The 72,089-nt window shown below is 40.8% G+C and overlaps 4 protein-coding genes across 37 annotated transcripts; 3 read left to right on the top strand and 1 right to left on the bottom strand.

The window, feature by feature from the left end:
* The first annotated feature begins 11,311 nt into the window (after positions 1-11,311).
* On the top strand, positions 11,312-13,672 carry LOC131249703 (pentatricopeptide repeat-containing protein At3g22470, mitochondrial-like). Its single transcript, XM_058250478.1, has 2 exons — positions 11,312-12,664; positions 12,797-13,672. Exons 1-2 carry the CDS (start codon positions 11,312-11,314, stop codon positions 13,121-13,123), a joined length of 1,680 nt encoding a protein of 559 aa, XP_058106461.1. The 3' UTR covers positions 13,124-13,672.
* Positions 13,673-33,713: 20,041 nt separating this feature from the next.
* LOC131249702 (uncharacterized) lies at positions 33,714-35,342 on the top strand. Its single transcript, XM_058250477.1, has 2 exons — positions 33,714-34,573; positions 34,652-35,342. The coding sequence occupies exons 1-2, from the start codon at positions 33,714-33,716 to the stop codon at positions 35,340-35,342; spliced, it is 1,551 nt and encodes a 516-aa protein (XP_058106460.1).
* A 470-nt stretch (positions 35,343-35,812) lies between these two features.
* On the top strand, positions 35,813-36,567 carry LOC131249701 (uncharacterized). Its single transcript, XM_058250476.1, has 2 exons — positions 35,813-35,836; positions 36,109-36,567. Exons 1-2 carry the CDS (start codon positions 35,813-35,815, stop codon positions 36,565-36,567), a joined length of 483 nt encoding a protein of 160 aa, XP_058106459.1.
* Positions 36,568-38,332: 1,765 nt separating this feature from the next.
* On the bottom strand, positions 38,333-61,886 carry LOC131249010 (pentatricopeptide repeat-containing protein At1g63330-like). 34 transcript variants are annotated; one of them, XR_009172609.1, is made up of 7 exons: positions 61,393-61,886; positions 46,814-47,998; positions 46,598-46,679; positions 45,434-45,763; positions 45,223-45,327; positions 43,581-44,027; positions 38,333-38,596 (listed from the first exon to the last, which is right to left on the bottom strand). XR_009172609.1 is itself a non-coding variant. In XM_058249555.1 (7 exons), exons 1-2 carry the CDS (start codon positions 61,430-61,432, stop codon positions 45,720-45,722), a joined length of 1,863 nt encoding a protein of 620 aa, XP_058105538.1. In that variant the 5' UTR covers positions 61,433-61,621; the 3' UTR covers positions 38,333-38,596; positions 43,581-43,661; positions 43,760-43,862; positions 43,933-44,027; positions 45,223-45,327; positions 45,434-45,719. The 34 variants fall into 34 exon arrangements, 26 of the variants coding, with proteins under 26 accessions (XP_058105538.1, XP_058105539.1, XP_058105546.1 ...); XR_009172607.1 differs by lacking the exon at positions 61,393-61,886 and adding an exon at positions 50,933-51,383; XM_058249555.1 differs by lacking the exons at positions 46,598-46,679; positions 46,814-47,998 and having other exon boundaries at positions 43,581-43,661; positions 43,760-43,862; positions 43,933-44,027; positions 59,614-61,621.
* Between the last annotated feature and the right edge of the window lie 10,203 nt (positions 61,887-72,089).

Here is a 72,089-nt window from a genome sequence, read left to right as displayed (position 1 = left end):
GGATAGTGTGGGCACTTGGGATTCACATACTATTTCATCCAATTTTTCATGGACACTTTGCCAATAAAAACGGGTGTTATTTCCATGGTGGACCATGTATGATTCATCAATGGGCGAATCAAATTCATCGTCGGAGGACATGTCCAAGTAATCGTCAATGGCAGCAAACATGTCGAATTCATCTTCAAAGGTGGTGGAAGGGTTGAATTCAGCATGGGATGGTGTGACCGAGTCTCCTTGAACGATGGACATGGTTGGTGGTGTGTGGTCACCTGAATTCTTGAGTTGAGAAAGAGATAAGAAAGATAAATTGGATGATGGAGAGAGAGAGTAAATATGGTTTGTAAGAAAGGGTGTCTTCTTTATTTATGGATCGAGTTTCCCTGTTACCACGCATCCCTCTCTTAAGGGATCGGCAAGTGCTACTACAGTTACGCAGGTTTCCACGAACGCCGATTTCCCGCCAAAGACTTTCGCAGGCAATTCATGCGCTGGGATGAAGGTGGGGTCCACTGTGATGTTTGTGAGAAATCCATCCCGTCCATCCGTTTTGTGAGCTCATTTTAGGACATGCCACCCAAAACGAGAAAATCAAGGGAGGCACACGAAAGGAAACGTTGATTATTCAATTACCACCGTCAATCATTACTGTTTCTTGTTATATGGCCCACTTGGGTCTTTAGAACTACCTTGTTTTTGGGAAGAGAAAGAGATTAAAACTAATGTATAAGAAATTGGTCCCACCCGCCTTATTGGATCCGGGGTAAATCCGATTGCGTACTGAGTTACTCAGTACGCTCTTATCGTACTGAGTAAACTCAGTTGGGCCCACGTTGAATGTATGTGGTCTATCTACACTGTCCATCCGTTTTTCCATCTAATTTAAGGGGTTGAGCCCAAAATTGAAGTAAGGGGTTGAGCCCAAAATTGAAGTATATCCAAAGATCAAGTGGATCATACTACAGGAAACAGTGGGGATAATGATTTCCACCGTTGAAACCTTTCTAGGCCCCACAGTGATGTTTATTTGTCATCCAATCTGTCAATAAGATAATTCAGACAGGGATGAAGGGAAAACACAAATATAAGCTTCATCCAAAACTTCTGTGGCCCCCAAGAATTTTTCAACGGTACACATTCGATTCAATTGTTTCATGTGGTGTGGTCCATTTGAACATTATATAAGCTTAATTTTTGTATGTGGCCCTAAAGTTATCTGGTAAAATTGATGGAAGGAGCGGATCAGATACATAAATCATGGTGGACCTCACAGAGTTTACTCAGTACGCTAAGCGTAGTGACTTACTACGCAATCCGCTTCCGATCCGGAGTCTCACCTAATCCTCTCCCGTTTTATTTAAGCTAATGTATGCCACGTTTGCAATTTCTTAATGCCTGAGTATCATAAAACTCCCAGGAAACAGAGATCCTAATCATAGTATGATAAGGAAAATATTTCAGTTTCTAAGCTCATAAGCGTGTAATGTCACCACGTGCGACGGGGTGGCAGACACTTCAGGATGCGGCTTCGGTGGAACCCGACTGTGGGGCCACCTTGATGTATTTGTCTCATATCTATGCCGTCCATTCTTTTCTCCATCTGATTTTATGATACAATACAAAAATGCAGTAGATGCAATTCTCAGATGGACCACACCCCGCAAAAGATTTTATTCAAGCTGATATTTGTACGTATTTTCACTTCATCCAGATACGTGCAACCTAATCAACAGCAAGGATGGAAAATAAACATTACGGTGGTTGGTAGAAGATTTTAATGGTGGGCGTTCAATAACCAATGTTTCTTGTGTTGTGGTCCACCTGATATCTTGGATCTACTGCATTTTTGGGATCATTACTAAAATAAGCTTACGAAAAGGATGGACGGCATAGATATAAGACATATATATATATATCACGGTGGGCCCAACATGCAAGTAGGTGGATCTTATCCACTGAAGCCGTGTCCAAAGTTGCAATATATAAGCCTTCTAAATACGAAGAATGAAGTTACGAATTACAAACTTCAGCTTCTTTGTTTCTATAAATAATTCATTATAACAACTCATCTATCAGCTAATCTTCAAACACTTGTAACTTGTTCTTTTTTCCTTCTCTTCTTTTCTAACTCTTACTTCAGTAGTAGCCATGTTATTGGGTAGGGAAGCTGGCATCTGGTTCCATCAGGACACCAAAACCATCTGCTCCAACACTAATGCCCAGAGCCGCTGCTCAGTTTGCATGCTTGCCTCAATCCAACGAGTGCCTGAAAACAAAGAACCTTCTCTCCTCATCAAAATCACCTTGAACGAGCGGTCCCAGCGGCTCACAGCCACCTCCCATGGATACATATACAAAATCGAGGATTCAGAGGCTTCTAAGAACATTCAAATGTTCTCAGACAAGCTTCATCGATACTCTCAACGTAATAGATCCACCATACGTTTCCAATATATTATGTCCTACTTCAATTTTCATCCAATGGCCCGTGAATTCTCTGCATAGAGCTTGGCTATTGGTGCTAGCGATATGGCAGAGCGGGCCATGAAAGCTTGTAAGGAGTTAGATGGCTATGGAGATTAATATTGTGACATTGTCGTTGGTGCAAGATGATGGAGATGCAGATTCAATGGCTAGGATTTTGATGAGGTCCCTGGTGGTCCCCATATCAAGATCTTCTATCGAAGCATTGGAAGGGATGGACTTGGAAACTAATGGTACTAAGTGTGTAATATGTCAAGATGAATTCTTGGGAGGCGTTGGGATACTACGTATACCCTACTCACATATTTTTCATGGCCCATGTATGATTCGATGGTTGGAGGAAAGACACGCGTGCCCAGTCTATCGATTTGAGATGCCAGCGAAGCACATGCAAGAAAGCTGATTTTTCTAAAATCAGCATTCTCAATTTTATTATTATTATTATTATTATTAATGTCATTCACCCATATTCAACTTTTTTTATTCATCTATTCACTTGCTTATATTGAAAGCCTTATATTTGTGTAGGGCCCACCTTGTTATTCATGTGGGCCATACTATAGAAAATAATTGAGGACCATAAAAAAAATCAAAAAATCAAAAATCAAAAATCAAAAATCAAAATTTAAATAGTGGCCCACATGATCTGAATGGGCCGTTCTTTCAAAATCAATGATCACTTTGTACAAACAGAACAATGGATTGAGCAACATAAACCCATTTTTGGTTCCAAGCAATCAAGAATAGCACAACACTTGATTGATTTGTGAAGCATACAAACGATATTCTTAATTTCCAAAAATACACTTATCTAATCGCATGCTGTTAGCATTAACAGAAACAAAGGTCCATTGGTCTGAGAGGCATAGAAATTATTTGGAAATTTTAAGCATTATATGCATACAATTTTTTTAAATTTTTTTATACGACATGATTGCCTAGTCTATCACCGACAATCACAGAAAATACATTACAAGAAACACCCAAAATTTCCAAAGTCACCATAACCATCCTAAATAAACCTGTATTGCATTTTATGATCGGAGTATTAAATATCTGAAAAGGTACCTAGTCTAAGCCTCTCAATTTTGCTAAAAGAACACGTCTTGCCTCAATTGCACCCAGTACCCTGCATGTGGCAGGTGGGAGATTGACCCATATTGTCCATCTAGAACCTCCTACATGAGGATGGTCCATGGTTGAAAGTACACTTGTACAATCCCGGCCATTTCAATGGCTTTCAAACCGACAGAAATGAAAAACTAATGGTTTACGCTCAACATTCAATAGGAAAAAGTGATGACTGCAATCATCTAATAAATGTATTACTTAGCTGCTGGCCATCCAAACACCAGCTAGATGGATGGTCTGGGCCCACCACCTCACTAACCAAGCATAACGCCATTGAGCAAACATGACCAGATTACAGAAATCAATAACAATTCTTACAACACACACAAAGTTCCCTTGATCCAAGAAACCCAGATCAATCCAAAAACAATTATGAGAAGAAAAAGAGCAAAGAAAGAAGCATGCAACAAATCAACCATCCTAAAATGGTTTACGCTCGACATTCAATAGGGAAAAGTGATGGCTGCAATCATCTCTAATAAATGTACTACTTAGCTGCTGGCCATCCAAACACCAGCTAGATGGATGGTCTGGGCCCACCACCTCACTGGCCAAGCATAACACCATTGAGCAAATATGACCAGCTTACAGAAATCAATAACAGTTCCCACAACACACACAAAGGTCCCTTGATCCAAGCAACCCAGATCAATCCAAAAACAATTATGAGAAGAAAAAGAGCAAAGAAAGAAGCATGCAACAAATCAACCATCCTAATACTCCCACAACTTGAAATGATGAATGATGGGACTTTTATATGAGGAGAGACTTAAAAGAGGATGCAATGAGCACATTCCTTAAAATAAAGAATTGCTTTTCTAATATTAATGCTTTTATCTTGATTGAACACCGTCTCATTAGCCACAAAGCACTGTTAGCAAGCGCAATATTCAAAAGCGTGAATTTGTTAATGAAGACTCACTCCTTGCCAAGCAGTAAACATGCATTCCTCCAAGTGAATTGGGGTCAGTTGATTTTTCAAGGGGTACCACATCACTTGGATGTACGGTTGGATGTACGGTTCGGATTCTTTGCCCATGACACGTGTGCTAAGGTGCACATGAGTGTGAGTACACACACATGAGGAATAATCACATGTGCACCAATGCTCACGATTCTCAGGAAAACTTTTTGAGAACTCATCTCCGATAATATGAGGCTAAAATCTGAACAGTATACATTATGAAGCACCCCTCAGGGCTTAACTTTTACCTTATTCCAAAGCTTTGGTGGGCTGTGGCAATTTCTGTAGCCCACCAAAGTTTTGGATCAAGGCAAAAGTTGGGCTGACTGGTTCCATGAGTTGAGACTTGAGACACTTTATTTGAGGTTTTCACTTTGGATTTTCATATTCATATATATATATATATATATATATATATATATATATATATATATATATATATATATATATATATTATATCTGTGTGTGTAATCATGTCTAATTATGTAAATCTATAATTGAAATATTTTATTTTTTTATTTTTTATAAAGCCTTTCCCTTAAATAAGTAAAAAAGAAAAATAACAATTTTTATAAACATCTATACAATGAGCACATTCCATAACATAAAGAATTGCTTTTCTAATATTAATTAATGCTTTTATCTTGATAGAACACTGTCTCATTAGGCACAAAGCACTGTTAGCAAGCACAATATTCAAAAGCCTGAATTTGTTACTGAAGACTCACTCCTTGCCAAGCAGTATACATTCCTCCAAGTGAATTGGGGTCAGTCAATTTTTAAAGATTTAAATAGAGAAAAATATCAAATCTCCTCCACCTGTTGAGGCATCTTGAACCGGCAAAGAGGACACACATGGTTAATCTCCAACCATTGAATTATGCATTCAACATCAAAAATATGTGAGCATGGCATACGTATGACCTCCATCCCTGTACACAACTCATTCAGACAAATTGTACATTTTATCTCGTCTGACTCTCCTTTGTGGAACCTCATCCTCTCCAACACTTTAACTGAAGATCTTAATGCTGGTACTATACTAGCCCTCCTTTCATAAGCCAAGTCCATTGATTCTCTCAGGGCCTCAATCAGTGTCTCATCTTCATCTTCGTCTTCTTCTTCGTTATCATCGTCTTCTTCTTCTTCTTCTTCAACCAATATCAAAACTTCAAAGTCAGCAACAACGTGTACCATCTTCCTTCCCACTTCATGGGCCTTCTTCACTATGTCACTAATATTCAAGGTCACTGATTCAACGCAATTTGTATGAATGTTCAGGTGGGAAACCATCTCAGCAACATGCCTTTTAGATGTCTCGGCTTCCAAGAAATTGGGGAGATCTTTGGAGAACGTCTCGACCACCCTACGAAATTCCTCCTCGGATCGATGTCCCTCTACATCTATCCGTTTGCAATATTCTTTCAACTGAATTTCTATGGATAGTGTGGGCACTTGGGATTCACATACTATTTCATCCAATTTTTCATGGACACTTTGCCAATAAAAACGGGTGATATTTCCATTGTGGACCATGTATGATTCATCAATGGGCAAATCAAATTCATCGTCGGAGGACATGTCCAAGTAATCGTCAATGGCAGCAAACATGTCGAATTCATCTTCAAAGGTGGTGGAAGGGTTGAATTCAGCATGAGATGGTGTGACGGAGTCTTCTTGAATGATGGACATGGTTGATGTCGTGTACTCACCTGAATTCTTGAGTTGAGAAAGAGATAAGAAAAAGAAATTGGATGGTGTTTCCATGTTATCACGCCTTTACAATCCGGATCGGCAAGTGCTACTACAGTAACGCCGGTTTCCAGGAACACAGAATTCCCGCCAAAGAATACTTTCGCAGGTAATTCATTCGGTAGGATGAAAGTGGGGTCCACTGTAATGTTTGTGAGAAATCCACTCCATCCATCCGTTTTGTGAGCTCATTTTAAGACATGCCACCCAAAACGAGAAAATCAATTGAGGCACACAAAAGGAAACAGTGATAATTCAATTACCACCGTTGAAATATTTGTATGGCCAGGCTAATTTTTGGATCTTTTCACTTCATCCCATTGGGAATGACCTTATAAACCGTTCGGATGGCATATAAACATCAAGGTGGAGGCCAGTAAGGTTTCAACGGTAGGAAATTTTTTTCACAAATTTCCTTCTTGTATAGAGTATATGAGTTTTTGGATTACGAAAAAGGAGATGGACGAGGTGGATTTATCGAAAAGATAATGCTAATGTTATATGACATCTATTCCGTTCACAAGGTAATCCTCCTAATGATGGAGGGAAAAATAAAATATCAGGATGATCCAAAGCTAAACTTCTCTGGGCCTTGGTAGGTTTTCAGCTGTGGGCGTCAATCACTACCGTTACTTGATATATGGCCCACTTTGGTCTTGCATCTACCTTGTTTTTAGGATCTCATCAAACATGTCCTGACGAAACTGATGGACAGCGCGGATTTTAAGCAGGTATTGCGGTGGGGCCACAGAGGATTGGGTTGCAGGAAATCTATGTATCAAGTGTTGTAGGAAACTCGCGTGGACGCGGATTTGGTGCCATACCACCCCAGCAGTGGTGTGGTGATGTGGGGCCTACCTTGATGTATGTGTTTTATATCCACTCCTTCCATCCTTTTCGCCAGCTCATTTTATGTTCGAATCCAAAAAATGAAGTCGACCTGAAACTTAAGTGGACCACACTAGAAGAAATAGTGGGAATGATCACATTCACCATTGAAACCTACCCAAGGCATACCGTAATGTTTATTTGCCAGCTAACTTGTTGATAAGTTCACACGGACCTAAACGGAGAACACAAGCACATGGAAGCGGATTTGCTGGTGTTTCACACATTAGCTATGTAGCTGGTGTATTGATGTCAGCAAGTTTTATAGCCACATCATGAGGTATGTTTTATATCCTAACCGTCTATTCATTTGGCGAGCTCGTCTTAAGGCTTGATCCTAAAAATAAGACAAATCTAAATATAAATTGGACCACACTGCAAAAAGCAGCGGGGGATTGAATGTCTACCACTGAAACCCTTTTGGGGGTCACAGAAATCAATATGGGGCCACCATGATTTGTATATTTCATCAAATCCGTCAATCGGGTTGATCTCGTTGGGATAAATTAAGAGTACAAAAATCAGCCTAATCCAAAACTCAGGCCGGCCGCATCCAGGGAACCTGGAAGTTTCAGTAGAAATTTACATTGTTCCTGTTTGTGTGGCCCACATGAACTTTCTATCGGGCTTATATTTTCTTTTTAATGTTTAAAGTAAGTGTTTAAATCAAAGGTTAGGATCATCGCTCAACCATGATTATAGGATAATACCTTATTTACCGCGGTAACTATGAAAAATGAACGGTTCAAATCATCGGACTATCTCAGCATGGGGCACGGGCTTTTCGAGAGGACTTGATTAGTAAACAGCAGAACCACACAGAAACGGGCTGAGGCCCACCTCAGTGATCGGAACCATTCTTCTGGTCAGTCTCATCAATGATCGCCCATGTGCAAAATAAACGTAATGGACGGTCTTGGAAGGACTTGCTCTGTTGACCATATTTAGTTTTTAACCGTTCATTTGAAAGCCGCAGTGGAACCCACTAAATCGTTCTGATTAGGTTGTTTCACAATATGGCTACGGTATAGATGGTCGGATCTTCCGGATAACGTCCCTGAGAGTGTGGACTGTATGTGTGGAAGGTGAAGTGATGTAGAGCCAGTCGCAGACAGTTTCATGGCCACGATGGATCAGAGAAGGCCCGATTAATGACAGAAGTGATCCGAACCATTAGGCCTTAAATCGAGCGTATCTCCCGGTCTGAAATGAGTTATTGGGTGTAAAATATATGATTTTTGGATAGAATGAGTTACTTTAGCCACCCAACCTCGTTATTCCTGGTTATTCAGGCTGAATTTGCAAAAAATCACTAAATCGACAATCATTTCCCTATTTTAATCCTGCTTTTACTATAAATAATAAGTTTTAGTTTGATTGTAACTCATTATCCGTTAGGCTTTAGGAGTTGCGCCCAACGCTAGAAGTGCTTAGAATAATTAGGAGAACAACTTAGTGAAGCTAAATATAACACTTACTATATTTTACCAAAAAACCTTGCGTACCCGTAGGCATTGCAACTGTCTATAAATAATAAGTTTATTATTTATAATAAGTTGTGAATTTATTAGAATTTATTTTTATTTTTTTGCTTTTGATTTTGATTTCTCTCCCATTGCTTTGTATCCCTATTTAAAGGATCTTGAACTTGCTTAATTTATTCATCAATTAACTTATGAATTTATTAGAATTTATTTTTATTTTTTTGCTTTCTTTTTTTGTGGATTTGAGAAATCTCCATGAAGAGTCCAGAGAAGGTCCATAAGTTTAGAGTACTTATTCTCGAGGAAGACAGTGAATGAATGTGTCCTCTTGAAGACAATCAAATGGTACTCCACTGACATGGTAGCGGGGTCCATTGCACATGTGCCTACATGGCATGCATGTGAGAGACCTGAGTCATTCATCAGATGGGGAACTATACAATGAACTGTCACTGGTCCAAAAATCACTCCTGTCCTCTCATCAGGCTGGAACAATTGCATGAGAAGCATGGCCGAGTAGCAACCTTTTAACATGCTAGCAGTCTCTATTCAGTGGACAACCGTGACCTACCAGATGAGTGTAATGGGCTATTTTACGTCAGGTCAGTAGCAAAATCGCTACTGAAGTGACGTCACCAAGCTGTGTGGACCCCACCATGATGCACGTTTTGTATCCATACCGTCCAATCATTTTTTAGAGATCGTTTTATGACATTACAAAGAGAATGAGATAGATCTAAAGTTCAAGTGGACCCCACCATAGAAAATAGCGGGGACAGTGACATCCACTGTTCAAAATTTCTTAGGGGCCACGGTAATTTCCGATGAAGCTGATATTTTTGTTTTCACTTCATCTATCTCTATGTTAACTTACGAATAAGATGGATCTCAAAAATACATCACTGTGAGCCCTAAAAATGTTTCAACGGTGGGTGTGACACGGCTCACACGGTTTTCTGTTGTGGGTCCACTTGAAATTTAATCTATCTCATTCTCTTTGTAATGTGATAAAACCATCTCGGTTGAACAGTATGAATACAGCACATGCATCATGGTGGGGTCCACGGACCTTGGTGACGTCACTTCAGTAGTGATGTGGCTACTGACCTTGTCAGTATCTAATATGCGACCCATCTTTGCAAGACACGTATATACACCAGCTATATAGCTGGTGTGTGATCTAAAACTTTAATTTTTAGTTCATTCCTAAAATAAGCAGGGAAACATATGGACGGTGTGGATATATGTGATCAAAGTGGGACTCACAGGATCCAACGCATCACCACCCTACCCCGGCAGTGGTGTGGGCAACACCAACTAATCCGCAGTCTACATCAAAGGTGGGCCCACATAATGCATAGTCACATTAAAGGTGAGCCCCACATGATGGATGACCTATATCAAAGTGTGGCCCCACATGATGCATGATCCACGTAAGAAAAAAAAGGAAAAAAAAAAATAGGCCTTACTTGATGAATGGTGGGGATATTGGATGTGGGAGCACATGATAGAAGGTTGACATTAAGTGTGGGCCCACATGATGAATGGCCCATACTGAAGGTTGGGACCTACATGATGGAAGGTCCACAGCAAAGGTGGGACTACATAATGGACGGTGGACATCAAAGGTGGGTCCCTCATGATGAACGACTTATAACGTGGGGCACCACAAGATGTATGGTCCACATCAAGTTGGGCCCACATAATGAACAATTGACATCAAAGGTAGGCCCCGCATGATGGATGGCATGCATTAAAGTGTGGCCTAGCAAGATGAAACATGCACATCAAGTGGGTCTCAATTGATGGTTAGTCCACATCAAAGGTGGGACCCATATGATGGACGATGGTCGTTGAAGGTGAGCCCACATGATGGTCAGTTGACATCAGAGGTGGGCCCACATGATGAACAATCCATATTGAAGGTGGGGCCCCACACAATAAATGGTCCACATCAAGGTAGGCCCACATAATAGACGGAGTAGGCTTCACATGATGGATGACTCACGTCAAAGTGTGGCCCCTCACAATGGACAGTCCACATCAAGTGGGGCGGTTCGTTAGAGTTTGCCACATGCACCCCACATCTGCCTAGTGTCACCATAAGCTTACTGTGGTGCTGGTACCGATGGAGCGCACCCTTTATGGGGCACATGGAAGATCATATTTTCTGGGTTAGCTAACATGCAAGGCAGAGACTGATGGACGAATGGCCCTGATCATGCACGTGCATCACATGTTAATGGATTGCACATGCATGGTGACCCCACACAAACCCATGGTTGGCATCCCAACCCATCAGTGCACCTAGGTTGTGTATTTCACTGATTTTCTGCCCCATCCTGTAATTGAGGATAGAGCCAGATGGACGGGTTGGATACTCTCTTATCATATTCTGTCGGCTGCTTCCTCTGCAAAGTTACAAAACATATGGACGGCGTGGGATATACAATGCATACATCGAAGTGGGTCCTACAGTCAGGGTCGCACCCACATCAATGGTTCCGGGGTGGCAGCCGCACTCCACAGGACCACAACAACTACCATCCCCTCTTCTCTTCTCTCATCAGGAGTCGTTTGGCACCCACAAAATCTTCGATTTCGTAAAATGTCGTCGAGAAGAGCTGCCGCTGCCGCTGCTCAAAAGGGTAAAACTCTCTCCTCTCCAGCTTCTATTGAAATTACCGTTTCTGCCCTTGATTCTAAAATCACAGAGAACAAGATCCCGACTCCAACCCAATTCAACCATTTGGTGAATGATCTATTCAATTCGATTCGAGCCGGTGCTTTTGTGAGGTTAGAGGATGCTGCGGGCCTCTTCAATCGTATGGTCCGCGCGCAGCCGCTGCCTTCAATCCAGACATTTAATCGCCTGTTAACTACTATTGCTAAAATGAAACACTATTCGACCGTGATTTCTTTTCATCGGGAGATGAATTGGTTAGGGATCCCATCTGATATCTATACATGGAGCATTCTTCTCAATTGTTCTTGCCGCTTGAATGGGATCGGTTCTGGTTTCACTGTTCTTAGCAACATCCTGAAATGTGGCCATGAGCCGAATGCTGCGACTCTGGCCACTTTTATTAAGGGGTTTTGCATGGAAGGACGGATTGGGGAAGCGAGTAGTTTCTTTCTGAAGACGGTAGAAATGGGATATCCTTATGATGTGGTGACGTTTGGGATACTAATCGATGGTCTTTGCAAGTCGGGGAACAATGCAATGGCTCTTGGGTTGCTTCAGAAAATGGAGAAGGGAGCGGGTAAATGTAGTCCTAACCTTACGGTTTATACCACTATCATTGACAGTCTAAGCAAAGATGGGCTCACAAGCAAGGCGCTTAACCTCTTCTCAGAAATGGTTGGTAAAGGGATTCAGCCGGATGTTTTCACTTACAATTCTTTAATTCATGGACTATGCAATTTAGGGCAGTGGAAAGAAGCAATGAGTCTGTTTGAGGAAATGTCGAATCGAGGAATCTCACCCGATGTGACAACCTTTAACATACTGGTGAATGCTCTTTGCAAAGAAGGAATGGTTAAAGAAGCCCATGGATTACTAGAATGGATGACCCAGAGAGGTGTGGAGCCTGATGTAATCACATACAGTGCATTGATGAATGGCTACTGTTTTATTGGCCAAATGGATGCTGCCTTAAAGATATTTGATTACATGGTGTGTAAAGGTCATAAGCCTAGTGTCGTAACTTATAGCATGTTAATCAACGGCTATTGCAAGAAGCAGATGGTAGACGAGGCTATGTGGCTTTTCCGAGAAATGCCTTGCAAGGGATTGAAGCCCAATGTTGTTACTTACAACACTCTTATAGGTGGGCTATACCGGGTACGGAGAATTGTGGCTACACAAGAGCTCTTCGATGAGAAGAAAGCTCATGGACAATGTCCGAATCTCATCACATACACCATTTTGATGGATGGGCTATGTAAAAGTGAGCATCCTGTCGAGACAATGAAACTACTTAATGAGATGTAAATTAGAGGAATTCAACCAAATAATGAAGTTATGGATGTCCTTATTAATGGGATGTGCGAAGCTAGGGAACTTAAATATGCGAAGGAGCTTTTCAGTTAGGCCTCCACCATGGGCTTGGGGAATGATGTTAGGACATATAACTCGTTAATCAATGGGCTCTGTAAAGAAGGGCTTTTGGAGGAAGCTAATGGATTGTTCTTGCAAATGGAAGAGAAGGGTTTTCAACCAGACAGTTTCACCTTCAATGCTTTAATTAGGGGCTTTCTACAAAAGAATGAGACCCTCAAGGCAATGCAACTTCTTGGGGAAATGGCTAAAAGACATTTTTCTGTTGATGCATCCACCGCAACTATGTTAGTGGGCTTGCTCGCAGATGACGTAAAAGGTCAAGAATACCTGGGAATGCTTCATAAATTTGTACCCTAGAGGCGACAAAGAGGTGATTTGGTGAATTTCGATTCAACATCAACTCTCTCTCTCTCTCTCTCTCTCTCTCTCTCTCTCTCTCAAGCTGTAACGACCCATACCATAATTGTAACAATGGTATCTGCTTTAACCATTGTTACCGTTAGGGAATACCTTGCTTGTAAGAGGTTGATACACATACAACTCCCCCCATGTTCCTTTGAGTTTCCTGTAATATTCACCTAGTGATTTATCTCCTTGTTGGAAAGGAAAAGGCCTTTTCAAATAATTGGTGTGGATTGAGTGATGTTTTTATTTTTATTTTATTTTTTATGAATACATCTCTCATGGATAGAGCTATACGTGAATCGATTTAGCTCAGTCATCTCGCTCGACTCAACTAGGAAAAGCTCGAAATTGGATTCAAACCGAGTCGAGTTGGTTTTTAGAGCTCGAAAAAAATTTCAAGTTGAGTTCAAGCTTGCCCGAGCTTGACTCGACTCAGATCAAACCTCAACTCGAATCGACTCGGATTGAATTGGCTTAATGACTCGGTTATTTTGATATTGATGCTGCTTACAAGTAGTTGATGAAATGACTCAACGAAGTGTTGTTTCGGGTGCATACATTCTCCGTAGGATCGATTGGTGCGAGGAAGGAATGGAATCGAAACAAATCACTGGAATCGAAACAAATCACTACAAAAAAAAAAAAAAAACTTTACATTATAAGATTGCCCTCATATCTTGATTTTGATATTGCTCACTGAGTATCTGATGAAATACCTGTAAAGTGCTATCATTGTTTTACATTTTGTTAGAAATTGAAGATGCACTCTACGTGTTTGAGAAAATGTCGCACAGGCTCGAACTTGTCTCGAACTTGTCTGAGTTGTTGATTGAATCAAGCCAAGCTTGCCAGTTAGGCTCAAGAAACGAGCCAAGCCGAGTTCAAGCTAGGGTTAGCTGCTGGCTGAGCCGAGCCGAGCTGTGCCAGGCTCGTCTCGGTTCGACTCATTTACAACTCTACTCATAGAGAATCCTAAACTTTATTTGCCATATCTAGAAACATTTCTAATAGACATTTCTATACAATTCCACAAGCACATCACGATCTGAGCATTGTCCTAAACCCATTCATCATATTTACGTCTTTTCATCCAATTTCTCCTATTGTTCCCCTTGGCTGTTAAGACTTGTATAGATTTAGAATACTGGCCATTTAACTTGATAGTGGATATTTGAACCCTCAAAAAGTCATATGGATTTACGAACCTGATTTTTGCTTACCCTTCATATACATTGCAAATAGAGGTAATAAAAACCAGAAGAAATGGATGTACAATGCTTATAGAAGTAAGGGCTTATGCTTCTGGAAACTTGAATGCTTCAGCCACTCAATCCAACACAATGCGTACACAATACAGGATGCACCAATCGGCCCATACACCTTAATCAAATACTAGAAAGAACTACGATCACTTACACATCACCAACACCATTCACACATAGGCCATTGAAGAGGACAGTTTACTAGAAATAACCCTAAGTTTCTTAAAAAGCTATGAGCACAAGAGAACATGAAGGAAAGGAAGAGAAGGTTTTTGATAGGTAAGGGAAAAGAAAGTGATTGGAACTTGATCGATTACCGCTCTAATACCATCTAGTTTGATGTAAGAGAGAAGAAAAAGTGGAAAAGGGAACGAAGAGAATGGGAAAGGAAGAGAAAGTTACTGTTGGACGTCCCCCACCCTCTTGCTTATATTTACTTCAAGCATAAAACAAAGTCTGTATCCAAATTTGGAACCTCCCTTTCAAATTTTGGATAAACAAAGTGTTCACAGAAATCAGGGCTTGTATCAAAATGGTAGTAGAGATTGATTTGTTGTTCGAATATTGTGAGAAAATTCGTTTTGCTATAATCTAAATACAGAAAAAAAAAAAACTGCAAATGGTGCCGAAAAATATTTGAATAGAGTAAAAAATGATAGCATTTTCATAAAGTTGTAGAAGGAATCTCAGGAGTTGGTTATAGGTGTAGGGAAAGATAGCTCGAGCTCGTCGTTGATAGTGAATCAGAACATGGAAGATGATGGAACACCATATCGAGCAATGGATGATAAATCATTGTGTTGTAAGTCCCTCATTGGTGGGCAGAAAGGTGGAGGGAATAAAAGAAAAGAGGTATTAATGCATGGTAGTAATGATACCAATGTCAGTCATGGCCGAAGCTTTCAACGGGTGTGGATCTCTTTAGTGGGGTCAAGACGCTTCGAACGAGAAGTCGACCAATAAGCGTAGGGTACTTTTCTTGTTTTAATGAAGCAGAAGAGAATGGTGACATGTGGTGGTGATGTCACAAAAAATGCTTTTTAGCATAGCAAAGTTTTGAATGAAACTTTTAATGTGGGCCTCACATTGCGTGTGGAAGGTGTCTCGTAAGTGGTTTTGTTAACACAACTGGGAACCAAACGTGTGGTTTGCTTCACATAGATGGGGGAAAGTAGTGACGGCATGTGCTTGAAATTAATATAACGATATGGTGATTTTTCTCTTTTTTCTTCTTCTTCTTCTTCTTTTTTTTTTTTTGACTTCGAATTGCTAGGAGAAAGAGAATATCTTCAAGAGCAATCGAACGTTTCCATTTTGAAATTATTGGAGGATTAGATAGAGTTTGGAGAGTGCAATGGGGTCTACATTAAGCATCAATCAATTGAAAGTTCCGACCAAGTGATGATGATTCATAAAGGTACACTGTCGTCATTGTTAGATCTATAGAGGCAAGAGGAAGATGAAGAGGCATCGACAGAGAGTTTGGCAATGTTTGCTCTAATAGTTTCTCACGAGGTGTAGAAGAAAGAGAGGAGCTCAGCAAAGAGAAGGGCAAGCACAATTTCTCTATGAAGATAATAAGTAGGAACGTGCGTCATATGAGGTGTCTGTAAAAGAGGGCACGTATTAGGAATAATTGTAAACAATACAAGGCTTAAATAGTAGCTTTCCAGGCAAGGTATTTCGTATAGGTAACTATGGCCGTAACGGTCACCACCATTACCAATATGGGCATCGGCCGTAACGGTCACCACCATTACCAATATAGGCATCGGTTGTAACGGCCGATACGGGGGGCATAACGACCATTATGACCTCCATAATGGTTGAATTTATTTTTTTCCCTGAAAAGTTCTGGAATAATATAAATATTCCAAATATGTATTCTTTTTTTTCTTTCTTTTTCTTTAAAAAAAAAATTAACAAGAATATGTTTATGGTAGCGTAACAATCTACTCTTTTGGCGACAGTGTTGTATCTGGTTGTTTGGTGAATTTATGAACATGGTTACATGTCTCTAATATTTACACATCATAATTAAGCAATAGAACTAGAAAATGAAAAAAAAGGCATAAATAACATGTTTTTTGAAGGAAAAAAAAAAAAGACCCTCGAAGCTTCTATTCGCCTAAATCACTTCAATCTATTGTTTTAATCTTAAAAAAATATAGTAAGAGTGGTGGAAATCTGCTGTAGAATATTCTAAGAAAGTTTTTAGAATGAGAAAAGTGAAAAAATGAATTTAAATAGAAAAAAGTTGTCATCTTTTGACCGTTATGGAGGTAATGGTTGTTATGCCCCATAATGGTCGTTATAGCCCCAAAAAAGCCAATTGCCCCGTTTCATCCCCGTATCGTGTAATGGTCATTGCCATTACATATAAGTATCGGCCTTTATGGCCATATCAGAATAAATACAGAACACTTTACTTCCAGGAATCAAAGCTGCAATCATATGATCAGAGGATAGTGGACTTATTGTGTAGGGGAAAATTCAAAGGTTGGGTAGCGTAAAACACAAATTGTTCAGTAGGTAGAATTTTAACTATCTAGAACTCAAAGTTGTGGTCAAAGGAGAATTGTTGGGAGGGGCATTTCTCCCTATTTCTACTAGTAAAAGAGGTTTTATCAGGTTTTAAGTGGGTTTTTACAGTTGTCTACGAGCCAAATAGATTGAGCTCATGACAATTATTCTGAGCTGAATTGGATTCATGCCAGAGTAAACAATAGTCACCATGAGTGGTGGGTGGAGACTTCAATGCTGTGAGATTCTCTTTTCAAGAATCAAGTGGCAACCATATAATCAGAAGCATGGGGAATTTCTCAAAATGGATAGTCTATAACGACAAGGTAGATTTACCAATGGGCAAAGTAAAATTCACGTGATCTAATGGTCAGACTAGGGCAATTAAGTTGAAGCTGGATTGATTTTTGCTCTTAACGGATTGGGTTGAAAAGTTTCCTTTAGTTTTTCAAAGAGTTTTGTTTAGGCCAATATCCGATCACTGCCCGATCCTTTTAGAGATGAAAGATGAGGATTGGGGCTTGCATCCTTTTATGTTCGAGCTTGCTTCCTTAGTGGTGTAGAGTTTCTCGGATAAGGTGAAAGTATGTGGGTCTTCTTTCTCAGTTTGGGGTGGGGCCGTCTCTCTTTTCCAAAAATTAAATTTGCTTAAGGGAAAGATATTTTTTTTTTGGTTTGGAAAAAGAGGTTTTGGAGAACTGGGAGGAGGAATCCTTGAAGAAATTCAGATGCTTAAAGTAAAAGAAGAGAGAGGCGAACATTCAGTTGATGAAATGGCATGGAGAAAAATTCGTAAGGCGAAGTTCAATGCGAGCTTAGGAAGGAAGAAATCAAATGGGGACAATATTCTAGGACTCTTTGGTTAAATGTAAGAGGCAAAAATATGAAATTCTTTCACACAATGGCTAGTGTGCGAGCTCGGAACAACAAAATTAAAAGTTTGGTGGTTGAGGGGGAAAGGGTTGAAGGGAAAGCAAGGGTATATGCATTGATAGTAAAACTTTACAAGGAGCTTTTGTCTAGGGAAGATTGGGAAAGACCAACATTTGATAATCTTCCTTTGGGTTCTATTTTGCGAGAGGCAGCAAAGTCTCTAGAGGAAGCTTTCACAGTTAAGGAAATAGAGGCAACCATTTCGGATTTGTTGAGTCAAAAGCGGTGAGTCAAAAGCCCCTGGTCCTGACGGCTATTCGATTGCAATTTATCAAAAGTTTTGGGATCTATTAAAGGCGGATGTGATTGATTTTGTAAAGGTTTTTTTTTAAAAGGAGTACTAGCGGTGGAATTAGGGACCACTTTTGTTGCACTAATCTCAAAAACACAAGGGGTGGAAAGCTTGAGGGAAGGTTTATTTCCGACTACATATCTTGGGTATCAATTTGTATAGGGAAGTTGGCCAAACACCTATAGGATAAAGTAATCGAGAGATTTGAAAGAAAGTTATGAGGTTCGAAGAGAAGGCACTTGTGTTTGGGAGGAGGGTTAATGCTAATTAAGGTGGAAATGTCTAACGTACAACTCTCCTACATGTCCTTATTTAAGTATCCGAAAGCGGTGGTGGAGAAGCTCTAAAAAATTATGCGGGATTTCTTGTGGAAGGGGGCAAAACAAAAGCATAAGTTTCATCTTTTGAAGTGGGAGGAAGTATGTTAGCCATGGGATCAAGGAGGAGCCGGTATTAGGGCCTTGGGAGAGATGAATTTAGCATTATTGGGTAAGTGGGTGTGGAGGTTTGGTGTTGAAGATGATAGTTTATGGAGAGAAGTGGTGGGAAGAAAGTATGGATTTCAAGAAGCTTCTTGGTGGATTAAGGCATCATCATTGTATAGGGCATTGTTTCTTTGGAAAGCGGTGGCCTCGCTAAAAAATTAGGTTTGGGAAGGAGTGGGGGCTTCTTTGGGTAATGGTGAGGGGTGTAGATTTTGAGAGGATGTTTGGCTACATGATAAAAAGTTGAGGGATTGCTCCCCCTTTTAGCAGAGCTTTTGCAAGAGGTTAACTTGTCCGTGGCAAGGTGTTATTCTTTCCAAGGAGCCCAGGAGAAACTTAAATGAGGAAGCGGTAGAGGAGTTGTTGAGATTGTTGGAAATGTTGAGCAAGGCATGCCATTTTTATGTCATGGCAAGCCTCAGGAAGGTTTCAACGGCCTGTGGCTCATGTCCAGACGTTACCTGGCAAAAGCCCAACATAGCTTTTGATTGATCTCAAACATATAACGATGCATACAACTTGTGCAGATAGTTCACGGCACTGCCCTAAGAGTCATGCCCATTCAGATCATGTGGGTCACATGAATAACAAGGTGGGCCCTACACAAATACAAGGCTTTCAGTGAGGGTGAATGACATTAAAAAAAATAATAAAAATAAAATAAAATTGAGAATACTGATTATCAAAAAATCAGCTTTCTTTCAAGTGCTTCACCGGCATCTCAAATAGAGAGACTGGTTATACATGTCTTTCCTCCAACCATCGGATTATACATTGGCCATGAAAAACATGTGAGCAAGGCATACGCAATATCCCAACCCCTCCCAAGAATTCATCTTGATATATTTCACACGTACTAGCATCGGGTTCTAAGCCCATCCCCTCCAATGCTTCAATGGAAGATCCTGATACAGGGACCACAGGGGACCACGTCAAAATCCTAGCCATTGAATCTGCATCTCCATCATCTTGCACCAACGTCAATGTCACAATATTAATCTCCATGGCCATATGTAACTCCTTACAAGCTTTCATGGCCCACTCTGCCATATCACTAGCACCAATGGCCAAGCTCTGTGCAGAGAATTCACGGGCCATTGGATGAAAATTGAAGTACGACATAATATATTGGAAACGTATGGTGGATCTATTACGTTGAGAATATCGATGAAGCTTGTTTGAGAACATCTGGATGTTCTTAGAAGCCTCTGAATCCTCGATTTTGTATATGTATCCATGGGAGGTGACCGTGAGCTGCTGGGACCGCTCGTTCAAGGTGATTTTGATGAGGAGAGAATGTTCTTTGTTTTCAGGCATTCGTTTGACTTGCCATTTAGGTGTTTGGTGAAATGTTTGAGTGAAGTTCTATCCATAAATTTGAGATAGTTTTGATGCATTGGCTTACTAGAGATCTTACTATGTGGTTGAATTATCTTATTTTCAAAATCGAACTACAATCCTTTTGAATTTCGCACATGATTGTATTAGGCCACCAGGATAGTATACACCTAGTAGTTGTGCAACCATTGAAATGCCTAGGTGAATGATTTTGATAGCTATGATTCACACACACATGCACATTGCACTTATTTTATTATTGCATTTTTATTCATATAACCATGTTCTTTTTCCACGATGCAATCATATCAACCAAAAACCAGAAATTAAGAAGAACCAAGTCCCCATGTTCAATCAAATTTCATTCGAAGTCAACAAAAGCATCCTCGTTCTCAGAAATCAGGCAGAAATGAAAGAAACCCCACACTATTTTACCATCACAAATTCAACAAATTATTATTATTTTTTTTATTATTTTTATTATTTTTATTTTTTTTTATTCAAGTATAGCTCAACCCAAAAGATTGTATAGCTCTGTTCAAGTTTTTAGGTTTTTACAAGTGGAGCCCATGGTTCACTAATCCAAATAGATGACTACAGTGGATGCGATGTCCTCACCTTTTCATGGTGTTCAACAAATAGATGTCTAATAAAGAAAAAACAGCAAGAGTCCACACCATTATACCATTCACATATCTTTAGTCAAGAAAGTAACCTATCATTCCTCGGGAAGAAATGAGGACAGCTGTCACAGCTCCTTATTCAAAAAACTGTTTCAAATGCAATACCCAATAGTTAACAAGGTTTTATGCTTGAAACAAAGGTAATTTTTTTTTTTACCTTTCCTACGTTGCTTTGCTATTGATTCCATATAGCTTTTTCTTTCTTCTTTATATAGTTTCTATGATGATTTATATTTTTTTTACAAGGTTTCTAGAGAATATATGTAGTTTCATTCTTGATTTCCATACAAACAAGGGTAAATTCTCGATTCTTAGTTCTAGATTCTTGATTTATTATTTTATTTTATTTTTCAATTTTCCGAGATATTATTCTGCTGGTTTAGGCCAGGGAAGAGTGTAGGTCTACTAGGCCACTACTCTTCCCTTTTTTTGCTCTGTTCATTTTTATTTTGCAATTTCAATTTTGAGTTTGAGACATGTTAGAAATGATCATGAACAGATGATAAAGTAGAGTCATAGGAATCAGACTATGGTAGGGCCATATATAATACAGCGTACATGGCATAGTTTTGTACCAAGCAGGTCAACCTATATACTGATTTATGGCTCATGTATCAAAATCACACCTATTAGAAATTTGTATCCATCTGATCATGGTCATCAAGCCAATGGAAAATTGAAAGATTGACACTGAAATACTCGGTAGAGTAAATTGAATGAAGGTGGTAAATAGGATTGTATAGTAGGGATGAGTTCTACATAATAAGACATCCTTAGTAGGGCCCAGTAGATGGTTAAACCAGATTGATAATTCAACCTGCAAGTTGTGTTGTGGAAAGATGGCCCTACCACATTCTATTCTTCTCCCTCGAACACATGGTATGTATCATCATCTCACCCCTAGTCCACCACTACTTGGGATGAAAAACGTATTAATGCAGGGGCATTTCACACTGGGCTCGAGTGGGGTAGCCCCTGGGATGCGGGGGCACACTCGGGGTGGGCGGCCCATGTGATTTGGGGCCCATGAGCCCACGATGAGGGTTCGGCTGAGGTCCTAACCTGTAAGACCCGTGTCCTAGCTCGTACCGTTCCGTAGGCTTCCGCGGTCTTTCCGGTCGAATTTCGGCGACCCGCGATCTTCTATCGGCAGTTGCGCGCGACCCCGATTCGTATTTTGTATTCCAGAGTCGGCTCGACCCGAGACTTGTACCAGTACGACCGCGCCGTCACCACGGTTCCGACGCCGCGACTCATGCACCGACCCGATACACAGGCTAGAAGATGTCGGCCTGCGTTCAATTCGAGAAAACACCGCGCGTTGCGAACTTCGAGAGAATCTCTACTAAATATCAAATCAATCCCATCAATCAATCAAAGTACACAACTCATCAAATCAAGTACCCTATCCCATCTCCAAGTACACAACACCATCCCCAAAGTCAACTTTCCCATCCCATCTCTTACACACCCCCATCACTCATCCCATCTCTCTCTCTCTCTCTCTCTCATTTTCCTCCCAAGCAACTCACGTCCACCTCCATGAGAGAATGCCATGTGTGGCCCACCTTCCTACCTCTCATCTCTACCATCAAAGCCTCATCTCAAGCGATGGATAACATTCTTTGGAGCTATAGAACGCGTTGATGGAAGAAGGAAGAAGAAATCTCGAGGTGGGTATTTCCTAAGGTTTGATTTGTATGATTTGATGACTTGAGGGCCCACTTGTGGTGGGACCCATCTTGATGTATGTGTTATGATCTAGGAGGGGCCCATAGTGGCGGGGTCCCTCAACTATACCGTCTATCTCTCACTCTTTTTTTTTAATATGGCGTGGGGCCCACCTGATGTGTACAGCACATCCAGACCACCACGTGGACCCCACTATGGTGTATGTATTTTATCCATGCCATCCACTTTGTGGACCCCACCATTTATGTGTTGTATGCACACCATCCAGCAGCAGGCGCTGCTAGACGTAGGCAAACACAAATATCAGGCCGATCCAAACCTGGTGGGCCACACTGGCGTGGTCCCACCTTGATGTATTATATTCTCAAACCGTCCATCTTCTGGACGAGCAGTGCACAGCTGCTGTATTTAATGTCAGCAAGTTCCGTGCGTCTAACCATGAGGCGCCTGTTATATCTAAACTGTTCGTATGGTGGGCCAGATGCCCAGCAGCTTATAGCTGCTGTATCTGCGCCAGCGAGGTTTGTGTGGGCCCCATCAGCAGGTATATGTTATATCTTAACCGTCCATCACGATGGAGACCCAGCAGCATGTAGCTGCTGGATTGATGATGTCAACAGATCCGTTCATCCAATGACTAGTGCCTGGACGTTGGACATTTCTGAAATAAATAATAATATTATATTATTTATATAGTTGCCGTATTGGAGACAGCAAGTCCAGTGGAACCCACCTGATGTGTGGATCCCATCCTAGCCGTCCGCCCATCTGGATGGAGCCCACCTTGGTGAATGTGTCCTATATCCTTACCGTCCATGTCTCTGGACAGTGGGACACCTTGATGCATGTGGCTTATATCCACACCTGCCGTACATGTCTCTAGGATGTGGGGCCACCTCACACGTGTGACTCGTGTGAGGGTGGGGCCCACCTACATACATGTGAATACCCCACCTTGCTGTACGTGCCTTACACCCAAACCGTTCATCCCTCTGACCACTGGTCAGTAGTTTTTTTGTTGTTTATATATATATATATATATATACACACCTAATGTAGGACCCACGGCTGATGTATGTGCCACATCCAAACCGTCCATCACCTGGACGTGGATCCCACTTGCTGCAAGATGCCAACAGCGTGTGGGTCTGATCATGGAAGTATGTGTATATCCACACCGTCTGTCCATTTTGATAGACATGTGGATCACCGTGATGTATATGTTTTATACCCACGCCGTCTATTTATTTTTCTTATGGTGTGGGGCGCATTGAGATATATATGTCTATATTCGCATCGTCCATTTGGACGGTGCTGATTGGAGCCGGCCTTGATGTATATGGCCTTCCATGATGCATGTGTTGTATTCACACCGCCTGTCCATTTTAATGGACATGTGGACCACCCTATGCAGGTGCTGTCCAGCACATGGGCCACCTTGATGCATGTATTGTATTCACTCCATCCATCTGTGCCAGACAATGTCTGGACAGTGTTGATAATGTTTGGGCAGTGTTGGACAAATGTTTGGATGGTGTTGATTCACCTGGGCAAAGGTTGGATAGTGCTGATCATCATTAGTGGGCCAGGTGCCCCAAGGAACGATAGTGTACAGTGATGCACATGTTGCACCTACCATCATGGAAATGTTTTTTTAGCCTGGTCCAAGCCCACTTGAGGCCCATTGGTGCGGCTCATCCACGAAGCCCATCAGGATGTATTTTTGACTCATGTGTAGGGCCCGCCTATTGTGTATTTGAAGCCCATGGGCTGTGGCCCAATGTGATGTATTCGAGGCCATGGGCCCACTATATGTTTAACCCTATGTGGGCCACTCCTTGGGAGCAATGTTGGTTGGATGTCCACATTGATGGGCAATTATGGTTTAATGTCCACATTGTGACCTTCCCTTAAGCCTTGATCGATCGATCCAGATTGTTGTGACCGATTGCCGACTTTGATTGACATGATCAATTTGTCGAGGCTGATTATTGATCAAGGCCGATCATCGATTTTGATTTATCGTGGCCGATTGCCGATTATCGATCGAGGCTGATTATCGATCGAAGCCGGTTACCCATTTCGATTTATCGTGGCCGATTGTCGATTATCGATCGAGGCTGATTATTGATCGAGGCCGGTTACCGATTCTGATTTGTCGTGGTCGATTGCCGATTATCGATCGAGGCTGATTATCAATTGAGGCCGATTACCGATTCTGACTTGTCGTGGCCGATTGCCGATTATCGATCGAGGCTGATTATCGATTGAGGCCGATTACCGATTTTGACTTGTCGTGGCCGATTGTCGATTATCGATCGAGGCTGATTATCGATCAAAGCCGGTTACCGATTCTGATTTGTCGTGGCCGATTGCCGATTATCGATCGAGGCTGATTATCAATTGAGGCCGATTATCGATTTTGATTTATCGTGGCCGATTGCCGATTATCGATCGAGGCTGATTATCGATCGAAGCCGGTTACCGATTCTGATTTGTCGTGGCCGATCGCCGATTATCGATCGAGGCTGATTATCGATTGAGGCTGATTACCGATTTTTACTTGTCGTGGCCGATTGTCGATTATCGATCGAGGCTGATTATCGATCGAAGCCGGTTACCGATTCTGACTTGTCGTGGCCGATTGTCGATTATCGATCGAGGCTGATTATCGATCGAAGCCGGTTACCGATTTTGATTTGTCGTGGCCGATTGCCGATTATCGATCGAGGCTGATTATCGATTGAGGCCGATTACCGATTCTGATTCGTCGTGGCCGATTGCCGATTGCCGATTATCGATCGAGGCCGATTATCGTGGCCGATTACCGATTATGATTGTCATGGCCGATTGACCAATTATCGATCGAGGCCGATTATCGTGGCCGATTGCCGATTATGATCGTCATAGCCGATTGACCAATTATCGATCGAGACCGATTATCGATTATGATTGTCATGGCCAATTGACCGATTATTGAGCGAGGCCGATTACTGATTATGATTATCATGGCCGAATGACCGATTATCGATCGAGGCTGATTATCGTGGCCGATTGACCGATTATCGATCGAGGCTAATCATCGTGACCGATTGTGGATTTCGATTGTGATGTATATTCTACTCGTATTTGAGGCCTGTTATGATGTGTATTCTACCCATTTTTAAGGCCCAATGTGATGTATGTGAGGCCTATGTGATGAGGCCCTTTGTGATACATTTGAGGACCAAGCTATGGAGCCCATTATGATGTATGTTAGGCCCATGAGAAAGGCCCATTGTGACGTATTCATGGCCCATTTGATGTATTCGAGACCATGTGTAGGGCCCACATATCATGTATTTGAGGCCCATGAGCAGGGCCCGCCTGTTGTGTATATGTGGCCCTTAAATAAGGCCCACTGTGTTGTATATCAGGCCTTTGTGTGAGGCCGTGGGCCCATTATATGTTTAGCTCTATGTGGGCCATTCCTTGGGGGCAATGTTGGTTAAATGTCCACATTGTCGAGGTCGATTGTCGATGCCGGTTGTTGGTACCGATTATGAGTATGTGACAGCATAACATCATCATACATGCCCATACGCATCATTTGCATGTTTGTTATGAGATATGGTTGACCATTGCATATGTCATTGGACAGGTTGTTATGAGACTCCCTGATAGGCGGAGGTTATCTCACTGAGCGCACGGTATGCGCATAATTGATGCATGACTGGATTGTATGACTCATGCATCTTGCATTGTGTGCCCTAGCGACATCAGGGCCGTATCCTCCACAGACATATCGTGGATGGTCAGATGGGACACCGGAAATGTTTGGTTCTAGCATACGGGCGCCATAGATGTCCCTGGGTGAAAATCCCTAAACCTCCGAGGCCAGGAGACGCCCCAACGTCGAGACCGAGTGGATACATGAGCGCCCGAGTGCCGAATACCAGGAGGCCGCGTCTCCCACTGTGTCGTGGTCGGTTGGGAGGGGGTGTGGCCTTACCCGCCCGAGGGTAGGGGGCAATACTAGGCTGAGTTTGACCAGCTCGTGAATGGGTCCGCTATCGACGTGCCGGATAGGTATTGGCAGACTATTGGCCAGGCGGATAGTGAGGTTTCTTACGCTCACTTGGACTGTGCGGCTAGGAGAGCGACAGTGCTATTTGGAGTGTACTAAACCCCGGTGATGATCCCAGAGAGGAACTGTACTGATATGTGGACTTATTGAGTAGGAGTTGCATACTCATGCATTCATCTCATTCACCATCCACTCGGGCTGGTGGTGCATAACTAATTGATGTGTTCCTTCGCATGGCCAGGATTTCGGTTGGGCGCGCGACTAACTTGAGATCAGGAGTTTACCACATTGAGTCTGACTATCCAAATTTAGGTATGGGACTGGTTTGGATAGAAGTCCCCTGTGATGGACCCCTTAGCCTGCGATACTACGTACTACCATCCCGACTTCACTCCAGCTTGGTCATTTCATTCGCACCACATATTGCATTGCATCTGCAGTACTTAGCATTTTGGATTACCGTGTTTCTGCATTTATGTGGTCTCGGTACAGCTGACGCTATTCGTGAACTCATCAGGAATTACATATTGCATCGCATCCTCGACATCTGATATTTAACTCTTTATGACTCCTTATTTGCATAGCTGTCTGATATTGCGTATTCTGATATTAATTGACTCATAGACTTGTCTGTATTTTCGCTTACTCCGTTATCATATGATTTATGATCTTGTCAGTATTTCTACTTACTCTGATAATTCATGATCTTGTCCGTATAGCTGTTTATTTCGATATTGTACGATTTATGGATTACAAGTATTTCCAGTACCGTATGATGATGGCATTGCATTGAATACTTGGCATTTATCTTGTGCACACACTTACACCACCCTCTAAGCTTTCTATAAGCTTATGCACGATAGATGCGTGCAGGAGATGTTAGGCTGCAGCATTGTTGAGCTTGGAACGTGCAGCGGTCTTCTGAAGCTTGATTTCTGATATATGTATTTCCCTTTCAGCATTGTATTCAAATGATTATATTAGTGGATATGTGATGATGATGTTGCCTCTATGATTTGGGTATACTTGTGGTTATGCTTATTACGAGATAAATGTACATTGGCAAAAAAAAATAAAATAAAATCCTCCTTGTAGGATCCCAGGATCGGAATCTGGCGTATGAACGCTAGGATCCGAGAATGGGGTACTACGGAGGCTGTCGGCACCAGATTCGGCAATCGGGATTCCTGTGAATCCGATTTCTGAGTTTGGGGCGTGACAGAAGTGCCACAGGTCCCAGGATCGGAATCTGGCGTATGAACGCTAGGATCCGAGAATGGGGTACTACGGAGGCTGTCGGCACCAGATTCGGCAATCGGGATTCCTGTAAATCCGATTTCTGAGTTTGGGGCGTGACATAACCCATGAGATGTGGGGCCTGGGCTATGAGATAAAGGGATTAATTCGCCATACTCTAACAGTTCGAGCTTTTAGAGCAAGTGGTTAATTGTCCTGCATCAAATTGGTATCAGAGCATGCCATAGCTTGTGAGATCCATGACCACATGATGAGTGAGGTTGCTTAAATTGTTGAGCCACCACATGTTAAGAGTGGGTTCCACCTATGAATGGCCCTAGAATCTCAACCTTAAGAGTGGGTTCCAATGAATTATGGCACTAGATCGAACGTTGGGCGTTGGTTTTTCAATCAAATGTTGTGACAACGCAGATCATCTTGATTTTGGGAAAGACATTGCATGGTGGGGACCACCCATGAACACAGATAAAGTACTTGCTTCTACATAGAGGCTTCTTTTTTCATATACAATACAAATTGTGCTAGCTATGTGTTTTAGGGGTCATTTGGCAACCTAGAATTTAGAAATTACTAAAGAATTTATTTCCATGAAACAAATTCTCTGAGAAATTGAATCAATTGGTTATGTCTAGAAACTGGGAATAAAATTCCGCAGAATCTAGAAATGTGCCTGGGAACCTTGAATTCATTACCTTGGAATGTCAATTTATACGACAAATTAAAGAAATATGCACGTTTCCCTTGGGATTTGCAAGCTAGCCTCGGGCCAAGAATTCAAGAACTAGCCTTTTACTGGATTTGGCTTGATAACTTGATAGGATTGTATTCATTAGCTGATTCACTCTCTTTTATTTGTTTAGCTGACATGGTTATTTTTTCTTTTTTATTCTTAACTCATCTTTTTTTGGAAACCAGTCAAGGCAAAAGTTGGAAATTGAGGATCTTTGCTTATTTGAATCCCATGGTTTATTTTCCCATTTTTGGAATCCACTTCTGTATCCCTCTGTCACCTCTATAGCTAGCTGTAGACACTTTATCAACATCTCATTAGTTTATATATATATATCAATTTCTTCATCCTCAACTTCACCTAATCTTGTGCTATTTACATGTGCTCAAGTTTTTGATGTGTTTGTTTCTCTGTATGTCAGAAAGATGATCTTAGAACTGTGGTGTCCTATCTACAAAGCAACCCAAAAATTTCCTGCATAGGTCTTTGGGGACGATCTATGGGTGTCCTGTCACAAGGTAGTTAATCACTCAATCTTAGAATTGATCATTTCTTGATTGCTGAATTATAGTATCTTGATCTATTAGCATGTGCCAGCGTGGCAGAAAGAGTAACATCCAAGTGACACTGTAACACCTGGTACGGGCGTTCCCGTAACACAAAAGTTCCATGAGGCCCATCTCAATGTCTGGGTGAAATCCACACCATTCATCAGTTTCACCAACTCATGTTACAATGAGATTCCAAAACGGAAACAGATCGAAGATTAAGTGGACCCCACAAGAAGAAACAGCAAGAGATGGACGTTCAACATTGAAACCTTATTAGGGTCACAGAAGATTTGGATCAGGATGATAATTGTTGTGATCCCTTCATCCCGGTGGCAATCACCTACCTACTGCTTTACGCGGTGTGGCCCACTGGATGTGTTAATCATAACCTCAGGTCTATGAGCCCATAAACATCATTGTGAGGCCTAAGTATTTTCATCTTAGGTTGTTGATCATGTCCTCTGATCCAATGGCATTTCATTATTCTGTTAAGCCGTTCCCATTTTTCATTTAAACAAATAATTAAATATACACCAATTAGACCATTAGGAAATCATATTTTGAACGTGTTAATTCAAGTTGCATATCCATGTGTGAAAGCCCTTGGTACCTGTGTATCATCAGCCATCACTATCAGAGAATCAAACTTTCCTCATATTAATTTCACAGGGCATGTTCCCAGCCTTATTAGAGAGGGGCCACGTGGCAAAAATGCATGTGAACCAGATTATATCATTGAAAGGCAAATAAACATTATAGTAGGCCATAGGAAGTTTTCAATGATAGGCATTCAATCACCAATATTTTCTAGAGCGGATTAGGTGAGACCTTGGAACCACGGAGGTGGGTAGGACCCCTCAAGTGGGTCATACCACAGGAAACAGTGGGGATAATGATTTCCACTGTTGAAACCTTGCTAGGTCCCACAGTGATGTTTATTTGTCATCCAACCTGTTCATAAGATCATACAGAAATGGATGAAGGGAAAAGACAAATATAATCTTGATCCAAAACTTCTGTGACCCTCAAGAATTTTTCAACGGTAGATGTTCAAATCAACTATTTCATATGGTGTGGTCCATTTGAAGATTTTATATGCTTCATTTTCGGTCTCAAGCCGTACAATTATCTGTTAAAATGAATGGACGGATCGGATAAAATACATAAATCATGGTACACCCAGTGTTTCAAATATCGATACTATTGGCCGATATATCGGCCGATATTATCGGTATCGCACCACTGCGAGACGATATACTCGCGATAACCTCCGGAAGATACCAAAAAAATCCTAAATCCAGATATCGGCCGATATTATCGGCGATATCGCACGATATATCGACAATATCGTGCCATTTCCTCTCCATTATTGTCGGACATCAACGCACGGACAGTCATGGGTAGATTGCAGGGGACTCACGAGTCCCACTATAGCTAACCACCCACACACACCATAAAAATCGGATCCGAGCAATGGAGAATCCAAAAAAAATTTGAATTAGAAAAAAAAAAGAGAAAGAAATCGAAGGGTACCTGCTGTAGCGGTGATCGGAGGTGAGCCATTCGATAGGTAAGTGACATTTTCTTCCCATTTTCTTCATCTTCCCTTTTTTTCGGAGATTCCGGCGAGGAATCAGGCCGGATCGACTCACCGTTCCTTCCGGGCCGAGATTTGAGGGGGACGAACTGGATCGGACTGCGTGGATGGAGCCATGGAGGTGAAAATGAAGAGGGAAGACGAAAAGAGGGGCGAATGGGGAAATCGGGTTGCGTACTGAGTTATGTACGCTCTTATCGTACTGCGTAAACTCTGTAGGCCCCACTGTTTAGCATCTCGTTCATCCACGCCGTCCATCCGTTTTTCCAGATCATTTTATGGGTGGAGCCCAAAAATAAAGTATATCAAAATCTCAAGTAGACCATACCAAAGGAAACAGTGGAAGTATTGATTTCCATCGTTGAAATATTTATAAGGCCCCCAATGATGTTTATTTGTCATCCAAACTGTTCATAATATCACAAAGACATGGATGAATGGAAAAAACATTCTGTGGGCCCCCAAGAACTTTTCAACGGTAGAATTCAATTCAAACTGTTACAGCTGGTGTGGTCCACTTGAGCCTTGGATATGATTAATTTTTCTTTCAAAAGCCATGAAATTATATGATAAAATGGATGGACGGATTTGATAAAATGAATGAATGACAGTGGACCCCACAGAGTTTACTCCGTACACAGTGCCCAATCCGCTTCGGCGGATGGAAATAGTATTGTGTACTGGTTACTCAGTACGCTTTTATTGTACTGAGTAAACTCAGTTGTGGTCCACCTTGAATGTGTATGGTTTATCCAATCCGTCCATACGTTTTTCCACACAATTTTATCCGTTGAGCCTAAAATTGAAGCATATAAAAATCCCACGTGAACCATACCACTGGAAACAGTGGGAATAGTGATTTCGACTATTGAAATCTTTCTATGCCCAGAGTGATATTTATTTCTCATACACCATGTTCATAAGATAAAAAAGACTTGGATGAAGTGAAATAAAAAATATCAGCTTGATCCAAAACTTCGGTGGCCCCTAGAAATTTTCAATGGTAGACACTCATTTCACACTATTTCCTGTGATGTGGTCTATTTGATATTTAGATATATATATATATATATATATATATATTTTGAGGTATATGAACTAAAATTAATTTTTAAAATGGATGAACGGTGTGGATCAAATAGATAAATCACAGTGGATCCCACAGAGTTTACTCAGTACGCTTAGCATACTGGGCTACGCAGTACGCAATCCGCTTCCCCGTCGATGGGGTAAATGGTTTCCACCATTGAAACACTTCTCCACTGATTTCTATGGTGGGGTCCACTCGAGATCTGGATCTGAGCCATTTTTTAGCTCATGCTATAAAATGATCTCTTCAAATGTATAGACGGTGTAGATCTAAAAAATACATCGTGGTGGGGCCCACGTAACTTGGTGACCTATCGTGCCTCCGTCACTGACGGGCATTCAATGGATTGCGTACTCAGCACGCTATTATCTTAATGAGTAAACTCTGTTGGGCCCACCGTGATTACATGTGGTTTATCCACGCCGTCCATCCATTTTTACTGATCATTTTAGGCGTTGAGCCCTAAATTAAACCATATCCATGACTCAAGTGGACCACATTACAGGAAACAGTGTTGAATGAACGTTGACCATTAAAAACATTGTGGGAGCCATAAAAGATTTGGAACAACCTGATATTTATTTTTTCCCTTCATCTGGGTCTTTAGGACCCAATCAACAGATTGGATGTCAAATAAACAGTACAGTGGGCCTTAGGAGGATTTTAATGGTGGATATCCAATCATTATTGTTTTCCTTTTGTGTGGTCCACCTTCGATTTACACCCCTATGATTTATTGTATCAATCCCTAAAATGATCATAGAAATGGATGAACGGAATGGATGAAACAAATACATTATGGTGGGGCCCACAAAGCACCGACCACCAGCCATGAGGCCGGTGTCAGGGAGAGTAGCCAATCGGTCTCCTCGCGCACTGACGGGTCGCGTAGCCAGAATGCTCAAGTGACGCACCAAGTTTTGTGGGGCCCACCAAGATGTATGTGTTGTATCTACACCGTCCATACACTTACATATACCATTTTAAGGCATGAGACAAAGAATGAGTTAAATCCACTGTTTTCTGGGCTTTAGGATATTTTAATGGTGGACGTCACTCTCTCCACTGTGTTCTATGGTGGGGTCCATTTGAGCCTTGGATTTGACTTATTCTTTTGGTCCTGCCCTAAATTGATATCTTCAAATGAATGAACGGTGCGGATACAACAAATATATCATGGCGGATCCCACAGAACTTGGTCACGTCACTTTTGCAAGAAGTGGATTGTGTACTGAGTAACTCAGTACCCTTCGCGTACTGAGTAAACTGTGTGGGGTCCACTGTTATTTATTTATTTTATCCACTCCGTTAATCCATGTAAACAAATAATTTTAGGACTACATTCCAAAAATGAAGCAAATTAAAATCTCAAGTGGACCACACTACAGGAAACAGTTTGATTGAACCTCTACCATTGAAAATGTTTTTGGAGGCCAAAGAAGTTTTGGATCAAGCTGATGTTTGTATTTTCTCTTCATCCATGTCTTTGTGATCTTATGAAGAGGTTGGATGACAAATAAAAATTAATTACGATCCTAGGAAGGTTTCAACGGTGGAAATCATTATTCCACACTGTTTCCTGTGTAATGGTCCACTTGAGCTTTGGATTTACTTCAATTTTGGTATCAACCCCTAAAATTATCAGTAAAAATGGATGGACGGTGTGGATAAATCACATACATTAACAGTGGGCCCAACTGAGTTTACTCAGTACGATAAAAGCGTACTGAGTAACTCAATACGCAATCCACATTGCTTGTGCAGCTATATGGATAGTTCACATCTGATGGGCAACACATAGGCATGATCCAGATAGTGTATACAGCCACACAATGGATGGTCTAGATCTAATGGGCAGCGTACACTCAGTCTAATAAGTGTTCAAATGATGACCACTAATTGGATGGCCCCTAATTATTAACTTATTGTTGGCATCAAATCTCATTATTCCATGTGGTGTGGCCCATCTGAGTGGTGGATCTATCTGATTTTGACTCTATCCAATCTCAATGGATAGATAAAATATTATTTTATAGGTAAAATATGTCAGGAGGAAGAGGAGGGAGACAACCTGATATAGGGTGGACGTACGGTCAGCCCATTTCCGATAATCGATTCGGGAGTATTTGTGATTTATGTGACCATGTATCGAGGAGTGGTGGGATAACCCGCCTAAAGAAGCATTTAGCCGGAGGGTATCGCAATGTTGCGGATTGCCCTAAGTGCCCAAAGGATGTGCGAGAACAGATGAAAACCATATTGAAAAAAAATGTGAAGTCAAAAGATGAACGACATGTGCGGGAGAGGGAGATTAAGGAGGAGTTGGGGCGGCCGCCATATGCAAGTGAGGATGATGTAGTGGATCTTGATAATGATGATGATCCCGAATATAGACGCGCAATTCAAGAGTCCATACGGGATCAGTGGGAGAGGGATCAGAATAGGAGGTGGGACACAAGTAGGCCTAGATTTGAGGGGTCTATCCATGAGCGTGGTGGGGGGAGTGGAGCAGGGAAGAGTGTTAGGGGTGGATCGAGGGAGGGTAGTAGGCGGGGAGGAATATGGGGCATGGGCAGGAGTAGTAGCATGCGGGTGCCGGATCTACCTTCAGATCCGAGGATGTACAAAGAGGCAGGAGGGACACAAAAGAAAATAAAGGAGATGCTTAGTGGAGGGGATGTAAGGAAAAAAGTTAAAAAATTTATAGCGAAATTTTTTATATACGATCAAATCCCCGCAAATGTCGCTGCAAGCCCGCACTTTAAAAATATGATTAGTGAAGTGCAGCGTGGGGGTGAGGGTGTGCAGCCGCCCACACCCGCACAGATTATGGGGAAATACTTGGATGATGAACATACAGAAATGAAAACATACGTTGATTCGTATCGGCAGTCATGGGAGATGTACGGCTGTACCGTCATGTGTGACGGTTGGACCGGACCGACGAAGATGTCGATTATAAATTTTATGGTCTATTCCAGGGGACGGGCGGTGTTCCTAAAGAGTATAGATGTGAGTAGTAAGATTAAGGATTATAACTACATTTACAAACTAATGCACAACGTCATGCAAGATGTTGGGAGGAGAAATATTGTGCAGTTTGTTACGGATAATGGGAGTGCATTTGTTAAGGCGGGAAAGGATATTCAGAGCAAGTATCATATGTATTGGACCCCCTGCGCAGCCCATTGCATCGATCTCATGCTGGAGGGGATCGGGGATAGGCCGTCGGTGAAGACTGTAATTACTGATGCACGACTCATCACAAACTTTGTATACAACCACAGCTGGTCATTAGCCGCAATGCGCAAGAGGTGTGGTGGGGATATAGTGCGCCCCGGAGCGACGCGGTTTGCCACAAATTATATCGCCTTAAGTAGCCTTCTTAAACACAAACAGAGGTTACGAGAGCTTTTCGCCTCTCATGATTACGTAGAATGGAAAAAAAGATTAACGAAAGTAACCTATAGAATTGAGGAGCTGGTGCTAGGAAATTCATTTTGGGATAAAGTGTGTGATATTGTGGGTATTATAGAGTCTATTTATGTGGTGTTGAGGATGGTGGACAATGAGACAAATCCGTCAATGGGGTTGTTGTATCCGTCTATACAGCTGATGAAAGAACTATCATGGTTAAAGCTCTCAATGCATATAAGTGGGTGCATGCAATAATAGACGATCGTTGGGAAATGACGCTTTCTCACCCACTACATCAGGCTGGTAAGTACCTATATGAATTTTTTTTCCCATATGTAATAATAAATGAGGGTTGTACTGATGTGTATATGTTGGTTTTCAGCGTATTTCCTAAATCCCAAATACCACTATAGCCGGAACCTCTTCAAAGATAATTCATTAAAGAGGGCTGTACATGAGGTGTACGATCACTTATTCCCCGACTGTCCGGGGAAAGGCACCTTTGGTAGTGAGGTAAATATGTTCCACACTTACATTCTCCTTATCTTCATCTCAATTATTAAATACTTATTCTAGTTGTTATAAGCCATCAACAGATTGTTAAATTCCGAGACGCAGTTGGGATGTTTGGGTGTCACCCTGCAGTGAAGTCAAGGAACGCCATGATGCCATGTGAGTTACTATAGTAAACTTAACTTTTATATTATTTTGAAAAATCTAGGATAATGAAAGAATCTTATGATATGCAGGTGAATGGTGGTCCATGTATGGGACTGACTATGAGGTTTTACGACGACTGGCCGTCCGTGTGCTTGCACAGACAGTGTCCTCGTCACCCTGTGAAAGGAATTGGAGTACAATTTCCCTCATACATACAAATAAATGTAATAGAATAGGGTATGAGAGGCTTCAGAAGCTAGTGTATTGTCACTATAATATGAAGTTACGGGAGAGGTTGCTCCACTCGGAAGGAAGAAGAAAAGCACAAGAAGACCCACTGGACCTGATGACGGTCGGACAGCATGCATATGCTGAGGATGCGGAGGATGACCTAGTTTACCAGTGGGTTAGGTCGGATGACTTAGATACCTCGGATGGGCGACCAGAGCCACATATTGCCGCAGAAGCAGAGACACAAGGGATTGATGTTAACAAACATGTGGAGCAGCAAAGGTCTCCTGATGAGGCATTCGACCCATTAATAAGGAGTCCGGAGGGCAGCCCGCGACAGTCACTATCACGCGGGACACGTGGCGGGGAAACATTGTCTGACACCGACACTGAGTCAGAGAGTGATGCAGGAAATCAGTCCGGTGATGATGATGGCAGCGATAAGGGTGACGATGACTCTGATGACAGTAAGGATGATGATGGTGGTGGTGGTGGTGGTGACGGAGATGGTGGCGACACGGGTAGGAGTCGGGATAAGAGGCCTCTTAGCCGTTTTACTTGGGAGGAGAATTTCGATCATTCCACGTAGGACCTTGACCATGGTTCTCGTCCAGGAGAACCACGACCTCATCTTGTTTACAATAAAACATATACGCGTCAAAAGCTACTACAGAAAAAGACGACTCATAAACTTTCAGATTTTGAGGAGGAGCTGCTAGCAAAATGCATGAGGGACACAAGCGTTCGTGGCAAGCGAGGTGGCTCTAAATTTGGATCATGGACGAGGGAGGGGAGTTCGAGTTATAGGCCACAACATGAATCTGGATCACAAACACTGGAGAGTAGCTCGAGTTCTGTGCCACAGTATGGGCATGGATATGGACCTAGTAGATATGCAACGAGTGACTCCAGCAGTTACGGCACATCATTTTTCAACCCTGGTCAGGAGTTCACTTCTGCATATGGGCAAGGATATGAGCAGCAGTATGGATATGGCCAACAATATGGATACCAAGGAGCTTCATATGTGCCCTTCCCAGATCCATATCAGTTACAGACTATGACGATTACACAGTACCCACGAATGGGCGTATTGATTCAGTTCAGAGAGGATGAATACCAGCGTTATGTCAGGGAGTATCTTAATTGGTACCACTCTACTATGACTTGGGCATAATATTGTCGAATTGTGGAGCAGCAGTACTATGCCCAGCCCCGTCGAGATAGAGATGATGATTACGAGCCACCACGCAACTCTAGACCACAACTAGTCCCTATCATTGATATGTGTATTTATCAAAATTTACTTCTTCAGTTCTTATTTTGTTTTTCAATGAATTGGTTGTGTTTTTATACATGACTATGATATATTTATAAATATCATGCATTCAATTTAAATATAGTTGCATTAGTTCAGTTAAACACCGCATAAATTAGGACCCTATACAAAGGAAATTTATTATGTGCATCTTTTTTTTGAGATGTTATGATTTAAAAGTGTGTATTAAAGGCCTTTTTAACAATCTCCAAAGTTTCATTAAAAAATTCAACCATTTCCCCAATGTTTCCCCATGTTTCCCAAAAAGTGCGATAAACTATGCAAACGATATATCCCGTGCGATAACCGATACGTATCTGTATCCCAAGAGTGCGATACATTGTGCGATACCGATATTTCGAACATTGGGTACACCTTACAGAGTTTAATCACTACGATAAGCGTAGTGAGTTACTACGCAATCCGCTTCCATTTTTTAATGGCTTGTGTTAAGCTCTCCGCAGTTGAGTATCATAAAACTTCTTCCAGGAAATAGAGGTACTAATAGACTCATATATAGTAGGATAAGGAAAAGATGTCAGTTTCTAAACTCATAAGAGCGTAATGTCACCACGTGGGACGGGGAAGTAGACACTTCAGGACGCGGCTTCGGTGGAACCCCAACTCTGGGGCTACCTAGATGTATTTGTATCATATCCATGCCATTCATTCTTTTCTCCTGATCATTTTATGAAACAATACAAAAAAAATACGACAGATCCAAATCTCAGATGGACCACACCATTCAAGCTGATAATTGTGTTTTTGCTTCATCCAGATATGCACAACCTTATCAACAGCACGGACGGAAAATAAACATTACGTGGGCGGCAGTAGGTTTTAATGGTAAGTGTTAAATCACCCATGTTTCTTGTGTTGTGGTCCACCTGATATTTTAGGATCTCCTGCATTTTTTGGATCAAACCTAAAATAAGCTTATGAAACGGATGGACGGTGTAGATATAAGACACATATCACGGTGGGCCCAACATGCAGGTTGGTGGATCTTATCCATTGAAGCTGCGTCCAAAGTTGCTATATGCAAACCTTCTAAATACCATTATCTGAAGAATGAAGTTACGAATTACAAACTTCAGCTTCTTTGTTTATATAAATAATTCAATATAACAACTCATCTATCAGCTAATCTTCAAACACTTCTCACATCTTTTTTTCCTTCTCTTCTTTTCTCTCTCTTACTACAGAAGCAGCCATGTCATTGGGTGGGGAAGCTTCTCTCCAACGCCAATACCTAGAGCCGCTGCTCAGTTCAACATGCGTGCCTCTCTCGAACGAGTGCCTGAAAGCAAAGAACCTTCTCTCCTCATCAAAATCACCTTGAACGAGCAGTCTAGCAGCTCACGGCCAACTCCCATGGATACACATACAAAATCGAGGATTCAAAGGCATCTAAGAAAATGCAGATATTCTCAGACAAGCTTCATCGATACTCTCAACGTAATAGATCCACCATACGTTTCCAATATATTATGTTGTACTTCAATGTTCATCCAATGGCCCGTGAATTCTCTGCACAGAGCTTGGCCATTGGTGCTAGTGATATGGCAGAGCGGACCATGAAAGCTTGTAAGGAGTTACATATGGCCATGGAGATTAATATTGTGACATTGTCATTGGTGCAAGATGATGGAGATGTAGATTCAATGGCTAGGATTTTGACGTGGTCCCCTGTAGTCCCTATATCAGGATCTTCCATTGAAGCATTGGAGGGGATGGGCTTAGAATCCGATCCTAGTAAGTGTGTAATATATCAAGATGAATTTGTGGGAGGGGTTGGGATATTGCGTATGCCTTGCTCACATGTTTTTCATGGCCAATGTATAATCCGATGGTTGGAGGAAAGACACATATAACGAGTCTCTCTATTTGAGATGCCGGTGAAGCACTTGAAAGAAAGCTGATTTTTTTATTTTCTATAATCAGTCTTGTCAAATCGGAAAGGGAGAGCCCAAAGATCTGGGCTATATGTGGGGCTTCGACCTTAAGGGTACGACGCGTTTTGCGGGTGGTTCGCTAACCGCTTCCACGTGCGAGAACAAAGCCGTGAAGGTGGACAGCGAGTGCCAGCCAAAGCGGACAATATCTTACCAAATGGGTCGGGGTATTACAAATGGTATCAGAGCGAGGGCGCTCTTTCTCCCGAGGGGGGGTGGGTGTTAGTGCCTGTCCCACATCGGAAAGGGAGAGCCCGAAGATCTGAGCTATATGTGGGGCTTCGACCTTAAGGGTACGACGCGTTTTGCGGGTGGTTCGCTAACCGCTTCCGCTTGAGAGAGTGAAGGTGGACAGTGAGTGCCAGCCAAAGCGGATAATATCTTACCAGCGGGGTCGGGGTGTTACATTTACAATATCTATTCAATTTTGTATATGACCCATCCACGTTATGGGCTACAAACTGATAGCCATGGTCACAAAAAATGCATGCCAGACTAATTTGATAAAATAATAATAATAATAATAATAATAATAATAATAATAGGAATCCAGATTATCCGTATTGACAGGCCGTTGTAGTGGGTACTGTCCACAGTAGTCCAAATATAACACATGCACATACCATTCGAAAGCCATGATTGGGAATCCAAGCAAAAAAAAAAAAGGGTCACTTACCTTTTAGATGAAAATAATCGGAGATCCGTCATTGAACGCTCTGATACCACTGTAAGGAAGCACGAAAGGTGAGCCCTCAAGATCTGACGGTCTACATGAGTTTTGGAACCCTCACAAAGCAGAAGATTAACGCTCAAACGGCCCACCTATCTACTACTGCAGTAGATGGATCTATTCACACCTCTGATCTTACGGTATAGGTGGCCTTGGATCACGATCTATGGATTAGATCGTCCCAAGGACAAGCCAAATGGACAGATTACTGTGCACACAATATCTTTCTGTATACTCTCGGTATTTCTTATGATTGATTGCACTCTACGAGAGAAAAGCCCATCCCTTTTTATAGGAAATGAAGGAGATGGGATGAGACCAAATTATCCGGTCTTCTCTTTCTCCTATCCAAAATCAAATTCAAAAATGAATTTGAAATCTTAACAGAAAGGAAAAGGCGAAAGAAGCTTAAACATATGGGACCCACCCACTAGTGATTGCTCACCAGTGAGCCCCACTGGCTTACGTCCAACAGGATAAATGACATTGAACCGTTCATGAGATTATTCTTGGGACAGAATGAAAACAGAAGCATTAGCCTGATTGATGTAGAGTGGGTTAGGGACAGTTTCATGGCCAAGATGTATCAGAAAAGGTCCGGTCGATGACAGAAGTGATCCGGACCATCAGACCTTAAATCCGGTGTATCTCGCAATTCGGAATGAGTCATCGGGTGTAAAATATATGATTTTGGGGTAGGACAAGCTACTTTAGCTACCCAACCCCGTTATGCTGGTTGCGCAAGCCGGATTTGCAAAATACCATCGGATCAACTGTCGTTTCCCTATTTTAATTCCATTTTTATTATAAATAGTAAGTTTTAGTTTGATTATAATTCTTCATCCATTGGACTTTAGGAGTTGCGCCCCAGGTGAAAAGTGCTTAGAATAATTAGGAGAACAACGTGGTGAAGCCAAATATGAAACTTACTATTTTTGGTCGAAAACCTTGCGCACTAGTAGACATCACAACCGTCTATAAATACAAGTTTACTAAGTTGCGAATTCTAGGAGTTTTAGTCGTAGCTTGATTTTGAAATTTCTCCCAGCGCTTAGTATCCCTATATAAAGGGTTGTAAACTCGTTTATTTCAATCATCAATCAAATTAAGAATTTTCTAGAATTTATTTCTATTTTTCTTGTTCTTTTCCTCATGGATTCGAGAAGTCTCTGTGAGGAGTCCAGAGAAGCTCCATGGATTCGGAGTAGTTATCCTTGAGGAAGACGGTGATTGACCTCATCACGTTCATCCCTGCGTTAATTGGTATCAGAGCGAGGATTCCCCTCGGGCCGATGGCAAACAACAAAGGTATGAACCAAAATCCTATGGACGGTAATTCAGGGATTCGTTATCTTTCGGAAAGAATGGAAGCTTTCCACCAGGATAGTCAGTTGACCATGCAAGGGTTGTATGCAACACTTGACCGTCTTGCGGATGCGTTACTTCCGTCCCGAACCCTAGATGATGCTCCACCGCCTATGGTTGCTGTAAGGCATAACCCGATTTCCGTAGAGCACTACCAGTGATAAATCGTAAGGCTACACCAGGTGATTCGAGCTTAAGAGACGAAGACCTTAATGAAGGCTTTGCCCAATGACCAATCCATAAAGGCGATCATCTAAATCATGCTGGGAGAGACTATCGAGGCAAAGCCGAACTTTCTAGTTTTAACGGTTTATTATGCATAGAAGATTTGCTCGACTGGTTAGCCGAACTAGTAATATATTTTGATTATATGAATGTGTCAAAGTATAAAAAGGTGAAATTAGTAGCATTTAAATTAAAATTCGGTGCTTCTACATGGTGGGAGCATTTACAACTCTCACGAGCCCGACAAAATAAGGCGCCCATGTCATCATGGCCACGGATGAGACGCCTTCTTCGATCTCGATTCCTTCTTAATGATTATGAGCATGTATTATTCCAGCAATACCAAAACTGTTGATAGGGGAATCAAATCGTCAACGGCTGTCTATAAATAGCAAGCTTACTATTTATAGTAAGTCACGATTTCTAATAGTTTTAGTTGTAGTTTAATTTTGAAACTTCTTCCTATATTTCATGTCATTATTTAAGAAGGTTGTAAGCTCATTTTAATGATCAATCAATTTATTACGAATTTCTAAAAATTATTCTATTTTCTTATTTTCCTTGTGGATTCGATGTATCTTTGTGAGGAGTCCAGAGAAGTTCTGTGGATTCAGAATAGTTAGAGCCAGTCTTTCTCCTCGAATCTATGGCTTCTATCAACGGGTTGGGCAATAATCCCATGGATGGTGCTCCGGGAAATTTGCCTTTAATGGCGGCGACTTTCGAAGCAGCACAACGAGAGAATCGGCAAGTCATGCAAGGGCTGCAGGCTGTCATCGATCGCTTGACGGAGGCCCTAGGGCCATTTCGTGTTTATGGCGGTGACCCGCCACCAACAGGTGTGGGAACTCGTAATCGCACTGATCGTGGGATACTGCCGACAGTGAACCAAAGGAGAGGGAGATCCATCAACGAGGAGGTCAACGACATGGTACTCCAATATCCCGAACAAGACATCAATCGAGCAGATCGAGAGTTCAGGATGAGACTCGATATTCCTAACTTCAATGGATGACATCCCTTTCCATAACACCGAAGCTCTGTAGTTGGATAAGTCCTTGGTCCACCAACTCTCCTCTAAACGCCCGTACTTTTTCTTGACTAACGTATTCTAGAGGGTCCCGTCCTCTGTCCCTAGTCTTCAAGTCTATTTGCCTAAAAGGGCCCAATTCATACTCTTAAGGTCTTTTATACTAGCCCCGCCTTCTTGTACGTGCTTACACACCTCCTTCCAATCGACCAAATGAAATTTCTTCTCTTCCTTACCATGCTATAGAAAACCTCTTGTTAACTTTTCCAGCGTTGCCAGTGTCAAGGCCGGGCATTTGAACATCGACATGAAATAGAAACTGCTATGGAATCCCACTACATCAAACTCAAAAGAAAAAAAAATATAATAATAATAATAAAATAATAAAAAATGATGTGACTCATGCTGAATTGTCTTAATATTTCTCAAGCATATTGCACATGGGTCATACCTCATTCTCTTCAATTCTCATTCTAAAGTACCTCCAGACAGACTTTTGGGCTAATATATTACACCAAGGATTGATCAGAGATGAAATCCAAATTAACAAATTTTCAAAAGAAAAACTAGTAAACATGCAGATGTAGGCATTCATGAACTTTAGGCAACAAGAAAAGGTCATTATTTGTCGTCTATTAGACCCTCATGAATTTGAATTAAGGAATAAGAAATTCATGCAAACTTATTTCAAGTTGTGAAAACTAGTATGATGAATTGAGAAGCACAGACTACATGCTATAACATATTGCAATAAATCAAAGTTCCTACAAAGACCTGCATCACAGAAACCGAATAAATTTTTATTTTTATTTTTTAATTTTATCAACAGAAGAAGAATGCTACCAAAATGCAGCCCAAGCATCTACTTTGAAATATATATAAAAATTAGTTCATTTCTGATGGGCATCAAATGACAACATCTGTCCATTAAATAAATAAATAAAAAGAGTTAAAAAGTTTAAGATTAGTTGCCTTATACCTGCATGTGCACCTAGCAAATCTCAGTCATTAGACCTTCAGTTGCATAAATTTTCTTATGCTTGGGATCATGAAACAAAACCTGCACAGAAATGGATTGTCATTTAGGATCAATGAAGACGCACAAAGATTAGTGCCAAAGCACGAGATTTAAGCTCATTTTCATATAATCTCTTATACATTGCGACCTATGCCAGAAAATAAGAAAAAGAATTAGGCATTATTGCTCCATAACAAGCATCACATCCAGCTGCTCTTGAATGTGATTAGAAAAAAATATCGCCTGCAAATTTGCGAAAAAAAAAAAAGCAAAACCAAATGACTGCCGCTCAAAATAATCATGTAACAATTACCAAAGATGTTTGCCCAAATTACAGGATAAAGACAACAGGCAAACTGCACCCCTCACTGAAGTTCACACTCCAATTTCAAAGGCCTCAACAAGTCCCTGTCATTTGGACTACAGAATATAAGAAGCATTTTATGAAGGTTTTTTTTATTATTTTTATTATTTTATTATTTTAGTTTTATTTTATTTTATTTTTGTTATTTAGCTGGAGTTGCTTGAATCTCTCCCTTACACAAAAATGTCACCTTCGAAACTAGAGAATGGATGTGAATTTTGGGGCTACCACAGAAGGCAGTCTACTGTTTCTGTAGGCTGAAGCGAAGGACTACCATGAAATGAAGGGCCTGCTCCTGTGTTGCATGGCCGTTAGCACTCTAGCCCACTGTCTACCAAACCAAATCTCTGGGAAACCTACTCCACAACTCAGCTTTTTCAATATTTTTTTATATTTTTAAATTTTTTGTTTATTTTTATTTTTCCGGGTGAAATTATTGAAACCACTTGCAGTAAATAGACTTGAAGTTCTGATTTTTGAGCCAACATATGAGGCCAACTAAACTTCCATCTCACTCTCCAAAGGAGTGAAAACAATTCTGAATATAAAAACCACTTTCTTGTAAAGGACACAGGAATATGTTCTGAGTTAACTAAATTCTCTTGAAGCTTGCAAAAAGAAATTAGTTTTCAGTGGTTAACGTTCAATTCCCACTATTTCCTTTGGTGGTGCGGTCCACTTGAGCTTTGGATCTACCTCAATTTTGGGGCTCACACCTTAAAATGATATGACAAAATGGATGGATAGCCTGAATAAAACACATACATTATGGTGTTCCCCACGTGATGGGTCAGTAGGCAATCAGCATCCCCACAATGGTGGGAGCCTTTCCAGACCAACCTAGTACTGGAGGGGTCACTAATGAATCCCATATGTGTTTGACCTAAACCTTCCATCCATTTTTCAATACTCATTTTAGGGGATGAATTAAAATATGAAATAGATCCAAATCGCAGGTGGCCGCACTACTGTAAATGGCAGTGATTAAATGGCCCCAATAAAAACTTCCTAATGCCTATTATCATGTTTATTCACCATCCAACCTCTTGTCAGGTCACCTCACCTTAATGAAGTTAAAACACAATTATCAGTTTCATACAAAACTTGTGGCTCCCTGTAAGTTTTAATCACTCCTGTTTTCTGTGTGTGGTCTACCTGAGATTTGGATCTGCCTTATTTTTTAGCTCACGACCTAAAATGAGCTTAGAAAATGAATATACCATGTGACAAAACACATACATCATGGCAGGGCACACCATAACCAGTGTAAGACAAGTGATCGCTATTGCATAAGCAGCTCCCCCATAACCAGTGCGTGACACAAAAATATAGCAACCTGCAGATCTGCAGGAAAGAAAAAGCCCTTCAGTTAGATTACATCACCTGAAATTAACAGAAATAAAAAATAAAAAAAAATAAAAAAATCTTAGTTAAATATAAGAGAAATCACCGTAAAACAGATAATAGTTGCTAGCTGTCTGATACATGATTCATACTCATCTTGACAGGAGTGGATTGAGTCAATATCTGTCAATAAGGCTTCTCTTTCTCATGTTAGCAGTATCCTCTTGTATTCAATATTGTAGCCTTCAGCTTTCAGAGAGGCATATACTTCTGCAGGCGTCTTCACATCATCTAATAAAATGTTCTCCCAGTACCCTTCTACACTGGAATGCTTCAACACTGGATTAAGTTCTTCACGATGCAATAGCATTCGACCACCAGATTGTGTTACCTCAGCTATTATATCTTCTTTCATCCAAGCTTCCATGTTTTTCACCTGCATGAAGTCCAAGCAGGGATACATAAAGAAAATCCGTTGGCTTAATTATTTCTAATGTAATAGACTAATAGGCATGTTTTTTTTTTTTTTTTTGGTGTGTGTGTGTGTGTTTGGGTTTGAAGAAGTCTTATATTTCTTCGGTGCAATTTGGACAGGCATTTGAGAAGGCCTGGACAAAGTCTTGCTCATCAGCTCCTTCTGTTCTTGTGGTGCCTGCAAACAAGAACTACCTTCTCAAATCAATCACCTTTCAGGCCCTTGCAGATCTTCCATTACAGTGATAGTGAGATGAATCTAAACCCAAAAATATCAACCATATCTTATTCAAAATTGAAGATGGTTTCACAGAACGTCTTCATTGTCTTCAGGGGACAAATACAAACACAAGTGTCCTATTCTTCAGTACTATTCATATCCAGTTGTGGCTTTAACTTGAAACACCTATGACCCATTCCATTCATTTAAAGTTTTATTAATCAATGTAACTCTTGTTTTTTTGTATGTATTTCTAGAAATCTGAATTCAGTGCAACTATCAAGATTTACAGGAAAGGTAAGGTAAGTTGACATTATATAACAAACAAAAACAGAGAAGGACATATCCCTTTAAAAACTGACGTTTCTGCCCAGTTGCCTGACGGAAAGAAATCAATAGCTCCCTGGATTTAAAAGAACAGTGAGTGATATTAAAATCCCTCTCTTTATTTTAAGCAGCTACAGTAAATAGATCTTGTTTAAGATGGCCACGTGTGAAAACCCACAAGAGCACATCGATCATAAATAATAAATCCACCAGTTTATTTAAAAGCTCAAAGAAAATAAGAGACAATACTTGATCATGCCACCCGTAACGGTGCCCCGTACAGGAGCTTGCCAGACTTTAAAAAGATCTTGGATCAGCTCCCAGCGATGAGCTTGTGCACAAACCAAACCAAACCAAACCAGCATACTTGATGACCTCTGCCCAATCTTGTGAAGCCACAACCTTTTTTTAATTAGAAATCAAGAAGGATTACATTAAAGAAAACTAAAACCAAAAATGCAGAACCTGGTAGACAGAGGGCCACTCACTGGACAAATATCCAAATCTCTTTCACCAGATTTCAATACCATCCTTTTGCGACATTTGTCTAGGCATCCAAGGATTAAAATTTCTCTGAAACCTTTGACATTTATAGTAGTAGTCCTAGGCTCCAAGCCATAGAAGATATCCACTTAAATCAGTCTTAGATAGAGTAAACCAGAAGTAAATAATATGACCCATGCTAAGTGTTTAAAGTTCGGCACAAGATGATTTATATTACAAGTCAATTGGATCTCAACATTAATCTGTTGGTAAAACCTAATTTGGGGGTATCATTGACTTGGAGGCATTTGATTATAGGCATTTGACATCATCCTTCCCATTTAATTATAAGAAAAGATTGAAATTAAATTTAGATGAAAAGATTATTTATATTACATTAATGCTGCCAATAATCCCAGTGAAAGCATATCCATAAATCAAAAGATATGAATTATATGGTACATTCCCTTCCAAAAATATTGTCATTCACCCAGTGTGAAAATTGAGTACAAAAACCTGATCGAGAGAAAAACAGAAAAATAAAAAATAAAAATAAAAAATAAAAAATCTCAATGCAATGACTAATATCTTGAAAACATCTACAAGCCTATTTTATTTTATATTCAAACTTCTTCAATTTGCACCATTAGCCTGCTGACATTAACAGATCAGCTAAAAAGAAAAACATGACAGCATAGTTTTGAAAAATTATAAAGCATGGGATGATGTGTTATGATTCTTCAACCCTGTAGTCATTTTTAAGATGAGAAAAATGCAACCAAAGATGTAAGAAGTGTCTGAATCAAATTACAAATCCATGCAGCAGACTTATTCCCATTTGAATGTCTGAATGAAGGGCCAAATTTGAAATAGATATATCTTAATATCAAGAACAGACGATAGTTTGTGTACATGAGAGAGAGAGAGAGAAAAGGGTGGGGGGGGGGGGGGGCATACAAATGCAGATTTTTACAAGTAGAAATAAATTAGCACAATTACAGCTAATAGATCAAGATACTATAATTCAGCAATCAAGAAATGATCAATTCTAAGATTGTGTGATTAACTACCTTGTGAAAGTACACCCATAGATCGTCCCCAAAGACCTATGCAGGAAATTTTTGGGTTGCTTCGTAGATAGGACACCACAGTTCTAAGATCATCTTTCTGACATATAGATAAACAAACACATCAAAAACTTGAGCACATGCAAAGAGCACAAGATTAGCTGAAGTTGAGGATGAAGAAATTGATATATATATATATATATATATATATATATATATATATATATATATATATATATATATATATATATATATATATATATATATATATAAAACTAATATGATGTTGATAAAGTGTCTACAGCTAGCAATAGAGGTGACAGAGGGATATAGAAGTGGATTCCAAAAATTGGAAAATAAGCCATGGGATTCAAATAAGCAAAGATCCTCAATTTCCAACTTCTGCCTTGACTGGTTTCCAAAAAAAGATGAGTTAAGAATAAAAAAGAAAAAATAACCATGTCAGCTAAAAAAATAAAAGAGAGAGAATCAGCTAATGAATACAATCCTATCAAGTTATCAAGCCAAATCCAGAAAAAGGCTAGTTCTTGAATTCTTGGCCTGAGGCTAGCTTGCAAATCCCAAGGGAAACGTGCATATTTCTTTAATTTGTCATATAAATTGACATTCCAAGGTAATGAATTCTAGGTTCCCAGGCACATTTCTAGATTCTGCGGAATTTTATTCCCAGTTTCTAGACATAACCAATTGATTCAATTTCTCGGAGAATTTGTTTCATGGAAATAAATTCTTTAGTAATTTCTAAATTCTAGGTTGCCAAATGACCCCTAAAACACATAGCTAGCACAATTTGTATTGTATATGAAAAAAGAAGCCTCTATGCAGAAGCAAGTACTTTATCTGTGTTCATGGGTGGTCCCTACCATGCAATGTCTTTCCCAAAATCAAGATGATCTGCGTTGTCACAACATTTGATTGAAAAACCAACGCTCAACGTTCAATCTAGTGCCATAATTCATTGGAACCCACTCTTAAGGTTGAGACTCTAGGGCCATTCATAGGTGGAACCCACTCTTAACATGTGGTGGCTCAACAATTTAAGCAACCTCACTCATCATGTGGTCAAGGATCTCACAAGCTATGGCGTGCTCTGATACCAATTTGATGCAGGATAATTAACCACTTGCTCTAAAAGCTCGAATTGTTAGAGTATGGCAAATTAATCCCTTTATCTCATAGCCCAGGCCCCACATCTCATGGGTTAGGACCTCAGCCGAACCCCCATCATGGGCTCGTGGGCCCCAAATCACATGGGCCGCCCACCCCGATTGTGTCCCCGCATCCCAGGGGCTACCCCACTCGAGCCCGGTGTGAAATGCCCCTGCATTAATACGTTTTTCATTCCAAGAAGTGGTGAACTACGGGTGAGATGATGATACATACCATGTGTTTGAGGGGGAAGAATAGAATGTGGTAGGGCCATCTTTCCACAACACAACTTGCAGGTTGAATTATCAATCTGGTTTAACCATCTACTGGGCCCTACTAAGGATGTCTTATTATGTAGAACTCGTCCCTACTATACAATCCTATTTACCACCTTCATTCAATTTACTCTACTGAGTATTTCAGTGTCAATCTTTCATTTTTCCATTGGCTTGATGACCATGATCAGATGGATACGAATTTCTAATAGGTGTGATTTTGATACATGAGCCGTAAATCAGTATATAGGTTGACCTGCTTGGTACAAAACTGTGCCATGTGCGCTGTATTATATATGGCCCTACCATAGTCTGATTCCTATTGACTCTACTTTATCATCTGTTCATGATCATTTCTAACATGGCTCAAACTCAAAATTGAAATTGCAAAATAAAAATGAACAGAGCAAAAAAAAAGGGAAGAGGAGTGGCCTAGTAGACCTACACTCTTCCCCGGCCTAAACCAGCGGAATAATATCTAGGAAAATGGAAAAATAAAATAAAATAAAATAAAATAATAACTCAAGAATCTAGAACTAAGAATCGAGAATTTACCCTTGTTTGTATGGAAATCGAGAATGAAACTACATATATTCTCTAGAAACCTTGTAAAAAAATATAAATCATCATAGAAACTATATAAAGAAGAAAGAAAAAGCTATATGGAATCAATAGCAAAGCAAAGTAGGAAAGGTAAAAAATAAAAAAATAAAAAAAATTACCTTTGTTTCAAGCATAAAACCTTGTTAACAATTGGGTATTGCATTTGAAACAGTTTTTTGAATAAGGAGCTGCGACAGCTGTCCCCATTTCTTCCCGAAGAATGATAGGTTACTTCCTTGACTAAAGATATGTGAATGGTATAATGGCGTGGACTCTTGCTGTTTTTTCTTTATTAGACATCTATTTGTTGAACACCATGAAAAGGTGAGGACATCGCATCCACTGTAGTCATCTATTTGGATTAGTGAACCATGGGCTCCACTTGTAAAAACTTAAAAACTTGAACAGAGCTAGACAATCTTTTGGGTTGAGCTATACTTGAATAAAAAAAAATAAAAAATAAAATAAAAATTGTTGAATTTGTGATGGTAAAATAGTGTGGGGTTTCTTTCATTTCTGCCTAATTTCTGAGAATGAGGATTCTTTTGTTGACTTCGAATGAAATCTGATTGAACACGGGGACTTGGCTCTTCTTAATTTCTGGTTTTTGGTTGATATGATTGCATGGTAGAAAAAAGAACATGGTTATGTGAATAAAAATGCAATAATAAAATAAGTGCAATGTGCATGTGTGTGTGCATCATAGCTATCAAAATCATTCACCTAGGCATTTCAATGGTTGCACAACTACTAGGTGTATACTGTCCTGGTGGCCTAATACAATCATGTACGAAATTCAAAAGGATTGTAGTTCGATTTTGAAAATAAGATAATTCAACCACATAGTAAGATCTCTAGTAAGCCAATGCATCAAAACTATCTCAAATTTATGGATAGAACTTCACTCAAACATTTCACCAAACACCTAAATGGCAAGTCAAACCAATGCCTGAAAACAAAGAACCTTCTCTACTCATCAAAATCACCTTGAACGACCGGTCCCAGCAGCTCACGGCCACCTCCCATGGATACATATACAAAATCGAGGATTCAGAGGCTTCTAAGAACATCCAGATGTTCTCAGACAAGCTTCATCGATACTCTCAATGTAATAGATCCACCATACGTTTCCAATATATTATGTCATACTTCAATGTTCATCCAATGGCCCGTGAATTCTCTGCACAGAGCTTGGCCATTGGTGCTAGTGATATGGCAGAGCGGGCCAAGAAAGCTTGTAAGGAGTTACATATGGCCATGGAGATTAATATTGTGACATTGTCGTTGGTGCAAGATGATGGAGATGCAGATTCAATGGCTAGGATTTTGACGTGGTCCCCTGTGGTCCCTGTATCAGGATCTTCCATTGAAGCATTGGAGGGGATGGGCTTAGAATCCGATGCTAGTAAGTGTGTAATATATCAAGATGAATTCTTGGGAGGGTGGGATTGATTTTATTTTTTTTTATTTTTTTTTTATTTTTTTTTTTAAATAACAAAAAGAGGATTCATTCATATATTCAATGGGAACATATACAGCTCATTCGGGCCTAAGCCAGGCAGACAAAAAGATACCCCGACGAAGGCCTATCGTAAAACAGAAAACAAAAGAACTATCAACAAGGGGCTATATCCAGAGCCAGGGGGTTACATCAACCGAAGATTTCTCAAACCAACTTTATCAAGAAAAATGGAACCTCTCACCTGATGAGGCAGCTCTGAAGGCCGATCGAACCAAGCACCAGATTGAGAAGCGCTCTCTAGTCAAGCCAAAAAATCCGCCGGCGAGTTCCCTTCCCTTAGAACATGCACAAACCTGATTCAGCCATTACGCTGCAACTTATAAATCCTATGCAACCACATCCTCCATTTCCATCCCGGCGTTGCCACTCCATTGAGCAAATCGACTACCAGATTAGAGTCCGATTCTAAGATGATTTGGCTATAACCCCTTTGAATACCCAAAGCAAGACCGTCATGCACCGCTCTCAATTCTTGGGAGGGGTTGGGATATTGCGTATGCCTTGCTAACATGTTTTTCATGGCCAATGTATAATCCGATGGTTGGAGGAAAGACACGTATAACCAGTCTCTCTATTTGAGATGCCGGTGAAGCACTTGAAAGAAAGCCGATTTTTCGATAATCAGTATTCTCAATTTTATTTTTTTATTTTTTTTTTTTAATGTCATTCACCCTTACTGAAAGCCTTGTATTTGTGTAGGGCCCACCTTGTTATTCATGTGACCCGATCTGAATGGGCATGACTCTTAGGGCAGTGCCGTGAACTATCTGCACAAGTTCTATGCATCGTTATATGTTTGAGAATCAAAAGCCATGTTGGGCTTTTGCCAGGTAATATCTGGATATGAGCCACAAGCCGTTGAAACCTTCCCGAGGCTTGCCATGACATAAAAATGGCATCAAACTGTTCAGGAAATTATTCTTAAGATGAACTGAAGACACAAACATTAACCTGATCCAGAACGTCTGTGGCTCCGACAAGGTTTCAATTGTGACAGCTTGATCCCTACTATTCTCTTTGCTATTTCCCACTTGAGTTTTAGATCCACCTCATTTCAAACTTATGTCCTAATTAACATAGGCAAAAGATATCATGGTGGGCCCACATACCACAGATAATTTTTATCCATTGGGCTTCAGGCGTGGCCAGCTTTAGACTGGGCTTGGGCTGAATACTAGACCTGTGAGGCATGACCTATATTTAAGCCCGTTAATTAATTAGGCCTGGCTTGGGCTTAATATAAGAGCCAACTAGCCCCGCCCGAACCTGGTACGGCCTAGCCCGTTTAAAGTTTCAAGGACATTTTTGTGAATATCATGCTTGATTGGGCATTTTTAGCAAACTGGAGTGAGCTGGATTGCTGAACCAAATGATTAAATTGAACTAAGCCTACCGGCCTACCCAATGTATCAGTTTTGTCTCAACAGTTGCTATTTACGAGCTGTGAACCAATGGTCGTAGTCAGCATGCAAACAATGCAGGTCATGATTAAAAGGCTGGAATCTACTTGTTAGGCCCCGAGTTGAATTTGTTGGCTGAATTGATGTATTACAGATTGTTGTCTGTGCAATATTGGCCATTAACATGTTTTCTGCCCGTCGTCAGATGTATAGGAGCAAGAGTTGACAAATATGTGATCCTTTTCCTTAATGTATGAGAAAGAAGAAGAAGAAAGTTAAAGAAACCGGTGAGGGATATGGGGTAGAGGAAGGGACGCCAAATGGAGAGAGGTCTTAACAAGAAAATATGGGGTGGAGGAAGGTGGGCGGTGGACTAAAGCATCCTCATTGTATCAATCTTCATATCTATGGAAATCGGTGGCGTCACTAAAAGATAAGAGTGTGGGAAGGTATAGGTTTTAGCTTGGGGGACGGTAGTAGTAGTTTTTCGGTGAGGGATGAAGTAGTCACTTGGACTCCATGTTGTAGAAGAAATCTGGCTGATAAAGAGTTTGAAGAATTTTTGCAGCTTCTTCAAATGCTAGAGAAGGTTTCTCCAAGGCTATCAAATCCAGATTCCATAAAATGGTTAAAAGAAAAGTCAGGATCGTTCCCAATGAGATCTCTTTGTTGGTCTCTATGTGAAAGAGATGGATTTGATGGGATGGCTCCAACAGCTTGGCTATGGCACTTCTCTAAGATCATCTTTCTGACATATAGATATACAAACACATCAAAAACTTGAGCACATGTAAATAGCACAAGATTAGGTGAAGTTGAGGGTGAAAAAATTGATATATATATATATATATATGTATATATATATATATATATATATATATAAACTAATGAGATGTTGATAAAGTGTCCACAGCTAGCTATAGAGGTGACAGAGGGATATAGAAGTGGATTCCAAAAATGGGAAAATAAGCCATGGGATTCAAATAAGCAAAGATCCTCAATTTCCAACTTCTGCCTTAACTGGTTTCCAAAAAAAGATGAGTTAAGAATAAAAAAGAAAAAATAACCATGTCAGCTAAAAAAATAAAAGAGAGAGAATCAGCTAATGAATACAATCCTATCAAGTTATCAAGCCAAATCCAGAAAAAGGCTAGTTCTTGAATTCTGGGCCCGAGGCTAGCTTGCAAATCCCAAGGGGAACGTGCATATTTCTTTAATTTGTCATATAAATTGAAATTCCAACGTAATGAATTTCGTACATGATTGTATTAGGCCACCAGGACAGTATACACCTAGTCGTTGTGCAACCATTGAAATGCCTAGGTGAATGATTTTGATAGCTATGATGCACACACACATGCACATTGCACTTATTTTATTATTGCATTTTTATTCACATAACCATGTTCTTTTTTCCACCATGCAATCATATCAACCACAAACCAGAAATTAAGAAGAACCAAGTCCCCATGTTCAATCGGATTTCATTAGAAGTCAACAAAAGAATCCTCATTCTCAGAAATCAGGCAGAAATGAAAGAAACCCCACACTATTTTACCATCACAAATTCAACAAATTTATATATTTATTTATTTATTTTATTCAAGTATAGCTCAATGTATTAATAAAAAAATGAAACATTTTTTGTCTTTAGCCATGTTGATCTACCCTTTACCCCCACCATGCCAAGACAAAAAGAAAGAGTCTATGGAACAAGGCATGACCCACCGAGAACCAAACATGCCATGAAATCCCTCCCATACTTTCTTTACAACTATGCAATGAATGAAAAGATGATTCACTGATTCCTCATCCTGGTAACACATAAAACACATTTAGAAGAATCATTTTTCTCTTGCACAAATTGTCGACTGTAGGCACTTTGTTACTTCACAGCTCAGACTAGCCAAGCTAGCAGCCATCTTTAGAGGAGTGCCATATCTCCAAAGATTAAGCTGTGTGACTAACCCCGTTGACATTTAACCTGCAACTGATCATTTGGTAGATAGATTTAACTGAAAACTTGCTGGACTTTTCTTCTAATCACCACATCAAATCTCTTTGTAAGACCAAAGGGCACGCCTAGCACAACATTTCCTACAATCTCAACAACTCCTCTACCGGTTCCTCATTTAAGTTTCTCCTACAAGGGGGAGCCCAAATAACTTCATCTCCTTGGAAAGAATAGCACCTTGCCACTCATAAGTTAACCTCTTGCAAAATCCCTGCTAAAGGGGGGAGCAACTCCCTCAATTTTTTATCATGTAGCCAAACATTCTTCCAAAATCTGAACCCCTCAACATTACCCAAAGAAACCCCCACTCCTTCCCAAACCTAATTTTTTAGCAAGGCCACCGCTTTCCAAAGAAACAATGCCCGATACAACAATGATCTCTTAATCCACCAAGAACCTTTTTGAAACCCATACTTTCTTCCCACCACTTCTCTCCATAAACTATCATCTTCAATACCAAACCTTCACACCCACCTACCCAATAACGCTAAATTCATCTCTCCCAAGACCCTAAGACCGGCTCCTCCTTGATCTCATAGCTAACACACTTCATCCCACTTCATAAGATGAAACTTAATGCTTTTGTTTTGCCCCCTTCCACAAGAAATCCCGCCTAATTTTTTCAAGCTCTCCACCACCACTTTCGGATACTTAAATAAGGGCATATAGTAGACTTGTAGGTTAGACATCGCAGCCTTAATTAGCATTAACCCTCCTCCCAAACACAAGTTCCTTCTCTTCTAACTTCGTAACTTTCTTTCAAATCTTATATTATTCAACAACAGATTTCCACCACTCTTACTATAGTTTTTAGGATTAAAATCATAGATTGAAGCGATTTAGGTGAATAAAAAGCTCCGAGGGTCATTTTTTTCAAAAAATAAATAAATTTGTATTTATGCCTTTTTTCGATTTCTAGTTCTAATGCTTGATTATGAGTAAATATTAGATACACGTAACCATGTTCATAATTTCACCAAACAACCAGATACAACACTCTCACCAAAGAGTAGACCGTTATGCTATCATAAACATGTTTTAAAAAATGAATACATAATTGGAATGTTTAAATTATTCTAAATTGTTTAAATATTATCCCATAACTTTTCAGGAATAAAAATAAAAATTTCAGCCGTTACGGGGGTCGTATCGGTCGTTATGCCCCTAGTATCAGCCATTAAGGCCTATGCCCATATTGGTAATGGTGGTGACCGTTACAGCCACCATTACCTATACGAAATACCTTGCCTGAAAGCTACTATCTAAGGCTTGTATTGTTTACAATTATACCTAATTTGTACCCTCTTTTATGGACACCCCAGATGATGCACGTTCCAACTTATTATCTTCATAGAGAAACTACGCTTGCCCTTCTCTTTCTTGAGCTCCTCTCTTTCTTCTTCACCTCATGAGAAACTGTTGGATCAACCCTTGCGAAACTCCCTGTCAATGCCTCTTCATCTTCCACTTGCCTCCGTAGATCTGACACTGACGACACTATACCTTTATGAATCATCATCGCTTGGTCGAAACTTTTAACTGACTGCTGCTCAATGTAGACCCCATTACACTCTCCAAACTCTATCTAATCCTCCAATAATTTCGAGATGGAAACATTCGATTGCTTCTGAAGATATTCTCTTTCTCTTAGCAATCTGAAGTCGAAAAAGAATAGAAAGAGACAAACCACCATATCATTATATATTAATTTCAAGCACGTGCCATCACTTAAACTTTCCCCCATCTATGTGAAGCAAACCACGCGTGTGGCTCCCAGTTGTGTTAACAGAACCACTCGCAAGACACCTTCCACATGCGATGAGAGGCCCACATTAAAAAGTTCCTTATGAAACTTCACTACGCTGAAAAGGCGTTTTTTTTTTTTTTTTTTCTATGATGTCATCATCACATGTCACCACTCACCATTCTCTTCTCCTTCATTAAAACAAGAAAAGTAAGCTTACTGCTCGACCTCTCATTTAAAGCATCTTCACATCCCCCCCCGGCTTTAAAAAGAGACCCACACCCATTGAAAGCTTCGGCCGTGACTGACATTGGTATCATTACCACTAAAGGTGTACACAAGTCGAACCGAGTCGAGCTTAGCACAACTCGGCTCGGCCACTAGCTGACCCTAGCTCGAACTCGACTCGGCTTAGTCCTCAAACCTGACTGGCCAACTCGGCATTTTCACAAACACATGGAGGGCACTTTCAATTTCTTACTGTATGTAAAACAACAACAGCTGTTTATAGGCATTTCATCAAACACCTTGTAGGCAACATCAAAATCAAGAAAAAATGGTATTTGTTTCATATACATACCTTCCTTGCCACCAGCCGACACTTTATTGAGTCATTTCATCAAACACTTGGTAAGCAACATCAATATTAAAGTAACCGACTCATCTAACTGGTTCGATCTGAGTTCGATTTGAGTTGGGGTTCGATCCGAGTCGAGTCGAGCTCGGGCAAGCTTGAACTCGGTTCGAAATTTTTTCGAGCTAAAAAATCAGCTCGACTCGGGTCGAACTCAGTTTCGAATCGAGCTTTTTCGAGTCGAGTCGAGCGAGCTAACCGAGCTAACTCGGTTCATGTACAACCCTGATTACTGCCATGCATCAACACCTCTTCTCTTTTATTCCCCCTACCTTTTTGCCCATCAATGAGGGACTTACAGCACAATGATTTATCATTCCATCATCTTCGACATCCTGATTCGCCATCAACGACGAGCTCGAGCTATCTTCCTCTACACCTATAACAAACTCCTGAGATTCATTCTGCAACTTTACAAAAATGCTATCATTTTCGACTCTAATTCGAATATTTTTCTCACAATTTGCAGTTTTTTCTTCCTTATTTAGATCCTAGCAAAACGAATTTTCTCACAATATTTGAACAGTAGATCAATCTCCACTACCATTTAAATACAAGCTCGATTTCTGTGAACACTTTGTTTATCCAAAATTCCAAAGGGAGGTCCCAAATTTGGATCCAAACATTGTTTTATGATTTGAGTAAATACAAGCAAGAGTGTGGGGGGCGTCCAACACTAACTCTCTCTTCCTTCCCCTTTCTTTCTCTCCTGTCTTTTCCACTTTCTCTTATCTCTTACATCAAACTAGATGGTATTAGAGCGGTAATCGATCAAGTTCCAATCACTTTCTTTTCCCTTACCTATCAAAAACCTTCTCTTCCTTTCTTTCATGTTCTCTTGTGTTCGTAGCTTTTTAAGAAACTTAGGGTTATTTCTAGTGCACCTGCCTCTTCAATGGCCTATGTGTGAATGGTGTTGGTGATGTATACGTGATCGTAGTTCTTTCTAGTATTTGGTTAAGGTGTATGGGCTGATTGGTGCATATTGTGTTGTGTATGCATTGTGTTGGATTGTGTGGCTGAAGCATTCAAGTTTCTAGAAGCATTAGCCCTTACTTCTATAAGCATTGTACATCCATTTCTTCTGGTTTTTATTGCCTCTATTTGTAATGGAGATGAAGGCTACGGAAAAATCAGGTTCATAAATCCATCTAACTTTTTGAGGGTTCAAATATCCACTATCAAGTTAAATGGCTAGTATTCTAAATCTATACAAGTCTTAACAGCTGAGGGGAACAATAGGAGAAATGGGATGAAAAGAAGTAGATATGATGAATGGATTTAGGACAATGCTCAGATTGTGACGTGCTTGTAGAATAGTATGGAAATGTTGTTAGAGATGTTTCTAGATATAGCAAATAAGGTTTAGAATTCTCCATGAGTACAGTTGTACATGAGTCAAACCGAGTCGAGCCTGGCACAGCTCAGCTCGGCTCAGTTCTGCCAGTAGCTAACCCCAGCTCAAACTCGGCTCGGCTCGGTTCTTGAGCCTGACTGGTTAGCTCGGCTTGATTTGGTCAATAGTGCAGGCCAGTTCGAGCCTGTGCAACATTTTCTTAAACACATAGGGTGCATCTTCAAATTCACACTTAATGCAAAACAATAACAGCACTTTACAGATATTTCATCAAACACTCGGCAAGCAACATCAAAATCAAGATATGAGGGCAATCTTATAATGTAAAGTTTTTATTTATTTATTTATTGATTTGTTTCGTATCCATTCCTTCCTCACTACCAGCTAATCCCGCGGAGAATGTATGCACCCGAAACAACACGTTGTTGACTCATTTCATCAAACACTCGGCGAGCAGCATCAATATCAAAATAACTGAGTCATCGAGCTTAATCAATCCGAGTCGATTCAAGTTGAGGTTCGATCCGAGTCGAGTCGAGCTCGGGCAAGCTCGAACTCAGCTTTAAATTTTTTTGAGCTCCAAAAACCAACTTGACTTGGTCCGAATCCAATTTCTAGCCAAGGCAAGTCGAGCTTTTCCGAGTCAAGTCAAGCAAGCTGACCGAGCTAACTCGACTCGTGTACATCTCTATCCATGAGAGATGGATTCATAAAAATAAAAACATCACTCAATCCACACCAATTATTTGAAGAGGTATTTTACTTTCCAACAAGGAGATAAATCGCTAGGTGAATATTACTAGAAACTCAAAGGGACACGGGAGGAGTTGAATGTGTATCAACCTCTTACAAGCAAGGTATTCCCTAACAGTAACAATGGTCATAACAGATACTATTGTTAAAATTATGGTATGGGCTGTTATGGGGAGAGAGAGAGAGAGAGAGAGAGAGAGAGAGAGAGTCGATGTTGAATCGATGTTCACCAAATCGCCTCACCTTCTCCATAGGGCACAAATTTATGAAGCATTCCCAAGTATTCTTGACCTTTTTCGTCCTCTGTGAGCAAGCCCACTAACATAGTTGCGGTGGATGCATCCACAGAAAAATGTCTTTTAGACATTTCCCCGAGAAGTTGCATTGCCTTGAGGGTCTCATTCTTTTGTAGAAAGCCCCTAATTAAAGCATTGTAGGTGACACTGTCTGGTTGGAAACCCTTCTCTTCCATTTGCAAGAACAATCCATTAGCTTCCTCCAAAAGCCCTTCTTTACAGAGCCCATTGATTAACATGTTATATGTCCTAACATTATTCCCCAAGCCCGTGGTAGAGGCCCAACTGAAAAGCTCCTTCGCATATTTAAGTTCCCCAGTGTCGCACATCCCATTGATAAGGACATCAATAACTTTATTATCTGGTTGAATTCCTCTAATTTGCATCTCATTAAGTAGTTTCATTGCCTCGACAGGACACTCACTTTTACACAACCTATCCATCAAAATGGTGTATGTGAAGAGATTCGGACATTGTCCATGAGCTTGCATCTCATTGAAGAGCTCTTGTGCAGCCACAATTCTCCGTACCTGGTACAGCCCATCTATAAGAGTGTTGTAAGTAACAATATCGGGCTTCAATCCCTTGCAAGGCATTTCTAGGAAAAGTTGCATAGCCTTGTCTACCATCTGCTTCTTGCAATAGCCGTTGATTAACATGTTATAAGTCACAACACTAGGCTTATGACCTTTACACGCCATGTAATCAAATATCTTTAAGGCAGCATCCATTTGGCCAATAAAACAGTAGCCATTTATCAATGCATTATATATGATTACATCAGGCTCCACACCTGTCTGAGTCATCAATTCTAGTAATCCATGGGCTTCTTTAACCATTCCTTCTATGCAAAGAGCATTCACCAGTATGGTGAAAGTTGTGACATCAGGCGAGATTCCTCGATTTGACATTTCCTCGAACAAACTCATTGCTGCTTTCCATTGCCCTAAATTGCATAGTCCATGAATTAAAGAACTGTAAGTGAAAACATCCGGCAGAATCCCTTTACCAACCATTTCTGAGAAGAGGTTAAGCGCCTCCCTTGTGAGCCCATCTTTGCATAGACTGTCGATGATTGTGTTATAAACAGCAAAGTTAGGACTACATTTAACCGCTCCCTTCTCCATTTTCCGAAGCAACCCAAGAGCCATTCCGGTGTTCCCCGACTTGCAAAGACCGTCGATTAGTATCCCGAACGACACCACATTATAAGGATATCCCATTTCTACCGTCTTCAGAAAGAAACTACTCGCTTCCCCAATCCGCCCTTCCATACAAAACCCCTTAATAAAAGTAGCCAGAGTCACGACATTCGGCTCATGGCCACGTTTCAGGATGTCGCTGAGAATAGCAAAACCAGAACCGATGCCATTCAAGCGGCAGGAACAATTGAGAAGAATGTTCCATGTACAGATATCGGATGGGATCCCTAACCAATTCATCTCCCGATGCAAAGAAATCACGGTCGAATAGTGTTTCATTTTAGCAATAGTAGTTAACAGGCGATTAAAGGTCTGGATCGAAGGCGGCGGCTGCGTGCGGACCATACGATTGAAGAGGCCCGCAGCATCCTCTAACCTCACAAAAGCACCGGCTCGAATCGAATTGAATAGATCATTCACCAAATGGTTGAATTGGGTTGGAGTCGGGATCTTGTTCTCTGTGATTTTAGAATCAAGGGCAGAAATGGTAATTTCAATAGAAGCTGGAGAGGAGAGAGTTTTACCCTTTTGAGCAGCGGCAGCGGCAGCTCTTTTCGACGACATTTTACGAAATCGAAGATTATGTGGGTGCCAAACGACTCCTGATGAGAGAAGAGAAGAGAAGAGGGGATGGTAATAGTTGTGGTCCTGTGGAGTGCGGCTGCCACCCCGGAAGCATTGATGTGGGTGCGACCCTTACTGTAGGACCCACTTCGATGTATGTATTGTATATCCACGCCGTCCATATGTTTTGTAACTATATTGTGGAGCATGGTCCCAAACATGACACAGATAAAAATTTCAGGTGGACCCCACCACTTGCAGGGAAGCGGTTGGCTGGTGTACCACACACCAGCTATAGAGCTGATGTAGATACGTGTCGTGCCAAGACGAGCGCCGACGCTCCTCCAGCTCCGAGTTGTACGAACGGTTCAAAGGAGATCAAAGTTACATAGCCCCACAGTGATGCATTTATTATATCCACACCGTTCATTCATTTTTTAAGATCATTTTAAAGCACCACCCAAAAAATGAATCATGTCCAAAGCTCAAATGGACCACACCTAAAATTGCAGCAGGAATAAAGATTTTCACTGTTAAAAAATTAGTAGGGCCCGCCATAACGTTTATTTTCCATCCCATCTATTCATAAGGTCAAAAATACCTGAATGAAGAGAGGAAAAAAAAAAAAATCCTACTAATCTGAAACTTCTTGAGAGCTAGAGAAGTTTCGTATCAAGCTGATATTTCTGATTTCACTTCATCCACGTCTACGTGAAATTATTAATAGGTTGGACGGTAAAAAAAAACATCACGTTGGCCCCTAGAAAGGTTTTAACGGTGGGTGTCATTATCAATGCAGCTTCCTTTGGTGTGGTCCAGTGGAGCTGTGTACATGCCTAATTTCTAATTCCAAACCTTAAAATGATATACCAAAAGAGTTGAACGGCGTGGATAAAACATTTACATCACGGTGGACCCCAGACCGATTACCGTCCGGGCGGCCGCGTCCACCGTAAAAACGGTGAGATCGGGAAGACCCACACGCACCCTCTGTACAAGCTTCTCTACACGCGGTGCACGTGCAAACATGTTAAGCATGTTGTGAATCTTAGATTCGATGCAAGTTTCATGTTCTCACGTGCGATACGTGTAAAAGGTGCGTGTGGAGAAGCTGCTTATTTCGCAACCAAAGTTGGTTCTCTCTTGGATGCGCGGGTCCCGCATGAAATCCAAAATCCTGTGACCACGCGTAAATCTCACGTAGGCATGCACAATGTACGCGGAAACTCCGTGGAGCCCACCACGATGTCCTTGTGGCATCCACACGGTCCATCAATTTCTCCACCTCATGTTAAGGACATAAACATAAAAACGAGGCAGATTCAAAACTCAAGTGGGCCACAACAACTGAAATAGTTGGGACTGAACAACCACCATTCAAAACTTAGTTGGGTACAGACACTTTAGTTGGGGAGTTTGGAAGGGAAATAATCACCAAGGTGGACCCTTTGGCAAGTTTCAACCCTAGCCGTTTTCATCCCACTCTCTTGGGTAGTCCTTCGGTCTGCCTCATTTTTGGGATCATGTCCTAACATAAGGCGGCAAAACAGATGGACGGAGTGGATGCAACACGCACATCGATGTGGGCTCTACAGACCTTCTAGCTACAGTTGAACGGTTAAGATTTGATGGTTCCCAACTCATCCCTAACGAATTATAGAAACTTTAATCTTCTTCTGTTTCTTTGTTTCTATGAACACCTCTCACTTTCTTTCTTCTTCTTTTTTTTTTTCTCTCTCTTCCTTCTTTACTATCACGACATCAGCAGCCATGTTCTTAGACGAGGAAACTGGCACCTGGTTCGATCAAAACACCAAAATCATCATCTCTGCCAATACCCAGATCCGTTGCTCAGTTTGCATACATGCCGTGCTCGAACCAGTGCTTCAAAACCAAGAACCGTCGCTCTCCATCAGAATCACGTTGAACGAGCGGTCCCAAAAGCTCACGGCCTCCTTGGATGGATACATATACAAAATTGAAGATGCAGAAGATTCTAAGAATGTCAAGATTTTCACAGACAAGCTTTGCTTATACTCTCAACTTAAGAAATCCACCACAGGTGCCCGATATATGATGTCGAACTTCATTGTTCATACACTGGCCAACGAATTCTTAATAGAGAGATTGGCCATTGGTGCCACCTATATGGTGGAGCGTGCCATGGAAGCTTGTATGGAGTTAAAGATGGAGATGGAGGTTGATGTAATGACATCTTCGTTGGTGCATGCAGATGGAGACGTATGTGCAATGGCTAGGATTTTGACAGAGTCAGTTGAGTTAGATGGCGAAATGGGGTTGGGCGCTGTCCCTGAATCAAGATCTTCTATTGCTTCGGAATCTGATGGTAGCAAGCGTGTAATATGTCAGGATGAATTTTTGGGAGGAATGGGGATACCACGTATGCCATGCTCCCATATATTTCAGAGAAATTTACGACTGTACAACCCCTTTATGGCCCATTTAGGAGACTAAGCCCACCTCATTTTCCCTTGCGAGAATACGCCCCAGCTATACGGATGGCTTGCCAAAGGTTGAAAATGCCCCTACTTGTTCCGTCAAGCGGATCGGTGGTGCTCGAAGACGAGCGCTGACACTCCTCGAACTCCGAGTTGTACGAACGGTTCAAAAGATATCAAAGTTACATGGGCCCCACAATTACGTATTTATTATATCCACAACGTTCATCCATATTTCGAGATCATTTGGGAGCATTATCAAAAAAAAAATCATATCCAAAGATCAACTGGTCCACACCACAAAGAGCAACGGGAAAATTGATTTTCACCGTTAAAAATTTTTTAGGGCCCACCATAACATTTATTTTCCATCCAATCTATTTATAAGGTCAGAAAAGCCTGGATGAAGAAGGAAAAAAAAAATTCATAATGATCTAAAACTTCTGTGACCCCTAAAAGGTTTTCAATAGTAGACGTTCAATCCTCCACAGCCCTTTACAGTGTGGTCCACTTGATAGCTAGATCTGTCTCATTTTTCGTCTCAAGCCTTAATACGAGTTCGTCCAATATATGGACAGTTTGGATATAACACATACCTCATCATAGGACCCACAAAAAGTGATGGGGATTACAAAAGTAAAAAATAAAATAATAATAAATAAATAGGCCAGGAACTTATGGCTACGGTGTTTTCTATAGCTATGGATTATAACCGTAGCCATAGTCGTAGCCCTTGCCGCTTCGATATGTCCTTTTATATGTATCGAAGTTCTTTCGATTAATCGAAAAAGGTCCAGAACTGTCCAGCGAGTTTGCCTCAAAAATCCTGCAATTTTCTATACATATCGAAGAGTATCGAAGGTTTTTACCAATAGCTACGGATTATAACCGTAGCCACAACTGTAGTCTGTGCCAGCCTATGATTTTTTTATTTTTTATTTTTTTTATTTTTTACATGGAGAAATTTATTCTACCTACAATTTTCTTTAATACATATTTATATAAATATGTATATATAAGCATATAAAAAAAAATTCTCTCTTTTTTTTCATTTATTTCTTTATTCATTTAACAAGAATATCTCCTAAACCAAAATTAGTTACTTGACGTACCCTATATGATTTTGGGGTAGGAGAAGCTACTTTAGCCAACCAACGTGGTTATTTTTCAAGATTCCATTAGATCTTTGGTCGAAAATCCATTTCATTCACTTCGCGGTCAATTTCAATCAGTTCGCAGTCAATTTCATTCATTTCATTTACTTCGCGATCAATTCCATGCATTTCACGGTCAATCCCAGCGATTCTGTTTTGATTCACAGTCATTTTCATGCATTTCACAGGCAATTCGCTTCACTTCACGGTCATTTGTATGCATTTCGCGGTCAAATCGCTTCAAACCATTATCATTCCCATGCATTTCACCGTCATCCCAAACAATTCCGTGTTGATTCACGGCCGTTTCGAGGCATTTCGCGACCAATTCCCTTCACTTCACGGTCATTTGCATACATTTTGCGCTCAAATCGCTTCAAACCATGATATTCTCATGCATTTCGCGGTCATCCAAAACAATTCCGTGTTGATTCACGGTCGTTTCGAGGCATTTCGCGGTCAATTTCCTTCACTTCACGGTCATTTGTATGCATTTCGCGGTCAAATCGCTTCAAACCATGATCATTCCCATGCATTTCACGGTCATCCCAAACAATTCCGTGTTGATTCACGGTCGTTTCGAGGCATTTCGCGGTCAATTCCCCTCACTTCACGGTCTTTTGCATGCATTTCGCGGTCAAATCGCTTCAAACCATGATCATTCCCATGCATTTCATGGTCATCCCAAACAATTCCGTGTTGATTCACGGTCGTTTCGAGGCATTTCGCCGTCAATTCCCTTCACTTCACGGTCATTTGCATGCATTTCGCGGTCAAATCGCTTCAAACCATGATCATTCCCATGCATTTCACGGTCATCCCAAACAATTCCGTGTTGATTCACGGTCGTTTCGAGGCATTTCGCGGTCAATTCCCTTCACTTCACGGTCATTTGCATGCATTTCGTGCTCAAATCGCTTCAAACCATGATCATTCCCATGCATTTCGCGGTCATCCCAAACAATTCCATGTTGATTCACGGTCGTTTCGAGGCATTTCGCGGTCAATTCCCTTCACTTCACGGTCATTTACATGCATTTCGCGGTCAAATCGCTTCAAACCATGATCATTCCCATGCATTTCACGGTCGTTTCGAGGCATTTCGCGGTCAATTCCCTTCACTTCACGGTCATTTGCATGCATTTCGCGGTCAAATCGCTTCAAACCATGATCATTCCCATGCATTTCGCGGTCATCCCAAACAATTTCGTGTTGATTCACGGTCGTTTCGAGGCATTTCGCGGTCAATTCCCTTCACTTCACGGTCATTTGCATGCATTTCGCGCTCAAATCGCTTCAAACCATGATCATTCCCATGCATTTCGCGGTTATCCCAAACAATTCCGTGTTGATTCACGGTCGTTTCGAGGCATTTCACGGTCAATTCCCTTCACTTCACGGTCATTTGCATGCATTTCACGGTCAAATCGCTTCAAACCATGATCATTCCCATGCATTTCGCAGTCATCCAAAACAATTCTGTGTTGATTCACGGTCGTTTCGAGGCATTTCGCGGTCAATTCCCTTCACTTCACGGTCATTTGCATGCATTTCGCGCTCAAATCGCTTCAAACCATGATCGTTCTCATGCATTTCATGGTCATCCCAAACAATTCCGTGTTGATTCACGGTCGTTTCGAGGCATTTCGCGGTCAATTCCCTTCACTTCACGGTCATTTGCATGCATTTCACGGTCAAATCGCTTCAAACCATGATCATTCCCATGCATTTCGCGGTCATCCCAAACAATTCCGTGCTGATTCACAGTCGTTTCGAGGCATTTCGCGATCAATTCCCTTCACTTCACGGTCATTTGCATGCATTTCGTGCTCAAATCGCTTCAAACCATGATCATTCCTATGCATTTCGCGGTCATCCCAAACAATTCTGTGCTGATTCACGGTCGTTTCGAGGCATTTCACGTTCAATTCCCTTCACTTTACGGTCATTTGCATGCATTTCGCGGTCAAATCGCTTCAAACCATGATCATTCTCATGCATTTCGCGGTCATCCAAAACAATTCTGTGTTGATTCACGGTTGTTTCGAGGCATTTCGCGGTCAATTTCCTTCACTTCACGGTCATTTGCATGCATTTCGCGCTCAAATCACTTCAAACCATGATCATTCCCATGCATTTCACGGTCATCCCAAACAATTCCATGTTGATTCACGGTCATTTCGAGGCATTTCGCGGTCAATTCCCTTCACTTCATGGTTATTTGCATGCATTTCGCGCTCAAAATCGCTTCAAACCATGATCATTCCCATGCATTTCACGGTCATCCCAAACAATTCTGTGTTGATTCACGGTCGTTTCGAGGCATTTCGTGGTCAATTCCCTTCACTTCACGGTCATTTGCATGCATTTCGCGGTCAAATCGCTTCAAACCATGATCATTCCCATGCATTTCATGGTCATCCCAAACAATTCCGTGTTGATTCACGGTCGTTTCGAGGCATTTCGCGGTCAATTCCCTTCACTTCACGGTCATTCGCATGCATTTCACGCTCAAATCGCTTCAAACCATGATCATTCCCATGCATTTCGCGGTCATCCCAAATAATTCCGTGTTGATTCACGGTCGTTTCGAGGCATTTCCTGGTCAATTCCCCTCACTTCACGGTCATTTGCATGCATTTCGCGCTCAAATCGCTTCAAACCATGATCATTCCCATGCATTTTGCAGTCATCCCAAACAATTCCGTGTTGATTCACGGTCGTTTCGAGGCATTTCGCTGTTAATTCCCTTCACTTCACAGTCATTTGCATGCATTTCGTGGTTAAACGCTTCAAACCATGATCATTCCCATGCATTTCGCGGTCATCCCAAACAATTCCGTGTTAATTCACGGTCGTTTCGAGGCATTTCGCGGTCAATTCCCTTCACTTCACGGTCATTTGCATACATTTCGCGATCAAATCGCTTCAAACCATGATGATTCCCATGCATTTCACGGTCATCCCAAACAATTCTATGTTGATTCACGGTCGTTTTGAGGCATTTCGCGGTCAATTCCTTCACTTCACGGTCATTTGCATACATTTCGCCATCAATTCCCTTTATTTTTGGAGGACTGATCACCTGCAACCGAGATACATATGCACATACAAATTTCTGAAGGCAGAAACTAGGCTGTGGCATACCACTAGTTGTAGGTGGTGATCGTTCCCCCTATTCTCTTAAGATTATAGAATAATTGTACAAATATCGATATTGGTTTCAACGGCATCACCCTAGCAAACGCTTAGTCTAACCTGAGAGAATATACACTGGGCACTTCTCTTTCAAGTATTTCAATCAATTACTATATCATTTCACGCTCATTTCCATGCAATGTATGGTCAATTCCGACGATTCCACTTCACTTCACGGTCATTTCCATGCATTTCACGGTCAATTCCCTTCACTTCACTGTCATTTCCATGCATTTCACCGTCAATTCCCTTCACTTCACGGTCATTTCTATGCATTTCACCGTCAATTCCCTCCACTTCATGGACAATTCCATGCATTTCACGGTCAATTCCGACAATTCCGTGCATTCGAGTGTCCAACCTTCCCACACTTGAAAGAAATTGAAATTGTCTGTGATCGACTACCTCCTGTCATCCAATGCCTTTGTTGGTCAGATTGGGAACATTTCCTTGACTGTCCTACCACACCGTTTTTGGTTGCTAAATGTGACCCAAGTTCTTTGATCTGCTGATGATGGCCCACCTTGTCAACTTCACTTCCTGTACTAGGCAACGGTTGGGATCCTTTCCCATTTGATGTATTGAATGATGCACTCTCTTACCCATTGACATCTCTTATACCCCCATCTGTATGTAAACCGGGTTCCTTACTAGGCAGATGGTAGGGAACCTCCGCCACTTGGAATCCTTCACCAGAAGATGATGGCGGCCCTTTATCTATGAATCCATGGAGTAACATACCCTCCAGTGCATTACCATTTCCTTCTGCCCCTTCATGTAAATCAAAACCCTTGATTGGTGGATGGTGACTTCCCTCCGCTTTAAATATTTTTTAAGATGATGATAGTGGTTCGTTCTCTATCGACCCATGGAATAACACACCCTCTAAATCACTACAATCTCCTTCTCCCCCGTCATGCAAATAGATATCCTCAATTTTAAGATGGTGGCCCACCTCCTTCACTTCAGATCCTCCACCAGATGATGAAACTGGCCCTCTCTCTATTGACTCATCAAATGATATATCCTCGTGTTTGTCATCATCTCATACCCCTTGTTCATGCAAATTAATCCTTTCGATCGGTGGATGGTGGTCCACTTCCACTTTAAATCATTCACCTGATGATTTCTCTATTGACCGATGCAATATCATATCCTCTAGTCCATTAGCATATCCTTCTTTGAGCATTTCGATCAATAGAGATTCTTTACTAGATAATGATGGACAATCATTCTCAATTGACCCATAAAACAACATACCCTCGATTCCATCACCATCTTCTCCCCCTTCTTCATTTAAATCGAGCTTCTCGATCAGCGAATGGTGGCCCACCTCCTCCACTTGAAACCCTTCCCCAGTCAATAAGATTCTGGTTGTTGGACCATTGAGGTACATTTTCGATATATCAATATTTACTCGATATATACTTACTTCGATATATCGAAATATCGGAGATATAATCGATAATTGCACAAAAAAAACAGTTCGATGCTGGACATTTTCTGACAATTTCCGATATATCGAAATCTAGTCGATATATCGATACCCCGATATATCGACATCTACTCGATTATATCGATAATACAATTTAAAAAGCATTTTGTCGCTGGACAGTGTGTGATCATTTTCGATCAATCGAATAATAGTCGATGTATCGGTCGGTTGTAAGGATGACTTACTACTATTATATCAACTAGATTTCGATATAATCAACAACTTACTCTACCATTAATCGATTAGGTTTTGATTATATTGAAGAGTTTCGATATATCGTGCTTTATTCGATATATCGAAGTGTAATTTTTCCATTTTTTTTTCTAATGTGTTTTTTTTAAAATTATATATATATATATATATATATATATATATATATATATATATATATATATATATATATATTTGTTTTGCTTTTTTAGGTTAGCTTGTTAGTACACACCCATGTTGGTACACACTCCATGTTATCCAAGTTGTGTTCATAGTGTGCTTCTTCTAGTCTCTTAAGTTGCACGGTCATTTGCATGCATTTCGCAGTCAAATCACTTCAAACCATAATCATTCCCATGCATTTCACGGTCATCCCAAACAATTCCGTGTTGATTCACGGTCGTTTCGAGGCATTTCGAGGTCAATTCCCTTCACTTCACAGTCATTTGCATGCATTTTGCGGTCAAATCGCTTCAAACCATGATCATTCCCATGTATTTCACGGTCATCCCAAACAATTCCGTGTTAATCCACGGTCGTTTCGAGGCATTTCACGGTCAATTCGCTTCAAACCATGATCATTCCCATGCATTTCATGGTCGTCCCAAACAATTCCGTGTTGATTCACAGTCGTTTCGAGGCATTTCGCGGTCAATTTGCTTCAAACCATGATCATTCCCATGCATTTCACGGTCGTCCCAAACAATTCCGTGTTGATTCACGGTCGTTTCGAGGCATTTCGCGGTCAATTCGCTTCACTTCACGGTCATTTGCATGCATTTCGCGGTCAATTCGCTTCAAACCATGATCATTCTCATGCATTTCACGGTCATCCCAAACAATTCCGTATTGATTCACGGTCGTTTCGAGGCATTTTGCAGTCAATTCCCTTCACTTTACGATCATTTGCATGCATTTCGCGGTCAAATAGCTTCAAACCATGATCATTCCCATGCATTTCACGGTCGTCCCAAACAATTCCGTGTTGATTCACGGTCGTTTCGAGGCATTTCGCGGTCAATTTCCTTCACTTCACGGTCAGTTGCATGCATTTCACGGTAAATTCGCTTCAAACCATGATCATTCCCATGCACTTCACGGTCGTCCCAAACAATTCCGTGTTGATTCACGGTCGTTTCGAGGCATTTCGCGGTCAATTTCCTTCACTTCACGGTCAGTTGCATGCATTTCACGGTAAATTCACTTCAAACCATGATCATTCCCATGCACTTCACGGTCGTCCCAAACAATTCCGTGTTGATTCATGGTCGTTTCGCGGTCAATTCCTTCACTTTACGGTCATTTGCATGCATTTCGCGGTCAATTCACTTCAAACCATGATCATTCTCATGCACTTCACGGTCATCCCAAACTATTCCGTGTTGATTCATAGTTGTTTCGATGCATTTCGCAGTCAATTCCCTTCACTTCACGGTCAGTTGCATGAATTGATGCGAATTGACCGTGAAATGCATGCAAATGACCATGAAGTGAAGGGAATTGACCGTGAAATGCCTCGAAATGACCGTGAATCAACACGGAATAGTTTGGGATGACCGTGAAATGCATGAAATTGTCCGTGAAGTGGAGGGAATTGACGGTGAAATGCATGGAAATGACCACGAACTGATTGAAATTGATCGCAAAGTGAATGAAATGGATTTTCGACCATCGACCGGATGGAATCTTGGAAAATAACTAGGTTAGTTGGCTAAAGTATCTTCTCCTACCCCAAAATCATATAGGGTACATCAAGTAACTAATTTTGATTTAGAAGATATTCTTGTTAAATGAATAGAGAAATAAATGAAAAAATGAGAGAATTTTTTTTTTATATGCTCATATATACATATTTATATAAATATGTATTAGAGAAAATTGTAGGTAGAATAAAGTTTTCCATGTAAAAAATTAAAAATTAAAAAAATTTACATAGACTTTTACGGACTGCAGTTATGGCTACGGCTATAATCTGTAGCTATATCTTCGATACATATCGAATACACTTCAATTAATCAAAAATTTCAGGATTTTTTATGCAAAGTTACTGGACAGTTTTGGACCTTTTTCAATTAGTCGAAAAACATTCGATATATCAAAGTACATATCGAAAGACCTTCGATACATAGTAGAGGACATAT

The sequence above is a fragment of the Magnolia sinica genome, chromosome 6, assembly GCF_029962835.1.
Source record: "Magnolia sinica isolate HGM2019 chromosome 6, MsV1, whole genome shotgun sequence".
In the NCBI taxonomy this organism is placed as follows: Eukaryota; Viridiplantae; Streptophyta; class Magnoliopsida; order Magnoliales; family Magnoliaceae; genus Magnolia; species Magnolia sinica.
The sequence above is the reverse complement of the archived record's forward strand: the minus strand, read 5'-3'. Positions and strand labels throughout refer to the sequence as shown.

Excerpts from the sequence above, each read along its gene's own strand:
- LOC131249703 (XM_058250478.1), top strand. The coding sequence starts at position 11,312 with ATGTCGTCGAGAAGAGCTGCCGCTGCCGCTGCTCAAAAGGGTAAAACT. Across the intron at positions 12,665-12,796 it reads TATGTAAAAGTGAGCATCCT|GCCTCCACCATGGGCTTGGG; the intron begins GTCGAGACAATG and ends CTTTTCAGTTAG.
- LOC131249010 (XM_058249549.1), bottom strand. The coding sequence starts at position 61,432 with ATGTCGTCGAAAAGAGCTGCCGCTGCCGCTGCTCAAAAGGGTAAAACT. Across the intron at positions 45,764-59,613 it reads ATTTGTGCCCTATGGAGAAG|GTGAAAAACATGGAAGCTTG; the intron begins GTGAGGCGATTT and ends GACTTCATGCAG.
- LOC131249701 (XM_058250476.1), top strand. The coding sequence starts at position 35,813 with ATGAAAGAATCTTATGATATGCAG. Across the intron at positions 35,837-36,108 it reads AAGAATCTTATGATATGCAG|CATGCATATGCTGAGGATGC; the intron begins GTGAATGGTGGT and ends ACGGTCGGACAG.
- LOC131249702 (XM_058250477.1), top strand. The coding sequence starts at position 33,714 with ATGTCAGGAGGAAGAGGAGGGAGACAACCTGATATAGGGTGGACGTAC. Across the intron at positions 34,574-34,651 it reads TATCGGCAGTCATGGGAGAT|GGGACGGGCGGTGTTCCTAA; the intron begins GTACGGCTGTAC and ends GGTCTATTCCAG.